This window comes from Schistocerca serialis, chromosome 3 (assembly GCF_023864345.2).
Source record: "Schistocerca serialis cubense isolate TAMUIC-IGC-003099 chromosome 3, iqSchSeri2.2, whole genome shotgun sequence".
Classification (NCBI taxonomy): Eukaryota; Metazoa; Arthropoda; class Insecta; order Orthoptera; family Acrididae; genus Schistocerca; species Schistocerca serialis.
In genome coordinates this window covers 946,402,393-946,474,481 of record NC_064640.1, presented here as the reverse complement: position 1 = coordinate 946,474,481, position 72,089 = coordinate 946,402,393, and positions in this window count along the sequence as shown.

Below are 72,089 nucleotides of genomic sequence, written 5' to 3'. Positions count from 1 at the left end.
TACATCTTCAGACTATCGGAAAAATAGAACACGTTCATCGTATGATCGATAAGGTGCTGAGCTATTATGTCAACAGCCATCATAACTGGATTGTTTTCGTACCACAGATAGTAACAGCATATAATTCTAAAATACACGATAGCACAGGTCTGTCGCCATGCGAGGTATTGTGTGGAAGGAGAACGTCTTCACTGTTGAAGATAACCTTAATTTTAGATGGAAGGGAAGAAGTGTGTTGATGTCAGTAGATGAACTACGTCGTTGACAGAGAGCGGGTCACGATGCACCTGACTCAAGAGATCCAGAGGGCTTGTGAGGTGCAGATATTCTTGGGAGAGCAAGAGCCGAAGGTAGACCATGAGGCATGCTGGCACAGCAACCCTATTTTCAAAGAAAGAGCAGGGGAAATTTGTATGTACTCCATGTGCAAACTAAAGTACTCGCTGCGAGCTGCTATAGGCAAGGTCAACCTAGGGGCGCTATTTGACTAGAGCTGCAAGGCAGAGGTCTGTTACTTAACGGCACAACTTGTGGCACATCTAATCCAACTTTCCATCTCCCGACTGCCTTATCCGGAACTGCTATTGTTAATGTGACGGAACTTTTTACTGACCAGATAAAACACTGAAAGTACTCCTGCCCCAGAACCTACAGAACCTAAACTACCTCAATGACTCCCTGGAAACCAACCTTGTTCACTCACTGGACGAAGTAACAACAACTCAAAGGAACACACAATTGCGAATCAGATGCTCCAGCACATGCAGCAGTACCATAGTGATCGGCACCACAGAGTCGTGATAAGTTTGTTTCAGGAGCCATTATAGTCCTGACTCTGGAAGAGATCTGTCGGCTCCCTCTCAACTATTTTAGCTTATTTCGACTGTTCATTTGATTTTAGTGTTTGTTAAATGTTTGCGAAAATAACCAGCCTCTAGGACAGAAGGCCATTTTCTCCTTTAGGGTTGCATTTTTGATAAATGATAATCTGGGTCCACACTCCCTACTTTCTTCCTAATCCAAATAATATGAAAGTCGAATCTGACAATAAATAACAAAGAGTCAGATTAATGAAAGGAACATGGGAAGATGCTGGTGTGTCTCTCATCACTTGCATTTTGACCCAGACATCCTCCTGCTGTGATTGGAAGTCGGTTCAGATTGGTTTCCACTGGTAATCAGATTCTTTTACTAGGATCTAGATAGACAATTTGATACTCCTCTTAACAGGTTAAGGAACAATCAAGTCAGATCTTATTGAAATAAGTTTTTCGTTTGTATGAGATAACGTTAAGGTGGCAGTTTCACATGCGAGTTGCACACCCTTTCTGGCAAGACAGCCCTCCAAATGTCCTTCAGACGATGCGAAGACTTTGCATAGCTCGTACAGAGGAGATGCTGCCCTGGGTGGTCGTATTACATGCGTGGTTGGGGTTCGTCATGGCCCGTTCTCGGTAGAATGCTCTGGAGAGGACATTTCACTAATTAACGATGGAGACACACCTCTTGCAGATGAGATGGTTCCAACCCCAAAAGACAGCTCAGAATGGTCTTGTAGACTCCCAGGCGACATACTGGCGCTACGAGAAAGTTGACGGCCTGTGATTGAGTAGGAATTTACGCCCCTGGCAGACATACCGACGTCAAAGATGTTTAAAAACTCCATTGGAAATGTTAAGACGCTCTCGAAAAATATTATGGATGATAGGGGAGGAACGAGCGTTTGCTCCTCTCATATGCTAACGCCAAGACTAGAGCTCTCATTGGCCGCTAACATGTGATGTAGATCGATCTTAAGCTTGCAAGATGAGAAGAGAGGACTCGAGCGAAAAATTGGTTCTCTTCCGATAGGTCCAACGAATAAGCACAAGCCCTGGTTAGCTGACGGGAGTTTTTGGTGGAATTACTTTTTTTCACACCCCAAAGTTAGAGATACGAAAGAGTACAGAGAAAATTCTGTTCTGGAGAGCGGTAGGGAGAAATTTACTTTGGAGATCAATGGAGACCAGGTGGTCTTAGTTCGAGACACAAGGTGGCAACCAGAATGATGAGTATTCTCAATGCAGTACTAGGATCTGAGATCAGAACTGTTTACAGTTTAGGAAACTTGCGGCCAATTTAGAGTCCTTTTATAGCCTTAGTAATGATTTTTAACTTTTCCTTTCAGTTCTTTCGACTTTTAGCATGCAGCGTTTGTTACAGTGAATCTTGACGTACCTCTGACTTGCTCCTTAATTCGCCTAGAGCACACATTAATTCTGGTCCATGTCTAACCTCTTTTTAATACCATGGGTAATGCAGTTATTTCTGCCACTATTCGAAGTGTATGCAATCGTGATCTCTTGAAGTAACACCCCTTCTACGCTGTTTTTCCCAGGACCTTGTAGCCTTACTTGCAACTAAGATAGTTTAAAAATTCATGTATTTCTAGTTATGTTGAACGATGACATTTGCCGTGTTTAGCTTTTGTGTGTGTGTGTGTGTGTGTGTGTGTGTGTGTGTGTGTGTGTGTGTGTGTGTGTGCGCGCGCAGATCTGTCTAAAATAAATGTATAGTAATTGAATTCTTCTTGATATCGTTTCGGTTGTTCCCATTTTATTTAAATGTGAGTTAACAAAGGCTGTCACTCATACTTACATGTCGGGGCATTGTTTCCTATACAGTTCTACCTATAGCGCAAATCGTCTTTTAAATAACAGACAGCTTCCAGTCAGCCTACAGGCCATAGGATATAGTCCTTTAGTTTGTGTTAATCACTGATACTCAGGCACCTGACGACCCTTGTATTAACTCATTAGCAGAATGTAACAATTCTTACTACTTTCCCACAAATAGGATAGTAGTATACATCTTTCATATAGCTCACCCTTCCAGGTATGTTGTCCCCACATTTTTTTTTAGCTCGCCTTTCCAGGATATCCATAGAAATCCCACCATAGTAGATGTCTTTCACTCTTCTTTGTGCTTTATGTATCAATGTAAGGCGAAAACCAACCACCCAACTGAGCTCCCTTCTCACTTTTGTTACCTGTTGACTGGGTCAGCCTTAGGAATAAGAATTAGTTAAGTAAAATGGTCGATCAACTGAAATTGAGTAAGGAAAATCTAAATGTGTTGGTCATACGTGTAAGGGGTAGTAGATGTGGCTAGACTTTTCTTAGGAGGATGGACAGTCTGCATCTAACAAAGAGGCAGATATGCTACACCACGGCCCTGCTGGCCTAGCAGAAGAGACATGTCACTGACTCAGCTGACAGACGTCATTGCAAGGTAGCGCAAGAAACCTCAATAACAATGTTCCTGGGCAAGAACTGTCATCTGGGTCTCCTGAAAATCAAAGCACCCTCATAGCACATGAGAGTAGTGGGCAACAAAGGCATAACCAAACACTGCATTGTTGCGAAACTTATTTAAGATGGCGATTCCAAGATGGCGGCGGTAGATGTGGCAACATTGCAGTGACGTCATGGCCAGAAGTTTAAATTTTGGTAGAAAAATAGATCAATTGGGTTACCTCTTCCCTCGCGCCTGCCTGCCCCCGTCGCGCCTGCCTGCCCCCGTCGCGCCTGCCTGCCCCCGTCGCGCCTCTCCGCCCCACCCCCATCCCCCTTGTACTATGATGTAATCCAAGAAGGCAGTCTGGGCAAAAAATGGCGGGAAAAGGACTTAGTCTTTTTCTAGCTGCTGGACTAGGACAGACGTAATTGTTCAGTGTGTTCAGTCGATGAGATGTCTGTGCTGGAGGAGTAGGAGTAGTATATTAGCTGTAGCCAGGCATCTGAGGGCCATGTTGATAGCAAGGATATTTGAAGCATGTGCACGAATAATGCTGCATGGTACATTTTGCAGTTGTTGGGAAATTGACAAAAACTGTTAGTTCCAGAGAATTAATATGATATAATAATGTAATAGCAGATATGTATTGTTTGGGCATATAGGCTGTGGAAAATACCAATTTCTGGTTTTTAAAATTGCGCTAAGCATAGATTTTTCGAAAATAAGTAAGTTTTAAAATGGAATAACACGGTATGGCAATGGAAATACAGCATTATTCCAGATCAGCCAGTGCTCTGCTGTAATTATAAGGTGTCTAGAATCCAAAAATAGTAAGAGATTTAAAACAAGATACTAAGTGATATTTATTGTAAACTGAATTGCTTGATTTAAAAAAAAAATACGCCATAAATTTATCAAGTTTAGGCTCAAATCTAGTACATTATAGTCAGTTGTCACACTGCAGGTTTTCATAAAACTGCCTGTATTTTGGTTCCATATATTTCGCCAAGTCCAATAGAATCCTTTTCTTCTCCTTATGAACTTTGTGTCCCGCTATAGAGCAACCACCCCCTGCGGATCCGGGGTAAGAATAGGCCCGAGGTATTCCTGCCTGTCGTAAGAGGCGACTAAAAGGAGTTTCAACCGTTTCGGCCTTCCATGTAATGGTCCCCCTTGGGGTTTGACCTCCATTTTTCAAAATTCTACAGAAGTACGAGCCTTTTGGGGAAGGACACCTTACATGGTGTACCACTGGTCCTAAGTGCACTAAGACCTTGGCACTCAGCATTGCACCGGCGTTGTAACCATACCCACTATTCCTCAAATTGGGCCTAAACGCCTGATGGGTTGTCCAAGTTACGCCCATAGTGCATCTCCATCTGCACCAGCGATAATGATGGACTTTCCATGGCACCAGAAATCCAGCACGGTAGCCAGCCCGTTGTGGTGGGGTCGTCATGTACCCTCTAGGTTGTAGCCCCCTGACAACACAGGGATCGTACTGCCGATACCTGAGCTGCACCCTCCCCACGTCGGCCAAGGAGTAGATGCCCGTCTCCTTGGGGCATCAGGACTCCCGGCAATGGTCATCCTGCGAGGTGGCCCTTGCTGCGGCTGGGTGGCGCCCGTGGGGAGAGCCCCTGGTCGGAGTGGGTGGTATCAGGGCGGACGTTTCGCAGATGAAACGTCAACATGTATCTGGTCGCTCTGCGGCTGAGTCTTTCAAAAGAAAAGGTACCGTTTCTAGTTCTGGTTCTCCTGCCCTTTCCCCCTTGGCCACTCCATGGGAGGAGGGACAGGCCCGCCGGCTTGGGGCGAAGTACTTCCCCCGCTATTTGGTCTGTTCTCGAACCGATGGGGGGACGTTCGCCACCTCCAAGCCCATGTTCTTTATTCAGCACATTGAGGACGTCTTCGGGGAAATCGAGGCTCTCAGCAAGATGCGTTCAGGGTCCGTCCTTATCAAGACCACCTCCGCCACACAGTCGGCGGCGCTCCAGGCGTGCGACCGCCTAGGGGACATCCCAGTATCCATTGTCCCACATCTGGCACTAAATAGGACGCAGGGGGTTATTTTTCATCGTGACCTGCTACAATCTGATGAGGAGCTCAGGACCAACCTGGAGCGCCGAGCCGTGCATTTCGTCCGGCGAGTCCAGCGCGGCCCCAAAGACCGTCGCATCAACACTGGGGCCTTTATCCTCGCCTTCGAGGGGGATGTTCTCCCAGAGAAGGTAAAGGTGATGTGCTACCGGTGTGACGTGCGACCTTACGCCCCGCCTCCTATGCGCTGTTTTAGGTGTTTGCGCTTGGGGCACATGTCATCACGGTGTGAGGCTGAGCCCCTTTGTGGCGATTGTGGACGTCCTCTTCGTGAGGAACATACATGCACCCCACCACCTCGGTGCGTTAATTGTCCTGGCGTCCACTCGCCTAGATCCTCAGACTGCCCCGCATATCAGAAGGAGAAGAAGATACAAGAAATCAAAACTTTGGATCGGCTCTCTTATTCTGAGGCCCGGAAGAAGTACGACCGCCTCCATCCCGTGCCATTGACCACCTCGTTTGCCTCAGTTGTGTCCACTCCTTCCGCGGTATCCTCACCCCTATCCTGTCCCCCCTCCACCTCCTCCGCCCATCAGGGGGCCCTGCCTCCGCCTCCCAAATCCCTCCCTTCCTAATCCTCCTCCCCCATGGCCCCCACCCCCTCTGCCCCAGGGGCCACCCTTCCTCCTCCTCCTCCTCCTCCTCCTCCTCCTCCTCCTCCCCCGCCACCTGAGAAGCAATCCTCTTCTCAGGCGTCCATCGGGGAAACGTTCCGGACCCCAGCTTCCGAGGTCCGGCGTTCCAAAACGGACCCCGCGCGTGAGGACCTTCTTTGGGTCCAGCCTACCATCCCTGTGACTCCTCGGCCTTCCAAGAAGGCCTCCAAGAAGTAGTCTCTATCCCCCTCTCCACACTGGCGCGTTTCGTCTGACGCTCCATCCGTGAGTCGCTGCTCCTGGCCGTCCTCAGTTTCGCCGGGACGCTCTGCTGCCAGGGGCTCCGCCGGCCTTTCGTCAGCAAATCATGCGGCCCGTCCTACACAACCAGGGACAGCGGCCGCAGCTGGCGACGAGTCGATGGAACCGGATCCGCCTCCCGTCTGTTGTAGCGTAGTTCCCTCGCAATCTGGCCCTCCGCAGCCGTCGAGGTGACCAGCTCTTCCCCCGTCTCGTTCCCCCAACCTTTTGACTAGCGATGGCGTTGTTTCATTGGAACATAAGAGGTATTCGATCTAATCGGGAGGAATTACAACTGCTCCTCCGCCTGCACTGTCCGCTCGTCCTTGGTCTCCAGGAAACCAAGTTGTGCCCGACTGACCGTATTGCCTTTACCCACTATACCTCGGAGTGGTATGACCTCACCCCTGTGGACGGTATCCCAGCTCATGGTGGGGTCATGTTGCTCGTTCGGGACGATGTTTATTCCCATCCCATTGACCACCCCACTCCAAGCAATAGCTGTCCGCATTACTCTTTCTGCTTTTACTTTTTCAGTTTGTACCATCTACACTCCACCATCATCTGCTGTTGGTCGGGCTGACATGATGCACCTGATCGTTCAGCTTCCCCCGCCGTTTTTATTGTTTGGCGACTTCAATGCCCATCATCCCCTTTGGGGCTCTCCTGCGTCCTGTCCAAGAGGCTCACTCTTGGCGGATGTCTTCAACCATCTGTCTTGTCTGTCTCAATACTGGCGCCCCGACTTTCATCTCGGACTCTACTCATACCTACTCCCACTTGGACCTCTCGATCTGTTCTACCAATCTTGCCCGTCGGTTCGAGTGGTATGTCCTTTCTGACACCTATTCGAGCGACCACTTCCCCTGTGTCGTTCGTCTCCTGCACCACACCCCATCCCCACGTCCTTCGAGCTGGAACATACTGAAAGCTGACTGGGGACTGTACTCCTCCCTGGCGACCTTTCCGGACCACGATTTTCCCAGTTGTGACAGTCAGGTCGAATACCTCATGGCTGTTATCATCAATGCTGCCAAACGTTCCATTCCTCGTACTACTTCTTCTTCACGTCGCGTTTCCGTCCCCTGGTGGAACGAGGCTTGTAGGGACGCTATCCGTGCTCGACGACGTGCTTTACGCACCTTTCGCCGCCATCCTACGTTGGCGAATTGTATAGAATACAAACGACTCCGAGCGCAATGCCGTAGAGTCATCAAAGACAACAAAAGAGTTTGTTGGGCCTCTTTCACCAGCTCCTTTAACAGTTTCACTCCCTCTTCTGTCGTTTGGGGTAGCCTGCGCCGGCTGTCGGGCATTAAGGCCCACTGCTCAGTACCTGGCCTGACCTCAGGTAATGAGGTCCTTGTTGATCCTGTGGCTGTCTCCAACGCCTTTGGCCGCTTTTTCGCGGAGGTTTCAAGCTCCGCCCATTACCACCCTGCCTTCCTTCCCAGGAAAGAGGCAGAAGAGGCTCGGCGACCTTCCTTCCACTCGCTGAAGCTGGAAACTTATAATGCCCCCTTTACTATGCGGGAACTCGAACGTGCGCTTGCACTGTCCTGGTCCTCTGCTCTGGGGCCAGATGCCATTCACGTTCAGATGCCGGCACACCTTTCTCCGGCGGGCAAAAGCTTCCTTCTTCGTACCTACAATCGCATCTGGTCAAGTCCCCATGCGTTGGCGTGACGCCATTGTTGTTCCTATACCCAAACCCGGGAAGGATAGACACCTTCCTTCTAGTTACCGCCCCATTTCTCTTACAAGCTGTGTCTGTAAGGTGGTAGAGCGCATGTTTAATGCTCGGTTAGTCTGGATTCTTGAATCTCGACGACTACTTACTAATGTCCAATGCGGCTTTCGTCGCCGCCGCTCCGCTGTTGACCACCTTGTGACCTTGTCGACATTCATCATGAACAACTTTTTGCGAAGGCGCCAAACAGTAGCCGTGTTCTTCGACTTGGAGAAGGCTTATGATACCTGTTGGAGAGGAGGTATCCTCCGCACTATGTATAGGTGGGGCCTACGCGGTCGCCTGCCCCTTTTTGTTGATTCCTTTTTAACGGATCGAAAGTTTAGGGTACGTGTGGGTTCCGTATTGTCCGACGTCTTCCTCCAGGAGAACGGAGTACCTCAGGGCTCCGTCTTGAGCGTAGCCCTTTTTGCCATCGCGATCAATCCAATTATGGATTGGATTCCACCTAATGTCTCAGGCTCTCTCTTTGTCGATGACTTCGCGATCTACTGCAGTGCCCAGAGAACATGCCTCCTGGAGCGCTGCCTTCTGCGTTGTCTAGACAGCCTCTACTCATGGAGCGCGGCAAATGGCTTCCGGTTCTCTGAAGAGAAGACAGTTTGTATCAATTTTTGGCGATATAAAGCGTTCCTTACGCCATCCTTACACCTCGGTCCCGTTGTTCTCCCATTCGTGGACACAACTAAGTTTCTAAGGCTCACGTTGGACAGGAAACTGCGTTGGTATCCACATGTCCCTTATTTGGCGGCCCGTTGTACACGTTCCCTTAATGTCCTAAGAGTTCTTAGCGGTTCATCTTGAGGAGCGGATCGCACTGTCCTGCTTCGCTTGTATCGGTCCATAGTCCGATCGAAGCTGGATTATGGGAGCTTCGTCTACTCGTCCGCTCGGCCGTCCCTCTTACGCTGGCTCAACTCCATCCACCATCGGGGGATACATCTTGCGACCGGAGCCTTCTACACTAGTCCTGTGGAGAGTCTTTATGCTGAAGCTGCCGAGTTACCATTGACCTACCGGCGCGACGTACTGCTGTGTCGGTATGCCTGCCGGCTGTTGTCTATGCCCGACCACCCCTCTTACCAGTCCTTCTTCGCCGATTCTCTCGACCGTCAGTACGGGTTGTATGTGTCTGCCCTGCTGCCCTCCAGAGTCCGCTTCCGTCGCCTGCTTCGACAATTGGATTTTGCCCTCCCTACCACCTTCAGAGAGGGTGAGAGCCCGACACCACCTTGGCTCCAGGCTCCGGTTCCTATTTATCTCGACCTCAGCTCACTCCCGAAGGAGGGTACTCCGGCTGCAGTGTATTGCTCACGGTTTGTCGAACTTCGTGCTCGACTTGCTGGTCACACCTTTATTTACACCGATGGCTGCAAAACTGACGATGGTGTTGGCTGTGCCTTTGTCGTCGGGGCCGCCACCTTTAAATACAGGCTCCTCGACCAATGTTCCAGCTTTACGGCCAAGCTTTTTGCTCTCCATCAGGCCGTTCAGTATGCCCGCCGCCACCGCCATTCATCGTATGTACTCTGCTCTGACCCACTCAGTGCTCTTCAGAGCCTTGGAGCTCCCTATCCGGTCCATCCCTTGATTCAACGGATACAGCAGTCCCTCCATTCTTTCGCTAATAATGGTGGTTCTGTCAGCTTTCTGTGGGTTCCCGGACATGTAGGAGTGCCTGGGAATGAGGCTGCGGATGCTGCAGCCAAGGCTGCAGTCCTCCTGCCTCGGCCAGCCTCCCATTGCGTCCCGTCATCTGACGTTCGTGCGGATGTATGTAAGAGGCTTGTGTCGTTGTGGTGGGATGCTTGGTCATCCCTCCAAGGAAACAAGCTCCGGGCAGTATAACCGCTCCCAACTGCTTGGACAACATCCTCCCGACCATCTCGGCGCGAGGAGGTCTTTCTGACCAGGTTGCGGATTGGGCATTGCCGGTTTAGCCACCGCTACCTGCTCTCCGGTGATCCAGCCCCGCAGTGCCCTTGTGGTCAGGCATTAACAGTGCGCCATGTTTTATTGTCGTGTCCCCGTTTTAGTCAATTTCGTGTTATCCTGTCCCTGCCATCTACTTCACCGGATGTTTTAGCTGATGACGCTCGAGCAGCTGCTCGTATTCTGCGTTTTATAACTTTAACTGGCTTGTCCAAAGACATTTAACCTTTTTACTTACTTTATCTGCATCTTTGTCGGGTACTTCTGGTGTCCCCCCATCCCCTTGAGTTTTAGCAGATTCCATTTGCTCTAACACTAGTGACTGGGCGCTAATGACCTCAGCAGTTGAGCGGCCTTAAACCCTACCAAAAAAAAAAAATAGAGCAACCGGAATTCAGAAGGCAATGGACAATTTTTTACTTCATGTTCACAACCATGATTTACAATACAGTGTCTTTCCCATGGGCGAAGCACTTTGTGGGTATGGCGCACGCTTAAACTTCGAGGATCGTCACTACACAGCTTCAACCAAAATACATCGGTAATTTACAAAGCAGACGGCGTCTTCAAAAGTAGCTCGGTGGATCCTGTGTCCTTGAAGTCTTCCACCATCATCTCGTGAATGGTCAGTTTTGAAGGATCGACAAAGGCCTCAGCAATGACGTGCTTCCATTCTGAAGGAACCATAACTTTTGACATTTTCTTTCTTTTCTCGATGACTGCAAAATCCCCGTCACAAGGTAGGAAACTGTGACCCGAACATAAAAACTTCTGATGTATTTCTGTAAAGTTCTTGCAGCTGGTCAGATAGAAAGCGCTAAAACTCTCCAGTTGTTGTTCTGCCCGACACAGCGCTCTGACCAATCAATCGGTTATCGATCCATACCTTCTTCAAGCGTATCATAATTGTGCGTCACAAATTTAAGCAGACGGGAAACTATTTCGGCTGAACCTCTCCTCCTTGCGGTGGATTCATCCCACAAATTTACGGTGATGTTTCCAATACCAACGTCATGAATCGTGAAATTATACGACAGCTGTCTCTGGTAGAATACCGTGGAATGAGTCAATGTAGGACAAAGTAAAACCTATTGTAGGTCAACACATATAACATGTATATTGTTGTTCCTCTTAGCCATTTCCGTATCGTTTTTTAGGGCTTTGTATGCTTGGTCTGCCCTTTTTTGAATGATGCAACTCAGTCTCAATTTCGATCTTGTGCAGTTCTATTTCATCTGAAGCTGCAATCATTTTGTTAAACAACAAATCGCACAGTCTGCAAATATCTGATCTAGGTTTTCCGAAACGCAGATTAAAATCTGTTTGAAACACATTTTGATAGTATGACCTGCTTATTGACTTATCAGGAAACTTTCCGGTAAACAACCGATACATTCTACATAGGTTGAGATCGGGGTGCAGACATTCTTTTGAGGATTTATTCCTGCTGTAATGTCTCATCTGCTTTGGGAAAGTCGATATGTGTTGCCGAATAAGAGCCCTGTCGTCATTTGATATGGCATGTGGCCTATTGCAATGTTTTCCTCTACCGTCTTTAGGAGTGGTTATTCCACTTTTTACTTTACGTTGCAGAGTCTGCGTTCGTCCCTGGGTGATAGAGAATATGTCAAGCAATATTTTTTGACACACTTCTTTTGAGTAAACTTTGTATTTGAAAGTAGCCTGTTTCCGTGAAGTATCGTCTGTCTTACCTCTCTTGCGCCTGGCTGGCACGCCTATTTCCATGGATTTTATTAAATATATGGACTGCTCGTCGTATGTTAAGGCATGATATTCTTCGTACAGCTTTAACTTCATTTCCAGGTTTATAACCTTGCATTCTTGTTTTGAGCACACTTCTGCATTACATACACGATCCCGAATCACGAAAACGATCACTATTACTGCCTAATATTCAACTACATTATCAAATTTCACATTCTCTTTTAATAATACAGCATTGCTCAGACTGAGTATTCTATTTTTTCGCCAATGATAACTACAGAACTGTAGTTCATTTCATTCATGTTACATACTTTTACTGTAATGTTTTCAGAATATACACATAACATGTCATTAGAGCCATGTACTCTACAGGGCACATCGCCGCTTTACAGGACACATATGCTTCTCTAAAGACATACACTTTTCTGCAAAAGCCATAAAGCATTATTCCACTCACCTGTGTTGGAAGCTGTTTCGCAGGAACTACCTTTTCATTTCGTGATTTATGTTCCAGTCCAGCATCACGAAGCCTTTTCCTTTTAATATCCTGCCAACTACCAATGTTAATTTTCCTTTGCCGTGCATTATTTGCACGTTTCAAACCACTTGCGGTAAGCGTCACCTTGCTGCACTCCACCATTCTTGTAACATAAGGCATTGTTCGCGCAGAGGCGCGAAAACTGTGCGCGTCTCGTCGCTCTTTAGTGCAGCCCTCGGACGGTGAACATGTCAATTATAACAGCAGGTGATGCAGACTGCCGTATAGAGCATTATTCCATGCGATTCTAAGAGATGTCAAAATGTGCCATACAGAGTTATTCGTGGGCACGCTTCATTTGTTGAAGACAAATATGCATCAAGAAATAATGACTATGCAGCACGATGGGGCTAAGTTATGCTTCACAACTCATACTGATAAATGCATGTACTGCAACCATAGACCACTTCATAAAAGTCCAGTCAGTCAGTATTCCAATTGGCAAGAGGAAAGTCGTTCATTCCACTCCTGTACGTGTGAGTGTGCAGACTCGGGCAGGGAGTGTGCTGGCTTACAGCATCACCACACAGTAGCCACAGGGCCATGCGCTAAGCAGTTACTGTCGCATTGCAAATACCCATAGCCTTCCTCACCCTCCCCTCCCTCTCCAACTCCGCCCCCCAACCCCAACTGTCCCCTCCGCCAAATGTCACTTCCATCTGATATTCCCCTCGCCGTCCTATCCATCCTCCTGTCCCCTCCCCCTTCCTCCATGCCTCATCCTCTCCCCCTCCCCTCACCCCTCCCACTCATCATCACTTCCCCTCCCTTCAGCCAGCCAACTCATCATCCCTCCTACTGCCCGCTCCCTCCTACTGCCCGCTCCCTCCTACTGCCCGCTCCCTCCTACTGCCCGCTCCCTCCTACTGCCCGCTCCCTCCCACTGCCCGCTCCCTCCCACTGCCCGCTCCCTCCCACTGCCCGCTCCCTCCCACTGCCCGCTCCCTCCCACTGCCCGCTCCCTCCCACTGCCCGCTCCCTCCCACTGCCCGCTCCCTCCCACTGCCCGCTCCCTCCCACTGCCCGCTCCCTCCCACTGCCCGCTCCCTCCCACTGCCCGCTCCCTCCCACTGCCCGCTCCCTCCCACTGCCCGCTCCCTCCCACTGCCCGCTCCCTCCCACTGCCCGCTCCCTCCCACTGCCCGCTCCCTCCCACTGCCCGCTCCCTCCCACTGCCCGCTCCCTCCCACTGCCCGCTCCCTCCCACTGCCCGCTCCCTCCCACTGCCCGCTCCCTCCCACTGCCCGCTCCCTCCCACTGCCCGCTCCCTCCCACTGCCCGCTCCCTCCCACTGCCCGCTCCCTCCCACTGCCCGCTCCCTCCCACTGCCCGCTCCCTCCCACTGCCCGCTCCCTCCCACTGCCCGCTCCCTCCCACTGCCCGCTCCCTCCCACTGCCCGCTCCCTCCCACTGCCCGCTCCCTCCCACTGCCCGCTCCCTCCCACTGCCCGCTCCCTCCCACTGCCCGCTCCCTCCCACTGCCCGCTCCCTCCCACTGCCCGCTCCCTCCCACTGCCCGCTCCCTCCCACTGCCCGCTCCCTCCCACTGCCCGCTCCCTCCCACTGCCCGCTCCCTCCCACTGCCCGCTCCCTCCCACTGCCCGCTCCCTCCCACTGCCCGCTCCCTCCCACTGCCCGCTCCCTCCCACTGCCCGCTCCCTCCCACTGCCCGCTCCCTCCCACTGCCCGCTCCCTCCCACTGCCCGCTCCCTCCCACTGCCCGCTCCCTCCCACTGCCCGCTCCCTCCCACTGCCCGCTCCCTCCCACTGCCCGCTCCCTCCCACTGCCCGCTCCCTCCCACTGCCCGCTCCCTCCCACTGCCCGCTCCCTCCCACTGCCCGCTCCCTCCCACTGCCCGCTCCCTCCCACTGCCCGCTCCCTCCCACTGCCCGCTCCCTCCCACTGCCCGCTCCCTCCCACTGCCCGCTCCCTCCCACTGCCCGCTCCCTCCCACTGCCCGCTCCCTCCCACTGCCCGCTCCCTCCCACTGCCCGCTCCCTCCCACTGCCCGCTCCCTCCCACTGCCCGCTCCCTCCCACTGCCCGCGGTGGAGCATTTGGAGGAAAAGTTTGGGGAGGTGGAGGGATTGTCCAAAATGTGCTCTGGGTCAAGTCTGATAAAAACAGCATATTCTTCCCACTCACAGGCATTACTCGCTTGTGCCCTAAACTCAGTCTGTAGTGAACCTGTGCCCTTTCAAAGCCCTCTTGAAGCTGTGGCTGCTCCCTACACCTTTCCTACTTTTGGCAATTTTTATCGCCCGTAACCCCTTGTGGGGTGGTACCATGCTTACTGGCAGAGGCAGAGATGTCGAAACTTTACTGTCTAAGTGCGACATCTGCCTCTTAAATATTAAGTCCGCCACACATTTCAGCATGCCTCGAGGTAGTTCCTCAGCCATTGATTTATCAGTTTCGAGCCCAGGACTTCTCCCATCTATCCACTGGAGAGCACATGGCGACCAATGTAGTAGTTACCACTGCCCCGGCGTCATCCCGACGGACTCGTGCCCAGATGGGCTTTAAACAAAATGGACTAGGAAACTTACACCTCTGATGTCACCATTGACCGTGCCCCACATGGTATCATCGATGTGATGGTTGAGTAGGTGACTACAACGATCCCTCGCACTTCAGGGTGCCCCCAGCGAAAGACAGTCCCTTGGTGATCCCCAGAAGTCGCTTGGGCAATTACAGAACGTCAGCAAGCTCAACAGCGACATAAGCGACGCGCTACCCTACAGCACCTAATAGCATGTGAAGGACTCTGTGCCCATGTACGCCAGCTTATAAAACGACGGAAGGAGTGGTGATGGACGAGGTATGTCTCGACCATGGCTTATGGTCATTTTGGCTTCGCCTACGTCCACACAGGCCATTTTGAACACCATTCATTGCCCAATGGTTGCAGTGTATTCACTGCAGAGCTGGTAGGCATCTCTCGTGCACTTCAGTATATCTAATCATAGCCTGGGGAATCGTTTCTTTTGTGTAGTGACTCCTTGAGCAGCCCACAAGCTATCGACCAGTGTTACCCTCTCCATCCTTTGGTAGCGTCCATCCAGGAGTCCATCTATGTCCTGTACAAGTCCCGTCATTCAGCAGGGTTTGTCTGGATCCCAGGATACATCGTCATCCCAGGCAACAAACTTTCCGTCAGGCTGGGCAAACAGGCTACACAGAAATCGCTTCTGGAGATGGGCATATATGAACCTGACCTGTGTTCTGACTTACGCTGTAGAGCTTTTCGGCTTTGGAAGATGGCATGGCATTACAGTACACACAACAAACTGCGTGTCCTTAAGGAGACTACGAATTTATGTAAGTCTTCCATGCGGCCCTCTTGCTGAGCAACAGTTGTCCTATGCTGGCTCCACATTGGCCACGCTTTGGCTACCCACAGTTCCCTCCTGCACCATGAAGACCCATTTCAGTGCTGGTCCCATTATTTGTAAGTGGTCACTCAGCCACCGTTAATTATTTTTACCTGTTTTGTTCTGCTATTTTATTGTTAGTTTTATTTACCTGTTTTGCTGTGCTGTGTCCAATCTTGCAATTTGAACATTACCAATTCTCGCAAAGATCGGCTCTGAATTGATCTTTTGGGAATGGGCGCTGATAACTTCGTTGTTGTGCGCCCTAAAAAACTAATCATCATTATCATCATTCAGTGCTGGTGCGGCGCCCGGTTGACAGTGGCCCATATTCTGGTACATTGTCCCACTTTGACTGCCCAGTGACGAAATCTTGGGTCACTGGACTGGTTGCCACTAATTTTATCTGATATCGACTCATCAGCTGATACAGTTTTATGTTTTATTCCTGAGGGTGGGTTTTATCATTTGATCTGTTTTAGCTAATGTTCTTTGTTTCTGTGTGTCCTTCACCCTATGCTTCTAGGGCGGGGGTTTTAATGTGTTGCCGAGAAGCTGGCTTCTCCTTTTTTCTCATGGTCAGCCAGTCATGGTAATCTGCTTTGTCGTTCTATCCTCTTCATCCTGTTTCTTGCATTTCTGTGGTTTTCTTGTTCCGTTTTGTCCATTTACATGTTTGTTGCCCTTCATCGTTCTTGTGATTTTTCCTTTCATTCCGTTTTGAGTTGTCAGTCTCGTTTGTTTTGTTCTCACACTTGTCGCATTGTTTTATTCAGAGTAGGAGACTGATGACCTCGTAGTGTGGTCCCTTTCCCCCTCTTTTAATCAATCAATCCATCCAACCAACCAAGTGTGAGCACGCAAACCGTTTGACGAAACATAATTGATATGGGCTCTCGGAGCCAAAGACACACTCGTATACCCTTGATGACTGCACAACACAGTTTTATGCCTCACCTGGGACCATCAGCATCGGCATTGGAGTGTTGATGACTGGAAACATGCTGTTTGGTCGGACAAGTCTCACTTCAAATTGTATCGAGCAGATGGATATGTCTCTTCTGGTGACAACCTCATGAATCCATGTATCCTGCATGTTAGCAGGGCACTGTTTAAGCTGGTGGAGGCCCTGTAATGGTGTGGGGCGTGTGCAGTGGGAGTGATATGGGACCTCTGATACTTCTCTATACGATTATGACAGATGACACGTATGTCAGCATCCTGTTTGGTAACATTCATTCATCCATTCATGTCCATTGTGCATTTCGATGGACTTTAGCAATTCTAGCAGGACAATGCGACACCCCAGACGTCCAGAATTGGTACAAAGTGGCTCCAGGTACACTCTTCTGAGTTTAAACTCATGCGCTGGCTACCGAACTCCCCAGACATGAACATTATTGATGATATCTGGAGTGCCTTCCAACATGCTATTCAGAAGAGATCTCCACTCCATTGTACTCTTAGAGATTTATAAACAGTCTTGCAGTATTCATGGTGTCAATTCCCTCCAGAACTAATTGATATTGGTCGAGTCTGTCACGTCATGTTGCGGCACTTCTACATGGCCGCTAGGAACATGCACGATATCTGCAGGCGTGCCAGTTTCTTTGGCTCTTTACTGTATTTCCTCAATAACTGAATGCTGGTGACAACAATATTGAGTGAAAATCCGCGATGGATGTATATGTCTCATTGATTTTTTTCTTTCTTTTCCAATGGTACCAGTATGTCTTAAGAACAGATACGTAATCGTCTTATAAACGACCAGCTATTAAAAAAATAAGATTGCAACGACTATGTTACTGTCACAATCTGTCTTGGTTCTATTGGCACACTCAAATGTCGTTAACGATATCCATTTTAAAAAGTACAGAAGCTTTAGAACTCGAGATATGGTATTGCTTCTGAGTGAAATGTTTTTCCTCACAAATACCTCGACGTTGAACATAGACAGTGATTGCTGGGTGTGTATTAACGGACATTGTATTTGCAACTTACTGCTGTGTATTACTCCAGTATTTGTAGTACATTCTATCCTGATGCCATTTCAGAGGTCCTGTGATATATCCACTGGATTATGAGTGATGGTTGGTTGAGAATGTTCGCATCCAGTAGTTGGTGTGCCATACGATGAATCACTTTAAAAAATGTAATGCTAGATTGAGGTTACATGAAATATAAACCAGCTTTTTAGATCTATAGTGTTACACTTTATTCTAGAAATGCTGTCTGTGATTAGGAGTCAAGTCTTTCTATTCTACCATATGCATACATTGGATTCTATAGTGATGTCTTTCAATGATTACAGCCACTTGTGAATCATCTCACATCTCGAAAAGATTCACCCCGTTCGAATCTGTCTGCTATAGTAAAATTCCAGTTTGGTTTTAGACAGTCCCTATACATCTTGAACTCTTTTGTGGATACGTGTGTAGCGAGCACGGGACCCCGAGCTAATGTGGCCCTCCTTCCTTTCCAGGCTGCATACCTTCCTTTTCCGCATCCTTCCCTATCCCCCCATCTTCGCCCTCCCTCCCCTCACCTCTGGCTCTTTCCTTCCCTTTCTCCCCATCTTGGAGTATGGTTTGTGCCTACGTCCAGAGACGGACGCTCGTAAATGTAACGCATTCTTCGCCTTTTCTGCTTGCATGTCTTCATCCTTCCATTGTCCTTCTCTTTTCCTTACCTCTTCTCTTTACCCTTTTCTCTGCTGCGGCGTTTGAGACCTCTCTTCTTTCCTTTCCCCTTCTTTGTTTTTCCCTTTCTCTTCCTTCCTCCCTGTGCGTGTCGGAAGGCCAACCCACGCATTTTCGTGTATAGCTGGTGACGGGGTAACGCGTAATTCCCCACCCCGGGTAGACAGGTAGGACACGTACGTACACCCTGGTAACGGCCAGGCCCAGGGAAGGGTGATTACCCGAGCTGATACCTTCCGAAAGTGCCAATTGGTCCCTCCGTCCGTTTGTTGGGAGGTGTGACCTGAGGTGTGAACAATCACCTAAGGCGGGAGTGCCATCAGAGAGGGGCCCCACAAGGGAGGAGCGTCCCATCGGAGACGCCGGTAATCATGGGGGATTCTTCCGCAATGGTTTCCTCACCTTCCACTATGTCTGCTCACAAACGTAAGTTCACTGAGTCTCAGCCACAGACGGTTCTTCCATCGTTGCCACAGTTCCTTGTTGTTTCTCGGTCTGACGAAGGTCACGACTTCTCCACAGTCAACTCTTTCATTATTCAGAAAGGTGTCGACGCAATTGCAGGTCCTGTAAAGTCTTGTTCCAGATTACGGAATGGCACCTTGTTGTTAGAAGCAGTCAGTGCCCTCCAGGCACAAAAATTGCTGCGTACTTCACTTCTCCACACCTTCCCTGTCCGGGTGGAACCGCACCGTACTTTAAATTCCTTGTGTGGAGTCGTTTATACACGCTCCCTCGATGGATTGTCTGACGACGAAATTCAGCACTACCTGTCTGATCAGGGTGTAACGGCTGTTCATAGGCTTACGAAAAGGGTTGACATGAACATCATTCCAACCCGCGCTGTCTTCTTGACATTTGACAAAGTTCAACTCCCATCCAAAATCAAAGCAGGCTATGAGATAATTTCCGTTCGCCCTAACGTCCCAAACCCTACGCATTGCTATCGGTGTCAGCGGTTCAATCACACCAGCCAGTCCTGTTCCAATCCGGCCAAATGTGTTACGTGTGGTAAGGATGCCCATGAGGGTGCTTGTCCACCTCCATCCCCTCGCTGCATCAACTGTATGGGTGACCACGCTGCTTCCTCTCGAGATTGCCCCATTTTTAAAGACGAAAAGCTCATCCAGGAAATCAGAGTGAAGGAAAAGGTGTCGACCTTTGCTGCTCGAAAATTATTCGCCAGTTGACAGCCCACCGTGCCTCAGACAGGAAAATACAGCACTGTCCTTGGTTCTCCTCGGCCAACAAAGGAGGCGGCCACGCAGACTTGCGACCCTCACCTTTAGTGCCATGGTCGTCAGTTCGGCCAGCGCAAAGATCGCCCGTTCAACCTCACCACTTTCGCCTGCCCACTCTACGGCTCGCCCTTCATCGGATTCTGCTAAATCTCGAGCCCAAAAGTCAGACACCAAGAGTTCGAAAAAAGAGCATACTCGTGAAGATTTTTTACGTACCCCAACTTCACAACCATCGGTTCCACCTTCACCTAAACATCATATTTCCAAGAAGGCTAATAAGAAATCCAGTTCATCTCCTTCTCCGCCAAGGCATGTCTCATCTACAGCACCACCTGGCGGAAATCGCCCTCGGCCATCTTCTGTGTCGCTGAGGCGCACTGCTGGCGGCCGATGAACCGGCCGATCGCTGGTGGCAGGAGCTGCTCCTGAACAACCTATGGATCAGGATCTTCTGCCTTCGGCTGAATGCTATAACATGCTGTCGGTCGCAAGCTCTGAGCAGTCGTTGAGTTGACGGCAACCTTGGTCACATTCCTCCATTTTCTGTTCACCCTACGTCCATTATCCACAGGAATATTTGCGGCATTCGAGCCAATCGGGATGAATTGTCGATCCCCTTACGATCCTACTCGCCGGTCATCTTCTGTCTTCAGGAAACAAAGCTATGTCCCCATGACCGCTTTGTTCTCCCCCATTTTCAGTCCGTCCGATTTGATCTCCCATCTGTTGAAGGCACTCCAGCCCATGGAGGACTCATGATTCTTCTCCATTATACTCTCCATTATCACCCAATCCACTTCAACACTTCCTTCCAAGCTGTCGCTGTCCGTCTTTCCCTTTCTGGATATACCTTTTATCTTTGTACTGTATACATTCCATCGTCCACACCAATGGCACGAGTTGATCTCCTTCATCTTCTTGGTCAGCTTCCACCCCCCTATTTGCTGGTTGGGGACTTCAATGCCCACCACCCGCTTTGGGGATCTCCACATCCTTGTCCACGTGGCTTACTATTGCTAGACATCTTCCACCAAGCGGATCTAGTTTGCCTCAACACTGGGGTCCCTACATTTTTGTCTGCCTCCACGACAAATTTCTCTCATTTGGACCTTTTGGTCGGTACTGTTCCGCTAGCTCGGCGCTTCGAATGGTTCGCCCTTGATGATACACACTCGAGTGATCACTTCCCATGTGTCCTTAGACTCCATCCTCAACTGCCCTATATGCGCCCGCGACGCTGGAAGTTTGCCCAAGCTGATTGGACACTTTTTTCGTCTCTAGCGACATTCGATGACCGTCACTTTCCTAGCGTCGACGATGAGGTCACACATATTACCGACGTTATTCTTACAACTGCGGAACGTTCAATACCACGCACCTCCGAATTGCCCCGGCGCCCCCCAGTTCCTTGGTGGAACGAGGCATGCCGTGACGCAATACGAGAGCGGCGACGTGCTCTTCGCGTTTTCCGCCACCATCCTACTTTGGCCAACTGTATCCGCTATAAGCAGTTCCGTGCGCGATGCCGTCGCGTCATCCGCGATAGCAAGAAGGCTAGCTGGAAATTCTTTATTAGCTCATTTAACACCTTCACTCCCTTCTCGGAAGTTTGGAGTCGGATTCGACGGTTATCAGGCGCGCCTAGTTTCTCCCCGGTCTCTGGGCTCACTGTCGCGCGTGATACGTCAGTGGACCCCGTCGCAATTTCTAACTCCTTGGGTAAACACTTTGCTGAGATTTCGAGCTCTTCAAACTACCCGCCAGCGTTTCTCACGAAGAAACGTGCAGCGGAAGTGCAACCTCTTGCTTTCTTCTCTCAAAATCGCGAAATCTATAATACTGTTTTCTCGATGCGGGAGCTCCAGCATGCACTCTCTTCTTCTCGCTCCTCCGCCCCAGGACCGGATGGTATCCACATTCAAATGTTGCTGCATTTATCAACCCATAGTCTGCGTTACCTCCCTCGCCTTTGTAATCGAATTTGGACCGACAGTACTTTTCCTAGACGATGGCGGGAAGCTATCGTCGTTTCTGTTCCGAAACCTGGAAAGGACAAACATCTCCCCTCTAGCTATCGCCCCATTTCTCTCACGAGTAGTGTATGTAAGGTTTTGGAGCGTATGGTGAATGGCCGTTTAGCTTGGTGGCTAGAGTCCCGCAGTCTTTTAACACCTGCCCAATGCGGTTTCCGAAAGCATCGTTCTGCAGTTGACCATCTTGTTTCTCTCTCCACTTATATCATGAACAATTTTCTCCGGAAACGCCAAACAGTAGCAATATTTTTTGATCTGGAGAGAGCATACAATACCTGTTGGAGGACAGGCATCCTCCGCACACTGTTCTCTTGGGGCTTTCGAGGTCGGCTGCCCCTTTTTCTTCGCGAATTTATGGCAGAGCGCACATTTAGAGTGCGGGTGAACACTACTCTCTCCCGTACTTTCTCCCAAGAAAACTGGGTACCCCAGGGCTCCGTGCTAAGTGTTGTACTGTTTGCTATTGCCATAAATCCAATTATGGATTGTCTCCTTCCTGATGTCTCGGGCTCCCTCTTTGTGGACGATTTTGCGATCTACTACAGCTCTCAATAGACAAACCTTTTGAACGATGTCTTCAAGGATGTCTCGATCGCCTCCACTCTTGGAGCATCGAAACTGGCTTCTGCTTTTCTCCCAGTAAGACTGTTTGTATCAATTTTTTGTGTCGTACAGTGTTTCTTCCGCCTTCTTTACATCTAGGCCCTGTCAACCTTCCATTCGTGGACGTCACTAAATTCTTGGGACTTACGTTTGACAGAAAACTGTGCTGGTCCTCCCACGATTCCTATCTTTCGGCTCGCTGTCTGCGATCGCTCAACACCCTCCGTGTCCTGAATGGTACCTCCTGGGGAGCGGACCGAGTGGTCCTTCTCCGCCTCTATCGCGCCTTAGTGCGCTCGAAATTGGTCTATGGAAGCATAGTTTACTCATCTGCTCGGCCGTCTATTCTTTGTCGTCTCGACTCTATCCACCACCGTGGATTACGCTTAGTGTCTGGAGCTTTTTACACCAGCCCTGTGGAATGCCTTTATGCTGAGACTGCTGAACCTCCGCTGTCCAATCGGCGAGCAGTCCTTTTGAGTCCTTATGCTAGCCATCTGTCTTCCATGCCTGCTAATCCAACCCATGACATTTTTTTCGACGACTCCTTTGAAGTAGGGTATGCAGGCCGCCCCTCCTCCCTACTACCCCCGGGAGTCCGCTTCCGTCAACTGCTCCATTCGCTTTCCTTCCGCTTTCCTAAAACCTTTTTGACAACTTGGGGTACAGCACCGCCTTGGCTCCATCCCTGGATCTGCCTGCTCCGTGACCTTCGTCAATTTCCCAAGGATGGTACCCCTTCACTTGTTTATCGTCGGGCATTTGCTGCTCTATGTGCACAAGTGAAGGAAGCCACATTTATTTACACTGACGGCTCGAAAACATCGTTATGTGTAGGGAATGCCTATATTGTTGGCGACACCCCAAATAAATTTCGGCTTCCCGACCAATGTTCGGTTTATACTGCGGAGCTTTACGCTGTTCTCCAGGCTGCCCACTACATCCGCCGCCATCAGCGGATACAGTATGTTATCTGCTCAGATTCTCTCAGCTCTCTCCTCAGTCTCCAAGCTCTTTACCCTGTGCACCCTCTGGTCACCGGATTCAGGACTGTCTGCGCTTGCTCCACCTGGGGGGCGTCTCGGCGTTCCTCTGGCTCCCGGGACACGTTGGTATCTGTGGAAATGAGGCGGCCGATATTGCGGCCAAGGCTGCAGTCTCTCTTCTTCGGCCAGCTATTCAATCGATTCCCTTCGCCGATCTAAGGAGCGTTTTATGTCGTCGCGTTGTTCTTTTATGGCACGCACATTGGTCGACACTTCCCCATAATAAATTGCGGGACGTGAAAGCTCTTCCTTGTGCTTGGACCTCTTCCTCCCGAACGCGTCGTCGGGAGGAGGTAATTTTAACTAGACTCCGGATAGGGCACTGTCTTTTTAGCCATCGACATCTTTTAAGCGGCGATCCTCCCCCACTCTGTCCCCACTGCTCTCAGCTGTGGACGGTAAGACACCTTTTAATTGAGTGCCCCTATTTTACTCCGTTACGCGCCCATCTACAGCTGTCGCCTGATATATCGTCAATGTTAGCAGATGACACGCGCTCGGCCGATCGCGTTCTCGAGTTTATTAGTGCCAGTGAAATGACGTCAGTCATTTGAAGCTTTTTTTGGGGGACAACCAACCCCTTTCTGTAGTGGATTTTTAAGCCTTCCTTCTGCTTTTAGTTTCTCCAATTTTTTGAGTTTCGTTCCCATTACTGCTGGTTTCAATTTTAGGTTTTTACAGTTTCCTAAGTCACTGACCGGGCGCTAATGACCATAGCAGTTTTGCGCTTTAAAACCAAAACAAACAAACAAAAAAAAAGCTCTGCCCCACTATCCCTGCAGCTTTGTGCACGTGATCGTTTCAATTGGAACTGAGCAGAAGTTGGAGAGCGCTATATCTCTCATTTTCTGCAACCCGTGTAGAAACAGGGTAATCAGAGTTAATGCAACAGGACTGTCTTTTGACCACTCGATGGAAATGGGAACATGTCATAGATTTGCCAACCATGTACAATGTGTAAGGCCAGCGCCAACGAAGCTTTCTCCTCCGACACGAGGTCATAGTATAAAAGCACAGTACAGGAACTGGAGGAGGACGAAGATTTAGCTTCTGCAATTGTGGTACATCTTCAAACTACATCAGGGTACTGCAGTACAAAGCAGATCTGCTTCTGTCAGGGTCCAGTAATGTCTGTCACTCAAACATACTATCAGCGTTGTTTTGTACCATCCAACAGAGAATAAAAAACTACAAAATACAGAAAACTCATCAGATTCATCTGATGGAGAACTCAGTAAGATAATACTGCATTCTTGTCTTCAGATACATGTACATCGAATAACGTCTGTGTGATGGCATCGAGCATATGCGCTGACTCTATTAAACATACAGGTATTGATCCACTCAACGACCGTTCTCGCTTCCACAGACCGGTGCAAAATGTCATCGCCTGTACTATAGGAGGACCATATCTCACAGATCATCAGTCTCAAGAGAGGCTCCCTGTGTTGTTGTTTGATACATTGGTTTTTATGCTGTAGCACATCAAAGCAGCGCATGAGTGCACCTTTGATCACCGCCATACGTTTTGTTTTTTTCCGTTATGACTTCAAGGTCAGTGTCAGATTCTAAACTGACATTAACACATTTCGATCCAGAGGCTCTGACTGAAAGCCTTAAATCATGCAGTGTAAATTATACATTGTGCATATATCACAAAGAATCAATGCTTTGGGAAGTAGTTCATTGATTTTACAGTTTGCCACCGTAGTTTATCGTAGAGAAACCTGCAAGGAGAATGTATGTCATGTCTGGAAATATATTTCTTACATTGGAATATTAATGGTGTTGCATTCCATATGACTATTAGGTCGGAAACAGCAACGATCTAACATTATAGCGTGTTTTAAGTGCAGAACTGTGTAGCAGCACGAGTGCATGTGCTTATGTTCTCTCTGACCAATACCTCTTAGGTAATGATCCCAGACACTATAACAATACTTTAGAATTGATAGCGCAGCTGTTTTTTGTAAAATGCTTCAAACACCATCCGTCTGGAGCTCCATCATGCATAAAAACCATCCGTTTCCTCTCTTAACTATCTGTTATATCATCACAACACTTCTGTATCTATTCTACACCAATAAGGGGTACTAACCTTCTCGACACACACGCATCTGGAGAAATCTTGTTCACTTGGATAGGTATGGTAAGATTGGTGTGGAACAGCAGTTACGGACTCGGCTCGCTCTGTTCCTTGACGAGGTGTGGAATGTAGCCGTCTACTTCTAGTCAGCTGCAAATTTCATCAGTGACAGTGTTGCAGGGAAGATCGGTCAAAGACAATGCAAGGAGATTTTTCAATCTCTAACTTTATCCTAAGAATGCTAGAATGCTTTGTAACCTCCATCCATGTAGATAAAGATCGAAAATTACGTCCAATAATCGAAGCACTAGAAATATGTAGAACACTGTCCAGTATACATTGGTGTACATTTTCGAGAGTTAACAATGAATGGATGTAGTGTACAGTCATATATCTACATTCGCAATCTAGTATATGGCACTCACAAATCAGAACAGTTTACAGAGCATTCTCGCATTCTTAGGATAAAGTTAGAGATTGACAAATCTCCTTGCGTTGTCTTTGACCGACCTTCCCTGCAACAATATCACTGATGAAATTTGCAGCGGACTAGAAGTAGACGGCTACATTCCACATCTCGTCAAGGAACAGTGTCAGTTTAGCGATAATATAGAAACTGGTAAGCATACGGTCATGTCATTGGTCAGTGTTGAAATTACAGTAAAATTGCTGAAATTGATTGCACTATCAAGTGGGATGCCAATTATTACATTATTTCTATGGTGTCTTTTCCATGCCATATGTCCATTGGTACGCTGTTGATTACCATGTAATGATCGACTGACATCACTTGTTAGAGATGGAGAGTGAATCTTGGTGGAGGAGCAACACCTTCTGAGGATAGCTAGCACCAAAACAATGAGCACATGCATGACTGCAATATAAGGAATGAATCGAAACAGAACACCAAACCATCAGCTGTCCCGTCACTGAAAGACGAGTTTAAACGTAGATGTCGCCAATCACATGTGGACAGCTGTTTGGAAACACTGCACAATGCCATAAAACTATTACAGTTTCCGTATGTTTTGACTGTCCTTACTTAAAATCGTGTGTATGTGTGTTGTTGCGATTCAGTCAGAGCCAATGGATGAGAACATGTTAATGTCAGTTTAGAAGCTCACACAGACCTCAAAGTTGTGATGGGAAAGACACAAATGTATGGCACTGTACAAAGCTGCACTCATGCACTGCTTGGATGCGTTGCAGCAGAAAAACAAATGTATCAAACAACACAGGGAGCCTGGGAGCCCCTCTTGCAACTGATAGTCAGTGGGATATGTTCCTCCTACAGTACAGGCAGTGACACTTTACACCGGTCCATGGAAGTGACTGCAGTCACTGAGTGGATCAATACCTGTATGTTTAATGGGGTCATTGCTGATGATGGGTGCCATCATGGAGATTGCATTCGATATATACACACATCAAAAAAGTTTTGCATCACCTCTGTTCTGAGAGTTCCGGAACCTGTACATAAAGTTGGAATAGCAATCAACATAAACATGATTTCCTCCCCTTTTATTGCTTATGAAAATTAAACATTGCATGTTGTACCACGCTACAGTGAGACCTTCAGAGGTGGTGGTCCAGATTGCTGTACACACTGGTACCTCTAACTCTAATGCCTAGTAGCACGCCCTCCTGCATTGATGCACATCTGTATTCATCGTGGCATACTATCCACGAGTTCATCAAGGCACTGTTCGTCCAGATTGTCCCACTCCTCAACGGCGATTTGGCATAGGTCTCTGAGTGGTTGGTCCCCCCAGGGGGTCCACAACTCTTTTGTGGACACGTGCGTAGCGAGCACGGGACCCCGAGCTAATGTGGCCCTCCTTCCTTTTCCGGGCTGCATACCTTCCCTTCCCTTTCCGCATCCCTCCCCGTCCCCCATCTTCACCCCCCCCCCCTCACCTCTGTCTCTTTCCTTCCTTTCTCCCCCTCTGGGAGTATGGTTTGTGCCTACGTCCGGAGACGGACGCTCGAAACTGTTCCAAATTCCTTGCTCTTACACTTGCCAGTCCTCGTCCTTCCTCTGTCCTTCTCTTTTCCTTCCCTCTTCTCCTTGCCCTTTTCTCCGCTACGGCGTTTGAGACCCCCTCTTCTTTCCTTTCCCTTTCTCTTCTTTCCTCCCTGTGCGTGTCTGAAGGCTGACCCACGCACTTCCATGTGTAGCCGGTGACGGGGTAACGCGTAATTCCCCGCCCCGGGTAGACAGGTAGGACACGTACGTACCCCCTGGTAACGGCCAGGCCCAGGGAGGGGTGATTACCCGAGCTGATACCTTCCGAAAGTGCCGATTGGTCCCTCCGTCCGTTTGTCGGGAGGTGTGACCTGAGGTGTGAACAATCACCTAAGGCGGGTGTGCCCTCGGCGAGGGCCCCCACAAGGGAGGAGCGCGCCATCGGAGACGCCGGTAATCATGGGGGATTCTTCCGCAATGGTTTCCTCACCTTCCACTATGTCTGCTCACAAACGTAAGTTCACTGAGTCTCAGCCACAGACTGTTATTCCATTGTTGCCACAGTTCCTTGTTGTTTCTCGGTCTGACGAAGGTCACGACTTTTCCACGGTCAACCCTTTCATTATACAGAAAGGTGTCGACGCAATTGCGGGTCCTGTAAAGTCTTGTTCCAGATTACGGAACGGCACCCTGTTGTTAGAAACACACAGTGCCCTCCAGGCTCAAAAATTGCTGCGTACTTCTCTGCTCCACACCTTCCCTGTCCGGGTGGAACCGCACCGTACCTTAAATTCCTCGCGTGGAGTCGTTTATACGCGCTCCCTCGATGGATTGTCTGACGAAGAAATTCAGCATTACCTGTCTGACCAGGGCGTGACAGCTGTTCATCGGGTTATGAAAAGGGTTGATTCGAACATCATTCCAACCCGCACTGTCTTCTTGACATTTGACAAAGTTCAACTCCCATCAAAAATCAAAGCAGGCTATGAGATAATTTCCGTTCGCCCTTATGTCCCAAACCCTACGCGTTGCTATCGATGTCAGCGGTTCAATCATACCAGCCAGTCCTGTTCCAATCCGGCCAAATGTGTTACTTGTGGCAAGGATGCCCATGAGGGTGCTTGTCCACCTCCATCCCCTCGCTGCATCAACTGTATGGGTGACCACGCTGCCTCCTCTCGAGATTGCCCCGTTTTTAAGGATGAAAAGCTCATCCAGGAAATAAGAGTGAAGGAAAAGGTGTCGACCTTTGCTGCTCGAAAGTTACTCGCCAGTCGACAGCCCACCGTGCCTCAGAAAGGTAAATACAGCGCTGTCCTTGCTTCTCCTCGACCAACAAAGGAGGCGGCCACGCAGACTTGTGACTTCACCTTTAGTACCACGGTCGTCAGATCGGCCAGCGCAAAGATCGCCCGTTCAACCTCACCCCTTTCGCCTGCCCACTCTATGGCTCACCCTTCATCGGGTTCTGTTAAATCTCGAGCCCAAAAGTCAGACGCCAAGTCTTCGAAAAAAGAGCATTCTCGTGAAGCGTTTTTACGTACCGCAACTTCACAACCATCGGTTCCTCCTTCATCTAAACATCATACTTCTAAGAAGGCTACGAAGAAACACAGTTCCTCTCCTTCTCCGCCAAGGCGTGTCCCATCTACAGCACCACCTGGCGGAAATCGCCCTCGGCCATCTTCTGTGTCGCCGAGGCGCACTGCTGGTGGCCGGTCAACTGGCCGATCGTTGGTGGCAGGAGCTGCTCCTGACCAACCTATGGCTCAGGATCTTCTGCCTTCGACTGAATGCCATTCCATGCTGTCGGTCGCAAGCTCTGAGCAGTCGTTGAGTTGACAGCACCCTTGGTCACGTTCCTCCATTTTCTGTTCACCCTATGTCCATTATCCACTGGAATATCCGCGGCATTCGCGCCAATCGGGAGGAATTGTCGATCCTTTTACGATCCTACTCGCCGGTCATCTTCTGTCTTCAGGAAACAAAGCTGCGTCCCCATGACCGCTTTGTTCTCCCTCATTTTCAGTCCGTCCGATATGACCTCCCCTCTGTTGAAGGCACTCCAGCCCATGGAGGACTCATGATTCTGCTCCATGATACTCTCCATTATCACCCAATCCCCTTAAACACTTCCTTCCAAGCTGTCGCCGTCCGTCTTTCCCTTTCTGGATACACGTTCTCTCTTTGTACGGTATACATTCCATCGTCTACACCAATGGCACGAGCTGATCTCCTTCATCTTCTTGATCAGCTTCCACCCCCCTATTTGCTGGTTGGGGACTTCAATGCCCACCACCCGCTTTGGGGATCTCCACATCCTTGTCCACGTGGCTCACTATTGCTAGACGTCTTCCACCAAGCGGATCTAGTCTGCCTCAACACTGGGGTCCCCACATTTTTGTCTGCCTCCACGGCAAATTTATCTCATTTGGACCTTGCGGTCGGTACTGTTCCGCTAGCTCGGCGCTTCGAATGGTTCGCCCTTGATGATACACACTCGAGTGACCACTTTCCATGTGTTCTTCGACTGCAGCCTCAACTGCCATATATGCGCTCGCGTCGCTGGAAGTTTGCCCAAGCCGATTGGACACTTTTTTCGTCTCTAGCGACATTCGATGACCGTCGCTTTCCCAGCGTCGACGATGAGGTCACACATTTTACCGACGTTATTCTCACAGCTGCGGAACGTTCAATACCACGCACCTCCGAATTGCCCCGGCGCCCTCCAGTTCCTTGGTGGAACGAGGCATGCCGTGACGCAATACGTGAGCGGCGACGTGCTCTTCGCATTTTCCGTCACCATCCAACTTTGGCCAACTGTATCCGATATAAGCAGCTCCGTGCGCGATGCCGTCGCGTCATCCGCGATAGCAAGAAGGCAAGCTGGAAATACTTTATTAGCTCATTTAACACCTTCACTCCCTCCTCGGAAGTTTGGAGTCGGCTTCGACGGTTCTCAGGCGCGCCTAGTTTCTCCCCGGTCTCTGGGCTCACTGTCGCGCATGATACCTTAGTGGACCCCGTCGCAATTTCTAACTCATTGGGTCAGCACTTTGCTGAGATTTCGAGCTCTTCAAATTACCCGCCAGCGTTTCTCCCGAAGAAACGTGCAGCGGAAGTGCGACATCTTGCTTTCTCCTCTCACAATCGCGAAAGCTACAATACTGTTTTCTCCATGCGCGAACTCCAACATGCACTCTCTTCTTCTCGCTCCTCCGCCCCAGGACCGGATGGTATCCATGTCCAAATGTTGCTGCATTTATCAACCCATAGCCTGCGTTACCTCCTTCGCCTTTATAATCGAATTTGGACCAACAGTACCTTTCCCAGGCGATGGCGGGAAGCTATTGTCGTTCCCGTTCCGAAACCTGGAAAGGACAAACATCTCCCCTCTAGCTATCGCCCCATTTCTCTCACGAGTAGTGTCTGTAAGGTTTTGGAGCGTATGGTGAATTACCGTTTAGCTTGGTGGCTGGAGTCCCGCAGTCTTTTAACACCAGCCCAATGCGGATTCCGAAAGCATCGTTCTGCCATTGACCATCTTGTTGCTCTCTCCACTTATATCATGAACAATTTTCTCCGGAAACGCCAAACGGTAGCAATATTTTTTGATCTGGAGAGAGCATACGATACCTGTTGGAGGACAGGCATTCTCCGCACACTGTTCTCTTGGGGCTTTCGAGGCCGGCTGCCCCTTTTTCTTCGCGAATTTATGGCAGAGCGCACATTTAGGGTGCGGGTGAACACTACTCTCTCCCGTACTTTCTCCCAAGAAAACGGGGTACCCCAGGGCTCCGTGCTGAGTGTTGTACTGTTTGCCATCGCCATTAATCCAATTATGGATTGTCTCCTTCCTGATGTCTCGGGCTCCCTCTTTGTGGACGATTTTGCGATCTACTACAGCTCTCAACGGACCAGCCTTCTTGAAAGACGTCTTCAAGGATGTCTCGATCGCCTCCACTCGTGGAGCATCGAAACCGGCTTCCGTTTCTCACCCAGTAAGACCGTTTGTGTAAATTTTTGGCGATGTAAGGAGTTTCTTCCGCCCTCCTTACATCTAGGTCCTGTCAACCTTCCGTTTTCCGACGTCGCTAAATTCTTGGGTCTTATGTTTGACAGAAAACTGTGCTGGTCCTCCCACGTTTCCTATCTTTCGGCTCGCTGTCTGCGTTCGCTTAACGCCCTCCGTGTCCTGAATGGTACCTCTTGGGGAGCGGACCGAGTGGTCCTTCTCCGCCTCTATCGCGCCTTAGTGCGCTCGAAATTGGATTATGGAAGCATAGTCTACTCCTCTGCTCGGCCGTCTATTCTTCGGCGTCTCGACTCTATCCACCACCGTGGATTACGTTTAGTATCTGGAGCTTTTTACACCAGCCCTGTGGAAAGCCTTTATGCTGAGACTGCTGAACCTCCGCTGTCCAATCGGCGGGCAGTCCTTCTGAGTCGTTATGCTAGCCATCTGTCTTCCATGCCTGCTAATCCAGCGCATGACCTTTTTTTCGACGCCTCCTTTGATGTCGGGTATGCAGGCCGCTCCTCCTCCCTACTACCCCCGGGAGTCTGCTTCCGTCAACTGCTCCATTCTCTTTCCTTCCGCTTTCCTAAAACCTTCTTGACAACTTGGGGTACAGCACCGCCTTGGCTCCGTCCCCGGATCAACTTGCTCAGAGACCTATGTCAATTTCCCAAGGATGGTACCCCTCCACTTGTTTACCGTCGGGCATTTGCTGCTCTATGTGCACAAATGACGGATGCCACATTTATTTACACCGATGGCTCGAAAACATCGTTAGGTGTAGGGAGTGCCTATATTGTTGGCGACACCCCAAATAACTTTCGGCTTCCCGACCAGTGTTCGGTTTATACTGCGGAGCTTTACGCTGCTCTCCAGGCTGTCCACTACATCCGCCGCCATCAGCGGATACAGTACGTAATCTGCTCAGATTCTCTCAGCTCTCTCCTAAGTCTCCAAGCTCTTTACCCTGTGCACCCTCTGGTCCACCGGATTCAGGACTGTCTGCGCTTGCTCCACCTGGGGGGCGTCTCAGTGGCGTTCCTCTGGCTCCCGGGACACGCTGGTATCTGTGGAAATGAGGCGGCCGATATAGCGGCCAAGGCTGCAGTCTCTCTTCCTCGGCCAGCTATTCAGTCTCTTCCGTTTACCGATCTACGGAGCGTTTTATGCCGCCAAGCTGCTCATTTATGGCATGCGCATTGGTCAACACTTCCCCACAATAAATTGCGGGAAGTGAAAGCCCTTCCTTGCGCTTGGACCTCTTCCTCCCGAACGCGTCGTCGGGAGGAGGTAATTTTAGCTCGACTCCGGATAGGGCACTGTCTTTTTAGTCATCGACATCTTTTAAGCGGTGATCCTCTCCCACTCTGTCCCCACTGCTCTCAGCTGTGGACGGTCAGACACCTTTTAATTGAATGCCCCTATTTTAATCCGTTACGCTCCCGTCTACAGCTATCGCCTGATCTATCGTCGATTTTAGCAGATGACACGCGCTCAGCTGACCGCGTTCTACAGTTTATTAGTGACAGTGAAATGACGTCAGTCATTTGAAGCTTTTTTTTGGGGGACAACCAACCCCTTTCTATAGTGGATTTTTAAGCATTCCTTCTGCCTTTAGTTACTCAAATTTTATGATTTTGTTCCCATTGCTGCTGATTTTAAATTTCGTTTTTTTCCTGTTTTCTATGTCACGGGCTGGGCGCTAATGACCATAGAAGTTTTGCGCCCTAAAACCACAAACAAAAAAAAAAAAAAAAAAAGAGTGGTTGGTGTGTCATGTCGTCCATAAACAGCCCTTTTCAATTTATCCCAGGTTCAAAAAAATGGCTCTGAGCACTATGGGAATTAACTTCTGAGGTCATCAGTCCCCTAGAACTTAGAACTAGTTAAACCTAACTAACCTAAGGACAACACACACATCCACGCCCGAGGCAGGATTCGAACCAGCGACCATAGCGGTCATGCGGTTCCAGACTGAAGCGCCTAGAACCACTCGGCCACTCTGGCCGGCAATCTATCCCAGGTATGTTCCATAGGGTTCATGTCTGGAGAACATGCTGGCAACTCTAGTCGAGCGATGTTGTCATCCTGAGGGAAATCATTCACAAGATGTGCGCGATGGGGGCGAGAATTGTCGTCCTTGAAGACGAATGTCTCGCAAATATGTTGCCCATATGGTTGCACTATCGGTTGGAGGATGACATTCACGTATTGTACAGTCGTAACAGCGCCTTCCATGACTACCAGCGGCGTACGTCGGCCCCACATAATGCCAACCCAAAACAGCAGGGAACCTGCACCTTGCTGCACTCGCTGGACAATGTGTCTAAGGCGTTCAGCCTGACCGGGTTGCTTTAAAACACGTCTCTGACGATTTTCTGGTTGAAGGCATATGTGACATTCATCGGTGAAGAGAACATGATGCCAGTCCTGGGCGGTCCATTGGGCATGTTGTTGGGCCCATCTGTACCACCCTGCATGGTGTCGTGGTTGCAAAGATGGAACTCGCCATGAAGTGATGTTGTGCATAATGCACCCTATTGCACACAGTTTGAATCATAACACGACGTCCTGTGACTGCACAAAAAGATTCACCATCGTGGCGTTGCTGTCAGGGTTCCTCTGAGCCATAATCTGTAGGTAGTGGTCATCCACTACAGTAGTAGGCCTTGGACGGGATGAGCGAGGCATGTCATCGACAGTTCCTGTCTCTCTATATCTCCTCCATGTCTGAACAACATCGCATTGGTTCACTGTGAGATGTCTGGACACATCCCTTGTTGAGTGTCCTTCCTGGCACAAAGCAACAATGAGGACGCAATCGAACCGCGGTATTGACCATCTAGGCATGGTTGAACTACAGACAACACGAGCCATGTACTTCCTTCCTGGTGGAATGACTGGAACTGATCGGCTGGCGGACCCCTCCATCTAATAGGCGCTGCTCTTGCATGGCTGTTTACATCTTCAGGCGGGTTTAACGACATCTATGAACAGTCAAAGAGACTGTGTCTGTGATACAATATCCACAGTCAGCGTCTATCTTCAGGAGTTCTGGGAACTGGGATGATGCAAAACTCTCTTTGATGTGTGTATATCAGAAGACGAGGACGTAGTAATATCTTATCGAGTTCACTGTCTGATGAATTTAGCGGGGTTTTTATAGTTTCCAGTTTTTTATTCTCTGTTGGATGGTACAAAATAACTGTGATAGGGAGAAGTTTTGGGTGACAGATGTGAATGGACACTGAGGGAAGCAGATCTGCTTTGGACTGGAGTACCTGTATGTTGTTTGAAGATGTACTGCAATGCAGTATCAAAATTCTTGTCCTCCTTCCAGTTCCCGTACTGTCTCTTTTTACTATGACCTTGTGTTTCAGGAGAAAGCTTAGTTTGGCGCTGGCCTAAAACGCTGTACACGGTTGGCAGAGCTGCAACATGTTTCATTTCCACCAAGAGGTCAAAAGACGGTCCTGTCGCATTAATTCAGCTTACCCTGTTTCTACACAGGTGATAGATATCGCACCCTCGTACTTCTGCTGAGTTCTGACTTAAATTGGACTGATCACATGCAGAAAGCTGCAGGGATGGCGGGGCAGAGCGTGAGGAACAGTTACAAGATGCATAGGGACTGTGTAAAACCGCTTTGGAGTTTTACTATAGAAGATAGGTTCCAAAAAGATGACTAGTTTGGAGATATGAGAGTGCCACGAATATGATTCACTGGTGGCTGTAATCATTAAAATCCATTTCCATAGTATTCCAAATCGCAGACAGCATTTCTTGAAGAAAACGGAACACCATAGCTCTTAAAAGCTGGTGTATATTTCTTGTGACCTCAATCAGGCATTGAATTTCTTTAAAGTGATTCATCGTATAGCACACAAACTACTGTCTGCGATCATTCTCAACCAACCATCACCCATAACCCAGTGAATTTATTGCAGAACCTCTGACGTGGCACTGTGACAGGATGCATTACAAATACTGGAGAAATATCTAGCAGAAGTATGAGGGAGCTGCAAATACTGGCTTCATACCAATGTTCCTTATCCAAGTCACTTTCTAAGTTCGGTGATTTTATTCTGAGGTTACACCACTGGCGACTTGAATCCGCACTTTCGGTCTGTTAATACACACCCCAGCGATCACCGTCTGTATTCAGTCACGAGGTATTTGTGTGGAGAACCACTTCGTTCAGAAGCAATACCATGTCTCGAGTTCTAAGGTTTGTGTAGTTTTTAACATGGATATCGTTACCGATACTTAACGTGCGCCAGCAGAACCAGGACCGCTTGTGACAGTAGCATAGTCGTTGCGATCGTTCCTGATTAAGAGTTGGTCGCTTATAAGACGATTATATTTCTGTTCCTGAGACACACTGGTACCACTCGCAAGGAAAACAAATGAGACATATCCATCCATCGAGGATTTTCACTCAATATTGTTTGGTATCACCAGCATGTTGGCGAAGTAATATCCTTAGTAGAGGATGTGTGATAGATTCGTCGAGATCAGCAGTCTTATAAAGTATGAGTGTATTCCGACATGTGCAAGAAAACTGTGTCCTGTCGTAAGGAACGTATGGATTTGATGTGGAAAACTACGACAGCTGTAAGGGAATGAAAGATTTTCTTTATGCAGGAAATTAAGTCCAGTCATAAGAATGCTACAGATATTTATATTTCCAGAGCCACAGCCGTCATGAGGAGGTATTTCCAATACTTCGCTTATTGTCGAATGTCATCAGATTGAGACTGCAATTGTAATATTTAATTATAAAGACCAGTGCAGTGCTAAAACATATTGCTGATTTCCTATGACAATTTTGTCTGGGGTACCGGAGTACACGATGCAGGGGTTGCTGGTCACCAGAACGATTGACATTTTCAGCCTACGGCGGGAGCCATCTGGACTGGAGAAGCCCTCTAGGCGGGTCAACAGCGAACTAACACTCAGTATGTGTTGGGCAGCCTTAGTGATCATGTGTGTTCTCTGTGGGAATTTGAGAAGATTCAACATAGGAATGTGTTTGCGCATGACCGTTATTCCCTCCCATGTAAATTGTCCGGTTGACTGCTACTGCACATTTCCTGTCACTATTTTGTTGAGATAACACCGATTGTGGTGTGTTGTGTGCATCTAGATGATGAAAGACCGCTGGAAGAGACATTTGCTGTTTCCCTAAACATGAGAAACGCCTTAGTTGACTTTGGAAAGTAGGATGATTTGGAATCTGTGTTCATGAGTGGAATTACCAGTTTCCTCTAATTTTCCGAGTTTTGTGGTAAACATCTTCGCAGACGAGATAAGATTCTAGTTACTCAGTTGTTTGCAGCATGTTCCACATCGCTGCACCTTGCTAAAGTATCTTGTTTCTAGAGCAATAATTTCCACTCTTTATCTCCGGAATTATATTGTGCAAGCGATGCTGCTATCTGCTTGATATCGAGAACTATCGCGTAAATGGTGTGATATTGTGGCAAACCGAGTGAAAATACGTGTGTTCTTGTAATCCCAGAGTATAGAGATGGGTGTGGAAACCATGGTAGCAAGCAAGCAAGCAAGCAGGTCAGGGCAGCGCAAGGAAGAGTAACGCCTTTGTGCGAAGGGAAACCAGCCCAGCCTTTGTACAACAGTTTGGAGAGTAACCGCTTTTCGTGAAAGACACTCATACTGCAATTTGGACCAGTGTGTTTGTAGGGGCAGTTGACTCATGGCTGTTGGCTGTGGTGGATGACCGACCGACCTCTCCGGAAATATCTAGTGCTGCGAAGATTATAAATGGTGCATATGCTTATGTTTGTTTTTTGAGATCTGTCTGTCTTTGCGGTATATTTACGAGTGTCTGGTGGTCGATAGCTATATGCTGGTTGCAGAAGTGATGATTTCGTATGGCGGAGGATACGAATTGTGTGTTTTCTACAGTGATATAGTATGTGGTGATATAGGATGGTTGGAGATCAGTTTCACACTAAAATATTCAAGCTCTCCACGGCAGTAGCAAAGCAGTATAATTGAGGAAGTATCTTTGGCAGTAGTCTCCGTATTTCATGATCTGTAGATCACTTTTGCAAGGTTTAACTGTCAGTGCAGTATGACTGCTGTGTGTTTTTCCTTTTCGATCAGTACAAAATAGTTTTTCCACTGAAAGTCTCGTCTGCAGAAAATGGCGGTCAGTGCTCCTACACTGGCGGCGGCGGCGGCGGCGGCGGCAGCAGCAGTAGTAGTTTGGTGGGGAAATGCAGCAAGAACCAATCAAATCCTTCATTACAAGACATCCTTTGTGTGGGGCATAGGAAGCTCTACATACTGGTTCAAACAAGATGGGGGCAAGGTATCTATGGAAAGTTCTGTGACTTCTGAGAGGAACATGATGTTTTTTTTGTTAGTGTTCAGATACACATCCAAGCAGACCATCCACCTCTGGCGTTACACCACTTCTCGGTCATGTCACGCTTTGTCAGCGTTGTGAGATGTCACACATACAAATATCGGAGGCAAGTGTGTGCCTCAACCACACTACCGCTGTTTGTAATGAATCACTGCGGAGTCCTATAATAAAGGAATTTGAAAGGCTCAAAACAAGGCTACTGACTACAGTCCTACTTCACAGCAGACACACAGCCAACATGCATCCCTATTAGCGAACTGCGGACGTGGCGATGCCAGTGGGAGAGGGAAGGAGCAAGTTTAATGCCCTGCATCGGCTCCTAGGCAATCAGTTAATCAGCGCACCAGAAGACTGCAATGTTGTTGGTTGCCAAAATAATGTTCCTGTTAGCCACTAACATAATGCCACCCACCAGTGAACTATTTTGTCATGAATTATGCTGGGAGTAGTTGAAAAATCATAGTTACAATTAAAAAGATGTTACATGCTGTTATGCTGTGGTCGAAGGGATTTCATATTAGAAAAGAACGTTTCGTCTCCATCTGCAGTGGACATATTCAAGGGGGATAGTATCTTCTTTGAATGTCGGATTCACACCCGGCTCGCTACTGACTGCAGCAAAATTCCGCTTCTGCGCGCTTTCGCGCAGTGGCGCGACGTCAGATGTTTTGGTTCTAAAATGAAGTCCATTCGACCACGGCATAACAGCCAGGAACATTATATTAATTGTGACATTTTCGGTCACGAAAGTTTACGTTTTACAATTGGAATCGTAGTTGTCAGCGTGTCGTTGAACGAGAAATACTTAAAGGTGAACGAAGGTTGCTGAAATGCTAAGCTGACATTTATTGTTCTACGACAGCGACTGCCAAGAATTTGGCACGCAAGAAGTGCTGTTGCTCATGCGTCATAGCTCTTGCCTGTCTGCATACTTACTCCACCACCACGCCACCCTTTCTGAAGAGGGAAAGGGGGGGTATGGGACTGCGAAAGCACTGCATTTAAAAGGCAGTGCATTCACGTTGCAGATGATTTGATTTCATATTTCTCAACAACGTAAATCACAAAACAAATTTTCTGCATTATTCAGTTATTTTCGGCAGGCTGAAGGCATAATTTTTATCTGGTACAAACTGTACAATTAGGGAGAATGGGATGGCCAAGGCAGTTAAGGCGACTGCTCCCATGAAGTGGAAAATCCGGGTTCGTACCAAGAATGACAGTTCATGGTATATTAAATGGTGGTAATTGTCGACATCTACACTCTTCGTCAATTGAATTTGAGTTCCAGTTTTTGCAGACGAAAAATCTGGTCAAATGCATAGCTGCAGCATACCAAAACAATTAAAGTGGTTTACAAAATTTTAGAACCCGAGAATGCAGGTAGCTTTTTTTTTACTCACACAACCCTCTAGCCACAGGCATTTTAAAGTGTGTCTTCATAAGCTCTGTAGTGCAGATGTCTTTAAAAAAATGTATACAGAGGGTGTCCCAGAAATGTTGCAACAAACTTCAAGTGTCTTTAGCGGTTGTAGGGATTGTAGAGGGTGTCTCGATGAACATACGAAGATAGGAACCTGTGTCCAGAAACGTCATCCAACGATGATGTCTCTTGGGGGCTCACAATTCTCCGGTGAATTCGTGCTTGGTTACCTCTGGGCCCCAGCCTTTGCAGCACCAGTTCCCTTTCTGTGCTGCATATCTGTTCTCCTGCCACCCTTCTTCCCATCCCTTGGGAAACATGTCTTGGGTAATTTCGGGAATGCTTTCTAAAGTTTCGGTAGCCCAGCATCTGAATAGTCCCTCGTCTGCCTTCGTCTCCCCCCCTTCCTCCAGTTCGGCGTTTGTGGTTTCTCTTTGTTTCTTCTTTCTCTCTGTTCGCTCCTGAAGGCCAGCCCACGCGTCATACACTTGACATGTAACAGCTGAATGGGTAACGCGTTATTACCACCTCCAGGTCGACAAGTAGGGTTCATATATATACCCACTAGTACTGGCCAGGCCCAGGGAGGGGTGATTGCCTGATCCGTTACCTTCTCAAAAGCCAGTTGGTCCTGCTGTCTGAAGTTTGGGGTGTGTTATCTGATGTGGGTGAGCCAGCCCTCCCCCTCCCCCCCCCCCTTCCCCGCTATCCCTTGAGTCGCTCCCCCATCAGAAGGAGTGAGCCATTGGAGGTACTGGCAATCATGGCGCATTTTGTTTGCAATGACCCAATCCTCTCCATCTCAGTCTATGTCTACTAAATAAATATTAACGAAATAAGGCTAAAGATTTATCGACTCTCCCAGCTGCACATTGGCCCCTGCACTTTGCTTCTGGAGACCAATTGTAATATTTGAGCCCAGCAACTGCCAACAACTTCACTCCTCGACAGTTATCCTGTTCATACTGAGGCCCAACGTATGCTGAAATCTTTGCATAGTGTTACTTACTCTCAGCTGCTTGATGGTCTGAACAAGGGGGAAATCGAACATTTTCTCTGTGACCACGGCATCACTGTGGTCCATTGGGTAATGAAAAACGTTGACGCAAACTTAATGACTACAAGCAATCTCTTTCTCACATTTGATTGAGTATTGCTTCAGTCGAAGATTAAGTTCAAAATGTTCAAATTTGTGTGAAATCTTATGGGACTTAACTGCTAAGGTCATCAGTCCCTATGCTTACACACTACTTCACCTAAATTATTCCAAGGAGACACACACACACACACACACACACACACACACACACACACACACACACACACACACACACACACACCGGTGCCCGAGGGAGAACTCGAACCTCCGCTGGGACCAGCCGAAGATTAAGGCAGGCTGTGAAGTCATCATGGTGTGACTGCAAATTCCAAAACCAATTGGTTACTACCAGTGTCAACGTTATAACCACAGTCGTGTGTCCTGTCAAAACATGGCCAAATGCGTTACTTGTGGTAGATATGCTCATGAGGGCAATTGCCTGCATCATTCTCCACGCTGTATCAGTTGTAATGATGTCCATGCTGCCTCATTCCGTGAGTGTCCAGTGTATCTCGATGAGTGGGCCATCCAGGAGATCCTGGTGAGGGAGAAAGTTCTGTACCCAGTCACTCGCAAACTGCTGACTAGTCGAAAGCTCTGCATTTTACCATCTGACATTTACAGTACTGTTCTTGCTATTCCTCACTCCACAAAGGACATGGCCACGCAGTCTTGCTACCTCCAAATCAGTACTGCAGCTGTGATATCGTCCAGTAGCATGGTGGCATCACAGTCTCCTTCACCTACAACTGTGCAACAAGCAACTAAATCTTTGCCGCAGCAGCGAAATCACCTGCTACACAGGCCAGAAAGGACGAAAAGAACACTCCCGTGAAGATTTTTTAAGGCCTTTGGGCCAACAAACGACTGAGTCTTCGTCTGCCAACAGCAAAGACCCTAATAAATCGAACAAAAGCAAATGTTCTCCTCCTTCCGTGACTTGGAGATCCTCTTAAATGATGTTACCGCATGATACCCTCACTTGGCCAACCTTCATTTCCCCAATGTGCACTGCCTACCATTTTTGCACTGAAGTCTGCAGGCTGACCCAGGGAGAATGCAGACACCTCTGTAGATCTCGTGGAACAGGGTTCTGCAACCTCTGCGCCCTGTAGCAGTAAGTTTTTGAAGGAAGGCACTCGAGAGCTGCCAAGGTGACTACCCTATATTTGTTCCTCCTCCCCATTCCCAATTATAACTTTTCTCCGATGGAACATTCATGGCATTAATCCAACCAGGAGGAATTATTGACTCTCTTGGAATCGCAGCATCGAGTTGTTTTCTGCCTCCAAGTAACTGTTACATCCTCGTGACAGCTTTGATCTCTCGCATTTTCTTCTGGTCTGCTTTAACCTTCCTCTTGATGATGGCACTCCATCTCATGACGGAGTGATGCTGCTGATTCGGAATGATGTCCATAGTCTAACAATCTCACTGAACACCCAGCTGCAAGCTGTTGCAGTCTGCATTTTCCTTCCTCATATCACCTTTTCTCTTTATAATATCTACATCCCTTCATTTGCTATTGCAAGGACAGACTAGCTCCAGCTTACTGGTCAGCTTCCTCATCCCTTTTTATTGCTTGGTAACTGAAACACCCACCATCTCCTTTGGGGCTCTTTGATAGCCTGTCAGCAAAGTCCGCTCGTGGCTAGGCTGACCACCTCAGTCAACTCTATCTCATGTGTCTTAACACTGGGTCACCCACGTTCCACTCAGACTCCATGCACACATATTCCCATTTGGAGCTCTTGCTCTTCATTGCTCAACTTGTTCATTATTTCGATTGGTCCATTCTCTCTGACATGTACCAAAGTGACCATTTCCCATGCACTTTCCATTTGCTGGCTCGTACCCCACCTTTGTCTAAACCCAACTAGTAGCTTTCTGAGGCCAACTGGAGGCGTTACTCCTCCCTGGCGACATTCGAAGAAAACATTTCAGCAGTTGTGATTTGTCCAGTTTCTCCAGTTGTGATGATCCTTACTGCCACAGAATGTTCCATACCTTGCACTTCCTCTTTACCGCACCAGGTCCCGATCCACTAGTCATACCTGTACCTAAGCCTGCTAAGGATAAACACCTTTCTTCTAACTACCACCCTATTTCTCTCACGACTTGCGTTTGTAAGGTGATGGAACATATGATCCATTGCTTCCTGGTATAGTGGCTTGAGTAGCAATCTTCTAACCACTGCACAATGTGGATTTTGTGTGCACTGTTCTGCAGTTGACCATCTCGTCACTTTGTCAACTTGTGTTGTGAACGGTTTTCTGCGGAAATACCAGACTCTGGTCTTTTTATTACCTCAGAAAGCTTATGAAGCCTGCTGGATGACCAATATCCTCCATAGTCTGTACATGTGGGGCTTCAGAGGCCTTCTGCCCAATTTCTTTCAGAAATTTTTTAAAGACCAGGTTTTCAGGGTATGTGTGGGTTTGGACTTGTCAGACACCTTTCTACAGGGGAACAGGCTGCCTCAAGGGTCTGTCCTGAGCATCATCCTCTTTGTTATAGCCATTAACCTTATTATTGACTGTCTCCCACCAGAAATCTCTGGTCCTCTTTTCGTCGACGGCTTTTCTATCGTTTGCGCTTCTCCCTGGACTTGTCTTCTTGAGCGGCGTCTTCAGCGATGTCTCCATCGTCTTTACTCGTGCAGCATCAACAACGGCTTGCACTTTTCCACTGATAAAACCATTTGTATGAACTTTTGGCGGTGCAATGGATTTCTTCCTTCGTCTTTATATCTTGGGCCGATTGTTCTTCTGATCGCTGAAACTACGAAATTTCATGCTTGATAGGAAACTTTCTTGGTCCACCCACGTGTCATACCTGTCTGCACACTGTACCCAATTCCCTCAATGTCCTACATGTCTTAAGTGGTCCTTCCTAGGAAGTGGATCGGACCACCCTCCTCCATTTATACCGATCGCTTGTCCGTTTGAAACTAGACTATGGGTGTTTCGTTTATTAATTTACACTTTCATCCATATTACACCATCTTAACAGAATCCACTGGCATGAAATACGTTTGGCCACCGGCGCCTTTAACACTAGCCCAGTTGCAATTCTGAGTGCAAATTGTGCCGAACTGCTACTGTCATACTGGTGTGATGTTCTCCTCAGCAAATACGCCCGCCATTTGCCTTCCATGCATGCGGCCACCCATATTATGCCTCCTTTTTCCGTGACTCCCTTGACCGCCAATATAGGGTGCGCCCTTCTTCTGTAACCTCTCGGAATTTGCTTTCGGCAACTGCTCCGCCAGTTTGACGTCACGCTACCTGCCACATTCCCATTGGGTGTGAACCCTTCACTGCCTTAGCTTCGTGCAGTGGCCCATGTTAATTTTGGACTTCAATTGCTTCCCAAGGACATTACTCTCACGAAGTAGGCGAGTGTCAGCAATATGTCTCGTGGTCTTATCGTGGCGTGTTTATCTTCTGCCATTAGGTCCGATGATAGAAATGCCACTTGCACGCTTAGAGTAGCAGATTGACGGTGACCAGCTTTAAACAGAACTTGATTAATTTTCATACACATTTATTAAAATAATAAAAAGGATAAACATTACGTAACTTGACTCCGGATTCTATTTACAATTCACAATCTGAAGTTCCTTTGGTCTTGGTACGTTAATCTTATTCTCACATATCTCTGATACTTGACAAAGTGTCTATACATTTATCTTCATGGCTATGTACAGGAATATGATAATCTTATTAGGTGCAGACTGAAACTTGGCTATAGGCTGGTACAGACTAATGCAGACTGGTGCAGACAAATGCAGACTCACTAATCGGAGGCCTGTACACTCCTTATAATACCTCGCGCGTTCAGGTATCACTGCGCAAGTGTGATCCGCAAGGAGAGAAGGTTCTACGTTAGCAGCAATCTCATTGGCTGCGTTACATATTAATACGCGGATAGGCGGAAGCAGAATTTGGTCCATCTCTAAGGCAGCGCCATCTCGTAGTGCAGAGACGGACGAGCGCTGCGCCTGTGCTGTTGTGCTTAGCGGGGCGCGCTCTAGTGGGAAAGTTGTGTACGTGCTGACTACACGGAACTATGTATAAAACACTCAGCCTGCTAGCTCTTCTGTTCCTTTGGACGATCTCTGTGTTGAAGTCTGTCGGCAAGTGGTGTCGCTTTGGCATGACCACTGATCTTCTCTTCACAGGAATAAGCTGTGGGCAATTAAACCTCTCCCAATGGCTTTGCCAACTTACTCTCAGCCCTCTCTTGGCAAGCAGATCATTTTAGCTGGGTTGTGTATTTGACAGCTTCTTCTTAGCCACCACCATTTGTTAAGTGGTGTTCCACCACCACTTTGTGCCCATTGTCATCGACTTTTGACGGTTCGCCATATCCTGACCGAAAGCCCTCTTTTTATCTACTTACATTGTAGTGTACGTTTGCTGCCTGAATTACCGGCCGTTTTAGCTAACGACACGCGGGCTGTCGACCGCGTTTTGTTTTTACCCCTTCGTAGCAGTATGGCGAAGGACATTTAATTTTGGGTTAGAGCTCCCTTCTCTCTCTCTCTCTCTCTCTCTCTCTCTCTCTCTCTCTCTCTCTCTCTCTCTCTCTCTCTGGGTTATTTTGTGGACGTTTGTTCAAGGTGAAGTCGTTGTTTTTAGCTCTTTCCTTCCGCTGATTGGGCTTAAGTATAGTCTCTTTTAACTTCTTTTTCTTATTGGTGTTCTAAGGCTCTGACATGGGCGCTTATGACCTGAGTTGTTTTTGCGCCCTAAAACAAAAAAAGAGAAAATACTAGACCAGTCTATGCAGCAGCTAGTACCATCATGATCACTGTCGATCGTGGCAATAAATCGAGATCACTTAATAACCAAGTTGCGAGACGTTCCGCCAATGGTCTTCAGTGTACAAAGTCATGTCTGCTGCCGAAGGCATGGCCTATTGGTAGGCGCCGGCGCCTATAACTTCGACGCTCCATAGAGTCGTTGGATGACATTTCGGGACAAGAGTTCTTATCCTCGATTTGTTCCTCAAGACATCCTCTACAACCCTTCGAAGTTTGTTGCAACATTCCTGGGTCACTCTGTAGTATTTATCTGGTTTTGCTCAAACTGCAGGTGTACCATGTATAAGCTTTGTGCTGTAGTCAGCGAACTACCATTTCCTATCCAACAGTAGCTCCTAATCATACATCATGTCTCAAGACACCCTACGAGGTATGCTGACGCAGTGATTAGCACACTTAACGTGCATTCAGAAACATCATGGTTCTAATGTGTGTAAGGCATATGCCAAGATGATTCTTCCAAAACGGCATGGCAGACATTCTTCCCCATCCTTCCATAACCAGTGCTTCTGCCCCGTCGCTGATGAACTTGTTGCTGACAGGGCGTTAAACTCAGGTCATCCATCCATCCATCAAGAGACTATCCACATCTTAAACACTCTCCAGCGTGCACCATCATAGCTAACCAACCAGCTAAGTAACTATTCCTGGATTGCCCACCAGCCAGGAAGCCAGTTGTCGTGGTCAGAAAGGCGTTTATTGTATTTGCGATTGCATTATGTGGCAGCTAAGTGAATTCTAAAGTGGGCAAACTGTTGGTGTCGTATGGTAGGTGCTTCCATAACCAAGGCAGCGAAATGTTTGGTGTCAAGAGGCACCTCACTATAGATTTACACTGCATACGGGGTAAGCAGAAATACATCAGCTGCTAAGTCGAAGTGAACGAAAGTGTGTAGCGAGTGATCATGATGGACGTCCATTGAAGAGGATTGTGACAAAAAATAAAGATGACAGTTACAAAAGTCAATGCAGAACTGAATCTCGCACTCGCAAACCCTGTCAGCACCAAAGCAACATGAAGAGAGCTCCATAAGCGTGGTATTTTAGGACGAGCTGGAATTCCAAAACAACTCATCAGTGATGAGTGTGTCTGTAAGAGGTAATCATGCTGTGGAAGCTACCAAACTTGGACTGTGGAATAATGGGAGAAAGTCATCTGCTCACACGAGTCTTACTTCCCAGTGTTCCCAACTTATGACAAAGATTACGTTACATTCCAAGACTGGAACATGGTGTGAGTATGGTAGTGATATGGACAGCCATATCGTGGTATTCCACGGGCACCACGGTTACACTGCAAGGTCGCGTTACTGCTTATGATTATGCAACCATTTTACTTGATCAGGTCCATCCCATGGTACAATGGGAGTTCTGCGATAATGGTGCTGTTTTCAAACGCAACAGGGCCCCTATTCACACTGCTTGCATCACCCAGGACTGGTTTTTTTGGCATGAGAATGAATTTTGATATCTCTTCTGGTCGTCAGTCACTAGATCTGTCATTGAGGCTTTGTGGTCTACTTTGCAGAGAAAGGTGCATGATCGCTATTCACTTACATCTTCATTACCTGAAACAGTCACTATTTTGCAGAAAGAATGATATAAGATTCCCTTCACACAGGACCTGTATTTACCAACTTTTAGAGGACTAGAAGCTGTTTCGACTGCAACAGTTTTCCTACATCATATTAGACATCGTAATGTGTTGTGATTGCAGGGTTTCCATATTTTTTTTGCCACCTGGTGTACCTGGTTTCCTGCCCCCTTTGGGTCTGGGGGTTAGATTAGACCTGAGACATTCCTTCCTGTCGTAAGAGACGACTTAAAGGAGTCTCCCACGTTTCAGCCTTTATGTGATGGTCCCCTGTGGGGTTTGACCTCCATATTTCAAAATATTCCCGGAGAGCGAGCGAACTGGGGAAGGGCGCCTTACATGGTGCATCGTGTCCATTGTCCACTGTGACCTTTTGCTTCCTACATTGGCGTGGATCTGCACTTCCGCTCATTTTCCAGCTGTTGGGCGAGGTCACTCTCCATCCACTGTGTAGTATCGTTTTTTGCGCTGATGATGGTAATGCACTAGTTTGCATTTGATATCCAGCGTGACAGCCAATCTCTTGTGGTGGGGTCACCATGTACCCTGTTGGTTGTAGCCCCCCTGACCACACAGGGATCGCTCTGCTGATGCCTGCGTTGTTAACTCCCCATGTGTGCCAAGAGGTAGATGCCCATCCCCGTGGCATCGGGACTCCAGTCAATGGCCGTTCTGCCAGGTGGCCTTTGCTGCAGCTGGGTGGCGCCTGTGGGGAGGGCCCCTAGTCGGAGTGGGTGGCATCAGGGTGGATGACACACGATGAAGCACAGTACATCATCTCTTGTTGGTGGTCAAATACCAGCAGTCCCTAAGTGTTCACGGACTCAATTCAATGCACAGAAGTACGACCCCAAATCGTTCCCCCCTGGCCACATCATGGGAGGAACTTCTGACTAATGACAGCAGCGGCTCTTATTCGCCCCCCTCCAGTACTGGTGTTGCTGAACGTCGCCTACAGGGAGCCATCCACAAGGCTCTAGCCCATAGCTTCCAGTTTTCTGCCATGAAGACATGTCATGCGTTCCTGTAGGCGTCGTACCGTTCATCCGGAACCAGACCTTTACAATATTGACGATCCCCCGACTGTAGTGGAGAAATATCGATTCTTAGGTCTGGTTTTCGACGCTCGTTTGACTTGTCTTCAACTTCGTCAGCTGAAACTGAAGTGTTGGCAGCACCTCAGTGCTCTCCACGCCTGAGCAACACCATCTGGGGTGCAGATCGCTCCACGCTGCTCCAGCTCTACAAAGCCCTTGTTCAATTCCGCCTTGATTATGACAGTGTGATTTATGGTTCTGCGGCGTCCTCAGCGTTGCGTTTGCTCGACCCATTGCACTATTGCAGAGTTTGACTATCGACAGTTACCTATTAGGACGATTCCAGTGACAAGCGTACTGGTGGAAGCTGGAGTCCCTCCATTGAAGATCAGACGTGCACAACTGCTCGCCAGTTACGTTGCACACATTCATAGCGCTCCTGAACATCCTAATTATCGTCTTATTTTCCCAACCACGGCGGTTCACGTCCTGCATAGGCGGCCCATGTCAGGGCTAACGATTGCGGTTCGTGTGCGATCGCTTCTGTCCGAACTGGAGTCCTTCCCTTCACTACCTCTCCTTGAAGTTCATTCACATACACCTCTGTGGTGTAGCTGCAGGCCGAAGCTTCGCCTGGACCTGTTGGAGGGCCCTAAGTACTCCGTTAACCGTATGGCTCTGCCCTGTCACGTCCTCTTGATTCTTGAAGTGTTCCGGGGCTCTGAAGTGGTTTACACCAACAATGGCTCATGGTAATGTTAGCTTCGCCTTTGTCCACAGAGGTTATTTTGAACAGCATTCCGTGATGTTGGTTGCAGTGTATTCATTGCAGAGCTGGTGGACACATCTTGTGCACTTCAGTGTATGCGTTCATGCACGGAGGAATCGTTTCTTCTGTGTACTGACTCCTTGAGCAGCTTACAAGCTATCGACCGATGCTACCCTCGCCATCCTTTGGTGGCATCCATTCGGGAGTCCATCTATGCCCTAGACTGATCGCGTCGTTCAGCTGTCTTTGTGTGAACCTCAGGACACGTTGGCATCCCAGGCAACGAAGTTACTGACAGGGTGGCGAAACAGGCTACGCGGAAACCACTTCTGGAGATAGGCATCTCTGTACCTGACCTGCGTTCTGACTTACACTGCAGGATTTTTCGGCTTTGGGAGATGGCATGGCATTACAGTACACACAACAAACTTCATGTCATTAAGGAGACTATGAATGTGTGGAAGTCTTCCATGCAGACCTCTCGCAGTGATCAGTTGCCCTCTGCCAGCTCCACACTGGCCACGCTTGGGCGACCCACAATTACCTCTTACGCCGTGAAGACCCACCTCAGTGTCGGTGCAGTGCCCTGTTGACAGTGGCCCATAATCTGGTCCACTGTCCCACTTTGACTGCCCATCGACAAAATCTTGGGTTACTGGACTCGTTGCCGCTCATTTATCTGACAACGTCTCTTTGGCTTATTTATTTAGATTTTATTCGTGAGGGTGGGTTTTTCCTTTGTTTTACCACATGTCCTTTGTCCCTCTGTGTCCTCCACCCTAATTCTATTAGGGTGGAGGTTTTGATGTGTTGTAGAGTGGCTGGCTTTAATTTCTTATTCTCGTGGTCAGCCAGCAATTGTAATCTGCTTTCTTGTTTTACACTCTTCTTTTCCTAGCGTCTCTGTTGTTTTATTGTCCTGTTTTGTTCCTTTTAGTGTTTGTTGCCTTTCCTTCGTTCTTGTGGTTTTTCCTTTCTCTCCGTTTTGTGTTATACATATTGTCTGTTTTATTCTCACACTTGGGGCACTGTTTTATTAGGAACAAGGGACCGATGACGTCATAGTTTGGTCCCTTCCCTTCCTCTCTTAAACCAACCAACCAATCTTCGCCCAGTACCTTGTATGTTCGATAGCTGATGGTGAATCTTTCATGACAATGAAGCCTCAGTTTTTGTTGAGCCTTTAGAGGACAATTTTGGGGAGGTGTAGGGCTTGTCCAAAATGAGATCTGGGTCAGTCTTGATCAAAACAGCATCCTCTGCCCAGTCACGGGCGTTACTCGCTTGTGGCAAGCTGGGGGATGTTTCTGTAACCATCAAGCCCCTCAAGGGCTTAAATATGGTCCAGGATATTATATTTAACAGGGACATTCTTTTCCAGTTTGACGATGAGTGCCGTGCCAATTTAGAGCGGCGAGGTTCGTTGTGGCCACTGGTGTCCAAGGGATAGTCTGGTTGCCACCAGTGCCTTTATCTTGGCCTTAGTGTGATACATTACCAAGGTTGGCTTCTACCAGTTTTTCCATTCTTCTGTAAAGGACTTGTCTCAGTATTTTGCAGCCATGATTTATTAAATTGATGTTGTTGTTGATAATAACGTCAGTTTCTTTGAAATTAGAATTATTATATTCTTTTTGAAGTCTGATGGTATTTCACCTGTCTCATACATCTTGCTTACCAGATGCAAGAGTTTTGTCATGGCTGGCTCTCCCAAGGCTATCGGTAGCTCTACTGGATTGTTGTCCACTCCGTGGGCCTTGTTTAACCTGAAGTCCTTCAGTGCTTTGTCAAATTCTTCATGCAGTATCATATCTCCCTAGTTGCCTTCATCTGCCCCTCCCCCCTTCCATTTCTATAATACTGCCCTCAAGTACATCTCCCTTGTGTAGACCCTCTACATACACAACTTCCACCTATCTCCTTTCTCTTCTTTGCGTAGGACTGGTTTTTCATCTGAACTCTTGACATTTATAGAGGTAGTCCAATTTTGTCCAAAGGTCTCTTTAATTTTCCTGTAGATTAGATTAGATTAGTACTTGTTCCATAGATCATGAATACGACACTTCGTAATGATGAGGAACGTGTCAGGTTAATAAAAGTTGTATATACAAGATATTACATTAGACAAGATATTACATTAGACAAAATATTACATGACACTAAATAATTTTTAATTTTTTTTGGAGGTTGGGAAATTACCCACTTACTATATCCAAAAATTCATCTAATGAGTAGAAGGAGTTGCCATTAAGAAATTCTTTTAATTTCCTTTTAAATGCTATATGGCTATCTGTCAGACTTTTGATGCTATTAGGTAAGTGACCAAAGACTTTTGTGGCAGCATAATTTACCCCCTTCTGAGCCAAAGTTAGATTTAACCTTGAGTAGTGATCATCCTTTCTCTTAGTGTTGTAGCCATGTATACTGCTATTACTACTGAATTCGTTCAGATTGTTAATAACAAATTTCATAAGTGAATATATATATATATTGTGAGGCTACAGTGAAGATTTCTAGCTCTTTAAATAAGTGTCTGCAGGACGATCTTGGATGAGCTCCAACAATTATTCTGATTACACGCTTTTGTGCAATGAACACTCTTTTACTCAATGATGAGTTACCCCAGAATATGATGCCATACTAAAACCGAGAATGAAAATAGGCGTGGTAATTTAATTTACTCAGATGTATATCGCCAATAGCCCTAATGCAATGACCCTAATAGCATAAGTAGATGAACTCAACGTTTCAGCAGATCCTCAGTGTGTTTTTTCCAGTTCAACCGCTCATCAATGCATACACCTAGAAATTTTGAATATTCTACCTTAGCTACCGCTTTCTGATCGAAGTCTATATTTATTAATGGGGCCATTCCATTTACTGTGTGGAACTGTATATACTGTTTTGTCAAAGTAGGCAGTGTCTATCATACCCCCAGTGATATGTCTCTACATCCTTACATTTGCCCTCTAGCCATCCTTGCTTAGCCATTTTGCACTTCCTGTCGACCTCATTTTTCAGACAGTTGTTTAGTTTTACCTGCTTCATTTATTACATTTTTGTATTTCCTCCTTTCACCAATTAAATTCAGTATCTTTTCCACTACCTAAGCCCCCCTGCGGGTGCGGGGGTTAGAATAGGCCGAGGTATTCCTGCCTGGCGTACGAGGTGACTGAAAGGAGTTTCACAAGTTTTGGCCTTCATGTGATGGTCCCCTGTAGGGTTTGGCCTCCATTCTTCAAAATTTTCCCGAAGAGTGACCCAATTGGGTAAGGGCGCCTTACAAGGTGCATTGTGTCCATCGTTCATCGAGATCTTCAGCCCACTTTCTCCTCATCGCATTGCAGTCCTGCCCATTCTCCATCTCTTGGGCGAGGACACCTTCCTGGGTGCATTGTCGACCATGCACTATGCAGTGTTGCTTTCTGCGTCGACGAAGAACATGGACTACTTGAACCTGATATCCAGCACGGTCGCCAGTCCTTTGTGGTGGGGCTACCATGTACCCTTCTGGTTGTAGCCCCCAGACCACACAGGGATCACTCTTCTGATGCCTGTGTCATTAACTCCCCATGTATGCCAAGAGGTAGATGACAATCCCCCTGGGGCATCGAGACTCCTACCAATGGCCATCCTGCCAGGTGGCCTTTGCTGCTTCTGGATGGCGCCCATGGGGAGGGCCCCTGGTCAGAGTGGGTGACATCAGGGCGGATGACACGTGATAAAGTGTAGTCCATCATCTCTTGCTGGTGATGAAATACAAGCAGTCTGTAAGTGATCCTGAGCTCAATTCAACAAATAGAAGTACGACCCCAAATCGTTCCCCTCCCTGGCCACACTGTGGGAGGAACGTCAGGCTAAGGATGGTAGCAGATCTTATTCACCCCGGTACCTTGTATGTTAGAGAGCTGATGGGGAATTAGGGGACACGTTTGGGGAGGTTGAGGGCTTTTCCAAAATGAGATCTGGGTAAGTCTTGATCAAAACTGCATCCTCTGCCCAGTCACAGGAGTTACTTGCTTGTGACAAGCTGGGGGATGTTTCTGCAACAAAAAGAGCTTAAATATGGTCCTGGGTATTATATTTCACAGAGACCTCCTTTTGCAGTCCGACGATGAGCTGCGCGCCAATTTAGATTGGCGAGGTGTAAATTTCATCCGGCATCTCCACCGGGGCCGGCTGGAGTGGCCAAGCGGTTCTAGGCGCTTCAGTCTGGAACCGCATGACCGCCACAGTCGCAGATTTCAATCCTGCCTAAGGCATGGATGTGTGTAATGACCTTAGGTTAGTTAGGTTTAAGTAGTTCTAAGTTCTAGGGGACTGATGACCTCAGATGTTCAGTCCCGTAGTGCTCAGAGCCACTTGTCCACCAGGGTCTGAAGAATAATCAGGTTGCCACTGGTGCCTTCATCTTTGCCTTTGAAGGTGGTACATTGCCCAAGAAGGTCAAGGTGATGGTCTACCAGTGTGATGTAAAGCCCTACATCCCTCCCACAATGTGGTGCTTTAGGTGCTGGATGTTGGCCCATTTGTCTTCCTGCTGTACTTCCAGCATCACATGCTGAGATTGTGGATGCCCATCACATCCCAATATTGCATGTGCCCCGCCTCCCATATGTGTCAACTGGAGAGAGCACCATTCGCCTTGCTTGCCTGAATGCAGTATTCTCCAGAAAGAAAGGAAAATCATGGAGTACAAGACCCTGGACAGACTGACCTACACTGAAGCTAAGAGAAAATTTAAACGCCTGCACCTGTGCGTATGACATCTTACGCTGCCGCTACCACAGTTCTGTCACCATCAGCTCCACCAACCCGGGGCACCTCTCAGAGCTGGATGACTGCACCTGCCACCTTGATGGTGGTGGGGGTGGGGGAGGGAGCAGCATTTCCCTCATCGTTGCTCCTGCACCACCTACTTTGGGAACAATACCCCCCCAACCATCAGGGACGTCTGTCCCTACTTCTAAGCCAGAGAAGCGTAAGTTTTCGGCTTCTCTCGGTAGGGAGGGGTCCCTTGGGTCACCCCCTTCCCAGGTTTCTGCTAGGGGGAAAGACGACACCTGCCAGTGGCTAAAAAAGCCCAAAAGTAGCTGGTTGTACAGCTTCACGCTCATCCTCAGTCCTGGAGACTGAGCCCCTCAGTCCTGGGGACTGAGCCAGTGAAGTCCTCCCAGCCAGGGAAACCCAAGGAGCAGTGAGATAAATCCAAAAAGAAAACCCCTAAGAGCAAGGAAACTGCAGTGGCACCCACACCACAGCTACCTACAAGCTCTGTGGCTGAGGATGGGGTGGAGATTTTGGCGTCCGCTGAGGACCTAGATAATCCTCAGACATAGATATACACTGCTCAGGCTATAAATCGGTGGCAGCAGGTGACTCAGGCATAAACTGCCTCATTGAATATTCTATGCCTTCCAAGTCTCACGATGTCGTCCTCCAGTGGAATTGCGGTGGCTTTTTCCACCGCCTGGTTGAGCTATGGCAACTGTTAAGCTTTACATCTGCTATCTGCTATCTGCAATGCCTTCCAGGAAACCTGGTTCCCAACAATGCGAACCCCTGCTCCACAGCTACAAGGGGTATTAGAGGACGACACAGGAAATAATTGTCTGCAATGTGTGTCTTCCTCCAGATGCTGCAGTACCCCTGAACATATTAGCTGCACTGATTGATCAACTCCCTAAACCTTTCCTACTTCTGGCAGATTTTAATGCCCATAACCCCTTGTGGGGTGGTACCATGCTTACTGGCCGAGGCAGAGATGTCGAAACTTTACTGTCGCAATTCGACCTCTGCCTCTTAAATACTGGGGCCGCTACACATTTCAGTGTGGCTCATGGTAGTTATTCGGCCATTGATTTATCAATTTGCAGCCCAGGACTTCCCCAATCTATCCACTGGAGATCACATGACGACCTGCGTGGTAGTGACCACTTCTACATCTTCCTGTCACTGCCCCAGTGTCAGGCACACGGACGCTTGCACAGATGGGCTTTGAAGAAGGTGTACTAGGGAACTTTCACCTCTGCTGTCACCGCCGCTTGCACAGATGGGCTTTGAAGAAGGTGTACTAGGGAACTTTCACCTCTGCTGTCACCGCCGAATCTCACCCACACGGTAACATCGATATGATGATTGAGCAGGTGACTACAACAATCGTTTCTGTGGCAGAGAACACGATCCTCGCTCTTCAGGGTACCCCCGACGAAAGGCAGTGCCTTGGTGGTCGCTGAAGCAATTAAGGATGGTCGGCGAGCTGTACAGCGGCACCCTTCCCTGGAGCACCTCATAGCCTTCACACACGCCCCCCCCCCCCCCCCCCCAGCCTTTGGCACACTCAAATAGCAGCTAGAAGGGAACGTCCCCTCATTCACTACACGCTGCAGTGAATCCTATAATGCCCCACTTACAGAGTGGGAGCTCCTCTGTGTCCTTGCACATTGCCCCCGACACAGCTCCTGGGCCTAATCACATCCACAGCCAGATGATTAAACATCTCTCATCTGTCACTGGCTCTGGTGCGATGGCGTCTTTCCATCGCAACGGCGGGAGAACACCATCATTCCGATGCTCAAACCCGGTAAAAACCAGCTTGTTGTGGTTAGCTATCGGCCCATCAGCCTCACCAACGTCCCTGGTAAGCTGTTGGAACGTATGGTCTGTCGGCGGTTGGGTTGGGTCCTGGTCACGTGGATTGCTCGCTCCATGTCAGGGCGGCTTCCGCCAGGGTCGCTCTACCACTGATAACCTTGTGTCATTCGAGTCTGCCATCCGAACAGCCTTTTCCAGACGGCAACACTAGATTAACGTCTTTTCTAACTTGTGTAAAGCATACAACATGACTTGGTGACATCATATCCTTGCCACATTGTATGAGTGGGGTCTCCGGGGACCACTCCCGATTTTTATCCAAAGCTTCCTGTCGCTCCATACGTTCCGTGTCCGGGTTGGTGACTCCCATAGTTCAATCCATATCCAGGAGAATGGAGTCCCTCAGGGCTCTGTATTAAGTGTCTCTATTTTTAGTGGCCATTAACGGTCTAGCAGCAGCTGTTGGGCCGTCCGTCTCACCTTCTCTGTATGCACACGACTTCTGCATTTCGTTCTGCTGCTCCAGTACTGTTGTTGCTGAGCGGCGCCTCCAGGGAGCCATCCACAAGCCGCAGTCATGGGCTCTAGCCCACGGCTTCCAGTTTTGAGCTGCAGAGTCGTGTGTGGTGCACTTCTTTTGGCGTCGTACCATTCATCCAGAACCTGCACTTTACCTTAATGACGATCCACTCACTGAAGTGGAGACATCAATTCCTAGGACTGGTTTTTGATGCTCGATTGACTTGGCTCCCTAATCTTTGTCAGCTGAAGTAGAAGTGCTGGCAGCACCTCAATGCTCTCCGTCGCCTGAGCAACACCAATTGGGGTGCAGATCGCTGTACGCTGCTGCAGCTCTACAGAGCTCTTGTCCAATCCCAAATTGACTATGGGAGAATGGTTTATGGTTCGGCAGCGCCTTCAGCATTGCGTTTACTCGACCCTGTGCACCAATGTGTGGTTCGATTAGCGGCAGGAGCTTTTAGGACGAGTCCAGTGACCAGCGTCCTTGTGGAGGCTGGTTTTCCCCCACTGCAGATCAGACGTGCGCGACTGCTCGCCAGTTACACAGCACACATTCATAGTTCGCCTGAGCATCCGAATTACCGTCTTCTTTTCTGACCCGTGGCAGTCAATCTGCCGCATCGGCGGCCCAGATCAGGACTAACGAATGCGGTTTGCGTGTGATCCCTTCTCTCCGAACTGGAGTCCTTCCCTGTACCACCTCTACTTGCGGTCCGTTCACGTACGCCTCCATGGTGTACACCTCGGATGCAGTTTAGTCTGGACCTTTTGCATGACCCTGAGGACTCCATTAACCCCACCGCTCTCTGCTGTCACTTCCTCTCGATTTTTGATGTATTCTGGGAATCTGAATCGGTTCACACAAACAGCTCAATGGCTGATGGCCATGTAGGCTTTGCATGTGTCCATGGAGGACATATTGAGCAGCAATCCTTGCCAGTTGACTGCATTGTTTTCACTGCAGAGCTGGCGGCCATATCTCGTGCTCTTGAGCGCATCCCATTCCGTGGTGTTTGTGTGGATTCCAGGACGTGTTGGAATCCCCAGCAACGAACTTGCCGACAGGTTGGCCAAAGAGGCGACACGGAAACTGCTTCTGGAGACAGGCATCTCCGAAGCTGACCTGCATTCTGTGTTACACCGCAGGGTTTTCCGGCTTTGTGAGATGGAATGGCATAACAGCATGCACAACAAACTGTGTGTCATTAAGGAAGCTATGAATGTGTGGAAGTCTTCCATGCAGGCCTCTCACAGGGAATCAGTTGTCCTCTGGCGGCTCCGCATTGGCCATACATGGCTAACGCATGGTTACCTACTCCATTGCAACAACCCACCTCAGTGTTGCTGTGGCTCCCAACTGGACTACCCACTTTTAGCCGCTCTGCGGCAGACTTTTAACTTTCCCAGCACCCTGCCTTCAGTGTTGGGCGACAATGCCTCCACAGCAGCTTTACGCTATATTCGTGAGAGTGGGTTTTATACTTCTATGTAGGTTTCAGCGCATGTCCTTTGTCCCTCTGTGTCCACCACCCTAGTGCTTTAAGGTGGAGGTTTTAATGCGTTGCAGAGGGGCTTGCTTTTCATTTTTATTCTCGTGGTTGGACAGCCACTGTAATCTACTTTCATGTATTACTCTTTCCTGTTTCTAGCGTCTCCGGTTTTTTTTTTTTTTTTTTTTTTTTTTTTTTTTTTTTTTTTTTTTTTTTTTTTTTGTTCTCTTTCTGTTCCTTTTAGTGTTCGTTGCCTTCCCTTCGTTCTTGTGGCCTTTCCTTTCTTTCCCTTTTGTTATATGTTTCGTCTGTTTTATTCTCACACTTGTGGCATTGTTTTATTAGGAACAGGGGACTGATGACCTCGTAGTTTGGTCCCTTCCCCCTGCCTTTAAACCAACCAACCAACCACCCACCCAACCATTACCTTAGGATTTATACTAGCCCTCACCTTTTTACCTACTTGATCCTCTGCTGCCTTCACTATATCATCTCTCAAGCTACTCATTCTTCTTCTACTGTATTCCTTTCCCCTGTTCTTGTCAATTGTTCTCTAAAACTCCCTCTGAAACTTCTGGTTGTTTCAGTTTATTTATGTCCCATCTGCATAAATTCCTGCCTTTTTTAAGTTTCTTAAGTTTTAATCTGCAGGTCATAGCCAATAAATTGTGGTCAGAGTTCACATCTGTCACTGGAAATATCTTGCAATTTAAAATCTGGTTCCTAAATCTGTCGAACCATTACACACTGAAATGCCAAAGAAACTGGTATAGGCACGCATATACAACTACAGAGATATGTAAAAAGGTAGAATATGGTGCTGCAGTCAGCACTGCCTATATAAGTATCTGGTGCAGTTGTTAGATCAGTTAAATCTGTTACAATGGCAGGTTATTAAGATTTAAGTGAGTTTGAACGTGGTGTTATAGTCGGCACATGAGTAATAGGACACAGCATCTGTGAGATAGTGATGAAGTGAGGATTTTCCCATATGACCATTTCGTCAGTGTACCATCAGTATCAGGCATCATGTAAAATTCCGACATCAATGCAGCTGGAAAAAGATCCTGCAAGAATGGAACCAATGATGGCTGAAGAGAATCGTTCAGTGTTACAGAAGTACAACCCTTCTGAAAACTGCTGCAGATTTCAGTGCTGGTCCATCAAGTGTCGGCATGCAAACCATTCAATGAAACTTCATTGATATGGGCTTTCAGAGCAGAAGGCCCACTCATGTAGCCTTGATGACGGCACAACACAACGCCTTACACCTCACCTGAGCCCATCAACACTGACAGGGAAACACCGACGACTGGAAACATGTTGCCTAGTTGAATGAGTCTCATTTCAAATTGTATCAAATGGATGGACATTTATGGGTATGGAAACTATGGACCCTGCATGTCTGCAGGGGACTATTGAAGCTGGTGGAGGCTCTGTAATGGTGTGGGGCATGTGCAGTTGGAATGAAACTGGACCCCTGATATGTCTAGATATGACTCGGACAGGTGACATGTATATAACCATCCTGTCTGATCACCTGCATCCATTTGTATCCATTGTGCATTCCGACAGACTTGGGAAATTACAGCAGGGCAATGCGACACCCCACACGCCTAGAATTGCTGCAGAGCGACTCCAGGAACACTCTGCTGTGTTTAAACACTTCCGCTGGCTATCAAACTCCCGAGACAAGCATATCTGGGATGCCTTGCAACGTGCTGTTCGGAAGAGATCTCCACGTTCCGGTCTCTTCGGGATTTATGGACAGCTGTGCAGAATTCGTGGGGTCAATTCCCTCCAGAACTGCTTCAGACATTAGTCGAGTCCATGTCATGCCGTGTTGTGGCACTTTGCGCGGGGTCCTACATGATATTAGCAGGCGTATCAGTTTCTTTTGCTCTTTAGTGTATAATCAGTCTGAAACCTTCCTGTGTCTCCAGGCCTCTACCATGAATACAACCTTATCTCATGAGTCTTAAACCAAGTGCTAGCTATCATTAAATTATGCTCTATGTAAAATTCTACAAGGCAGCTTCCTCTTTCATTACTTTCCCTTGGTCCATATTTAACTACTACTTTTCCTTCTATTCCTTTTCCTACTATAGAATTCCAGTCCCCCATGACTATTAAATTTACAGCTCCCTTAACTATCTGTATAACTTCTTTTATCTGATCATTCATTTCTTCAATCTCCTCCTCATCTGTGGTGCTTGGTTTGCATATAAACTTGTGCTGTTGTGGTGGGTGAGCGCTTAGTATCTATCTTGGCTACAATAATGCATTCACTATGCATTTCATAGTAGCTTATCTGCATTCTCATTTCATTATTAAACCAACCCCTGCATTACCCCTATGTGATTTTGTATTTATAACCCTTTATTCACCTTATCAGATATCTTATTCCTTCTGCCATTGAACTTCACAAATTCACACTATATCTAAATTTAACCTATCCATTTCTCTTCCTAATTTTCTGACCTCCCTACCTGATTAACGGATCTGCTATTCCACATTTTGATCCATAGAATGCCAATTCACTATCTCCTGATAACGTCTGCCTGAGTAGTCCCCGCCTAGAGTTTCAAAGGGGGGACTATTTTACCCCCAGAATATTTCACCGAAGAGGGTGTCGTCATCATTTAACCATACAGTAGAGCTGTATGCCATCGGTAAAAATTGTAGCTGTAGTTTTCCCTTGCTTGCAGCCGTTCAGTTCCATCACAGCAAGGCCGTTTTGGTTGATGTTACAAGACCAGATGAGTCAATCATCCAGACTGTTTCCCCTGCAACTACTGAAAAGGTTGTAGCCCCTCGTTAGGAACCACATGTTTTTCTGGCCTCTCAACAGATACCCCTTTGTTACGGTTGCACCAACAGTATGGCTATCTGTATCATTGAGGCACAGAAGCCTCCCCAACAACAACAAGGTCCACATTTCACAGGGGAGGATGGGGGTGCGGTTTATATATCAAGGTTTTCTGATATTGATGTAACATGTTTTTTGAGACTATATTTTCTACTTGAACAAGAGAGTTAGACGACAACACAAGCAACATGATCAAAGTTCTCCAGGCTACCATCCCAATTGTTGAACTAGTTTTTGTGTCAGTTGCCAATTCATCCTTTATTTTCATTAGTGATCAATCATCCACACATCTTACTGTTTTATCCACTTCATTATTTCATATTGCTTTCAGCGTACATTCTATACTAGTATGGGTTAAAGGGTTTTTGACATTTGCACATGTGAGTTTTACCGTATTTATCAAATTCTAGTAATTAAACTAATTCCTCTTCCCATTTTTCACACTTCACTTTCATACACTATATGAGCAATTACATCCCAGTTATCACAGGACAAAAATCTTACCCACAGTGGAGTTTTGATACTCAACACACAGATTACTCCATGTAGTCTGTAGTGTGGCATAGGTTGACACCTCCAAAACATATCATTGAATCTTCATAATTCCTTCAAAATTATATTATCTGTTTTCTTTTGGAGGTGAATGTTTAGTGTTTAATAAGCTGTTATAGTAATACTATTGTAAATTGGTTTTCAACATTCAAAAGAAACATAGATAATGTTTATTTTAATATCTGTAGGTAGAAAATAGTGTTTGAAAAAGTTATTATTGAAAAAGTTTATTCTTGAAATTTTTCGTAGAGAACATACCACATTAGTCTGGACATACATCCACAAATGACATAAGGCAGTTGAAGGAAAACAGTCTGACACGTATTCCAATATAACTGTGCCTAACAAAGCACTACTGTGTTCATATCAACTTTTCCATTTGATGTTTGCTTGATAATGTTAGCATTATAGTGGTCACTTTTTGAGACTGGTCCATAATGAGTTCATATCCTGTTAAAATTCTGTGATCCAAGTAAGCCCTATGTGTATCCATATGCATTAATAAGAAAAATGAATTCCACATTTGTGTCTGCAATCTTATTGCACTCAAACATGTTTTTCTTGCCTAAGTCACACTGATGATCTGAATTAACAGGTTTGGGCACAACTATCTTCAGCTGTTGTAGCAATGAAATAAAAAAAGTCTGTGGATTTATGGCAAAGAAATGTGACATTTTATGAACATTGTAATATTTCAGTTACATTTATTTTCATCTTCAATATAACCTTCACTTGTGTAGATTACAAGTTTATAAAATGATATGACAAGTTTTCATTGCGCTAGCAGTCATCTTTAGACCATAAAATATTGTTACAGGGTGTATCACATCAGTTGTTGTACAATCAAGTACTGGGTCATTAGAAAATGCTCTTTCATTTTAATAACTGAGTACCTAATTGTACAAAAGATGTGTTACACTCTGTGATGATAGGTTATCATCTGAACATGATTACTAACACAATCGAAACCAGTCATTACATTTTATAAACTCTCAATCTATACAAATTAAGGTTTATTGAAAATTAAGACCACTTCCACACATCCTTGGCCATGTCAAGCCATATAAAATGTTTTTTCTTAATATTATGGACCCTCAAGATAGCTGAGGTGAAAAATCTTACTAATAAAAACATTTGTATGATATGGGCCGGAGAAATTTATTAGCCTCTGTGACAGTGACGTTTGTGAAGTGCATTGTTACAATACTAATGCAGATTGTTATGGACAAGTAGTGAACTGCAACTAATAGGTTTTTAACACTTTGACTGCTAGCAGGATTTTGGTATACTTTTCATTTTGGCCATGACTTTTTGCTTCGTATTATTTAAAAAAAAGTTAAAGCTAGCATATCTGATCGTGCATGAAATTGTAAAAAAAAGCATGGCCTAGTTTAAACTTAAGATGCACACTCATATGTGGAGTGCACATGTGGGTTTTTTAGGTTAGAGAATTCACTCCCTAGGCCCGACAAGATGCCTCCTGAGACTTGGAAAGGTAGCAGTAGGCAAAATGCAACAGGGAATAACAATGTTAATCTGCTAATAGTAAACTGCAGGAGCGTCTATAGAAAGGTCCCAGAACTGCTCTCATTAATAAACCGGTCACAATGCCCACATAGGACTAGGGACAGAAAGTTGACTGAAACGTGATGTAAACAGTAATGAAATTCTAAACTCAGATTGGAATGTATACTGCAGAGACAGGCTGCACAATGAAGGGGAGGCATGTTTATAGCGATAAGAAGTGCAATAGTATCGAAGGAAGTTGACGGAGATCCTAAATGTGAAAGAATTTGGGTGAAGGTCACAGTTAAAGCAGGCTCAGACATGGTAACTGGATGTCTCTATAGGCCCCCTGGCTCAGCAGCTGTTGTGGTTGAGCACCTGAGGGATAATTTGATAAATATTTCGAGTAGATTTCCCCACCATGTCATAGTTCTGGGTGGAGATTCTGATTTGCCGGATATAGACTGGGAGACTCAAACGTTCATAACGGGTGGCAGGGACAAAGAATCCAGTGAAATTTTTTTAAGTGCTTTATCTGAAAACTACCTTGAGCAGTTAAACAGAGAACTGACTCATGGCGATAACATATTAGACCTTCTGGTGACAAACAGACCCAAACCATTTGAAACAGTGAATGCAGAACAGGGAATCAGCGATCATAAGGCGGTTACTGCATCGATGATTTCAGCCGTAAATAGAAATATTAGAAAAGGTAGGAAGATTTTCCTGTTTAGCTAAAGTGACAAAAAGCAGATTTCAGAGTACCTGATGGCTCAATGCAAAAGTTCTGTCTCAAGTACAGATAGTGTTGAGGATCAGTGGACAAAGTTCAAAACACATCGTACAATATTTGTTAGATGAGTATGTGCCAAGCGAGATCGTAAGAGATGGAAAAGAGCCACCATGGTACAACAACCGATTTAGAAAACTGCTGCGGAAAAAAGGGAACTTCACAGCAAACATAAACATAGCCAAAGCCTTGCAGACAAAAAAAATTACTCGAAGCAAAATGTAGTGTGAGGAGGGCCATGTGAGAGGCGTTCAATTAATTCGAAAGTAAAGTTCTGTGTACTGACTTGGCAGAAAATCCTGAGAAATTTTAGTCTTACGTCAAAGCGGTAGGTGGATCAAAACAAAATGTCCAGACACTCTGTGACCAAAATGGTACTGAAACAGAGGTTGACAGACTAAAGGCCGAACTACTAAATGTCTTTTCCAAAGCTGTTTCACAGCGGAAGACTGCACTGTAGTTCCTTCCCTAGATTGTCGCGCAGACGACAAAATGATAGATATCAAAATAGACGACAGGGGGATAGAGAAACAATTAAAATCGCTCAAAAGAGGAAAGGCCGCTGGACCTGATGGGATACCAGTTCGATTTTACACAAAGTACGCGATGCAACTTGCATCCCTTCTTGCAGCGGCGTACCGTAGGTCTCTAGAAGAGCGTAGTGTTCCAAAGGATTGGAAAAGGGCACAGGTCATCCTCGTTTTCAAGAAGGGATGTCAAACAGATGTGCAGAACTATAGACCTGTATCTCTAATGTCTATCAGTCGTAGAATTTTGGAACATGTATTATGTTCGAGTATAATGACTGTTCTGAAGACTAGAAATCTACTCTGTAGGAATCAGCATGGGTTTCAGAAAAGACGATTGTGTGAAACCCAGCTCGCGCTATTTGTCCATGAGACTCAGAGGGCCATAGACATGGGTTCCCAGGTAGATGGCGTGTTTGTTGACTTCCGCAAGGCGTTCGGTACAGTTCCCCACAGTCATTTAATGAACAAAGTAAGAGCATATGGACTGTCACAACAATTGTGTGATTGGATTCAAGAGTTCCTAGATAACAGAATGCAGCATGTCATTCTCAATAGAGAGAAGTCTTCTGAAGTAAGAGTGATTTCAGGTGTGCCGCAGGGGAGTGTCGTAGGACCGTTGCTATTCACAATATACATAAATGACCTTGTGGATGACATCGGAAGTTCACTGAGCCTTTTTGCGGATGATACTGTGGTATATCGAGAGGTTGTAACAATGGAAAATTGTACTGAAATGCAGGAGGATCTGCAGCGAATTGACGCATGCTGCAGGGAATGGCCATTGAATCTCAATGTAGACAAGTGTAATGTGCTGTGAATACATAGAAAGAAAGATCCCATATCATTTAGCTACAATATAGCAGGTCAGCAACTGGAAGCAGTTAATTCCATAAATTATCTGGGAGTACGCATTAGGAGTGATTTAAAATGGAATGATCGTATAAAGTTGATCGTCGGTAAAGCAGATGCCAGACAGAGATTCATTGGAAGAATCCTAAGGAAATGCAATCCGAAAACAAAGGAAGTAGGTTACAGTACGCTTGTTCGCCCACTGCTTGAATACTGCTCAGCAGTGTGGGATCTGTACCAGATAGGGTTGATAGAAGAGATAGAGTAGATCCAACGGAGAGCAGCGCGTTTCATTACAGGATCATTTAGTAATCGCGAAAGCGTTACAGAGATGATAGATAAACTCCAGTGGAAGACTCTGCAGGAGAGAGACTCAGTAGCTCTGTACGGGCTTTTGTTGAAGCGTCAAGAACATACCTTCACCGAGGAGTCAAGCAGTATATTGCTCCCTCCTATGTATATCTTGTGAAGAGACCATGAGGATAAAACCAGAGAGATTAGAGCCCACACAAAGGCATACTGACAATCCTTCTTTCCATGAACAATACAAGACTGGAATAGAAGGGAGAACCTATAGAGGTACTCAAGGTACCCTCCGCCACACATCGTCAGGTGGCTTGCGGAGTATGGATTTAGATGTAGATGTCTCAGGAAGGCATTATTATTAGCAAATGAAAGCTCCAACTACCACTTACATAATTGCTTTATCACAATAATAAACTTACATTTTTACACATTTGTGCATTACAGAAAACAGTTAGTGTATATGAAATTCTGAGGACAAATTTGGAATTTCAGTGATACCTTCTTGCTATGTTTGATAACAGGTTTTTTCCCACATGCTTTGGAGAGTTTCTGGTAACAACTACTACAACGTCGTCTCAATGCAGTTTGAACCACTTTGTGATTCCTATTCACTGTTATCTCCTGGACGTAATCAATCTCAAGCAATTCATGTGCAGTAGCCTTATTGAAAGCAATGATACCCATTTTCTGATTCGTATATTGAACATACGATGTATGAGCATTTACAAGAGTGGCACCACTTCACTGACCACTTCACTGACTGCTTCAAGCTTGAGCCATAGATTTTCTTTTGATCTGAAATGTCAATGAAGAGTTTGGCTACATTGTCATCAATAACTGCATTTGGTTTTTTCACTTTACCTCTCCTTGTTCTCATTGCCACAAGCTCAGGTTTGTTTTTTGTTGTCAAAAAGCATAATGTCCCTGTTGTCATATCACTTTCTGAAACCACCTTTGTGTTGCTTTCCACAACCACCATTTCCCCCATCTTCAACATTTCTGTGATACAGCTTTTGGATTTCCTCTTCTTTTTTTTATTGAGTGTTCCCACCAGATGAGATTCTTTTCCTAGAAAAATGTTCCACAAATTCATATAAATGTAAATCCATTAACTCCAAAACAGTTGTTTTTGTTGCATCTATGGCATTAACTGCTTTTCAGCGACACACTTTAACATTCCAAGTATGTCGACCTACAGCATACTCTTTGCATAATTTCACTCTGTATTTAAAATGTTTCCCAGGAATGTACTAATGAAAGCATAGCCTTCCATAAAATGGAACCATTGTTTCATCAATACAAACAGCCTCATCTAGTGCGAAAGCTTCCTGGAATTTGGTGTTCAGATGATTCACAAGCTTCCTAATTTTGAACACCTTGTCATATTCATCTATGCTTTCACTGTCACAAAAATGTATGCAGCAGAGAAACAAATCAGACAAATTTCAGGACATAGTAGAAAACATCTGGTGTCTGTAAAGTGGATTTCAGCTCCAGCCATCCTCGATTCTTAGCTTATAATAAAGCCATACATAAGTCCCACAAATTTCTTCAAATTATCAATGCTGATATCATTCCTTAAAGTCAGTATTGGTAACTATAATAATGTCTCTGCAGTTATTCCACTAACAATATTCTGTTCATCATAATGATTTGTTTCCTTTGCTATGAAAGGGAACATTTCTTCAACAAGAAAAAAACAAAATTGTAAACATCAATCGGATCAATATTTGCAGGTAGACTGTCCAAAAGTTCAATGCCTGCTCCACAGTTTAATAAAAAATTCTTTCATTTCCCTGCACATCAGACCACTTTACTCATCAGAACAAGATATCTCTGCAGGTGAGAGCTCACCTTCACTGTCTTTGTCAATGGAAGATGAAACTTCATTTGCCGCACTTGTGGACATATAATTCATAACTTGACTGTGTACCTTTTTTCTTCAATGCAATTACTTCATCTTCATTGGTACTCTTGTTCGAGTAAGGAGCATGATAGTCTGGGCCAGAATTACTGAGAGTACTGGACAGTGATTCATCAGATATACTCAATTCCTCCAACCATTTGCAGATTCTCTCCTCTTGTGAAACCATTTTTCATCAAACAGCCATAAATTCCTATAGAAAACAAGCACTGCACAATGCCACGAATGTAAGCAAACTGCCAGTACCAGCAAGGAACACACATGAACGTTACCATGTAATTAGATAAGTTACATGTCATCCAGTGCTGCCACTACAAAACCAGCATCATAGAACTTTTGCTACTGGCCAGTAGAATGTGGTGCCCATTTGTTTACAGCACAGCTGTGATTGTATGTGCACCACAGGTGTGATTTGAATATGATGCACATGGCAAAAATGGAAAAACTGACATGCATCGTATATAATGCACATGACAGTAAAAGTGTTAAGTAAATACAGCAAAATGTCAATAGATTATTTTTTTTCCTTCCATTGATAAATTTCAGTTTGTCAGTTGTATGGTTTAGTTAACACACAAATAGGAATAAATTTACATTTTCCGTGGTTTTCCCAAATTACTTCTGGCAAATGCCAGAGTGGCTCATACTATGAGGCCACAGATTACTATCTGTCCTATCCTTGTCATACTAGACCTGTAAGTATGTTAATGTGTCTATATGAGAATTACTTTATTTTTGTTATTCTTAAATTATAATACCAAGATATGTCCAATATCCTTCTAAAGAGATGTTACTACTGCTACAGCCACAGGGTTTCTAACACTGTAGTGACCTTTTTTTTACCTTGTATGTAGGTATATGTCACTCAAAAATATGGTTGCAACTAAAGTCCATTGAAAGAAGACAAATTTACAAACAACAATTTTCTTTTGAAGATTCTTCATATCCACTACAGATGGCCTTCTCAGAGTACTGAACCATAGAGCTACAGTAATTAGTCTTTGTTACTGAAAACTAACACTGAGAAACATTAGACTGGTAATGTGTTCCTTAGATGCAAGCTCTTGGAATGCCGATAACGGAGAAAATTTCATGTACAAGTGAAATTTAACTCAAGCATGATGACAGTCACAGACCTTGACTACAACAGTGGACTGGGAAATTGAAACCGTGATGTTAGAAGAGAATTGAAAGCTTTCAGAAAGGGTTATTAAATTTTAAAGGAAAGAGTGTGCATGGTGAGACAGAAAATGCATTCAAAACAAGTCATGTTTAAAATATTTATTATTGGTCATCCAATAATTTTGGTACAATTGGTGCTATGGTGTCCAGGGACACTAGCCACAACTCATGACAACTGTAATGCATGAGTCACAGAAAGCAATATGCACACAATCCATAGTAGCCATGTGGAATTTTCAAGTATGACCCCAGACTGCCAGGTGGCACACCAAAAGCTGCTGACCACCAGGTACCTCACCAGGCAACAGCAAGAGGTGGCTGGCAGCACTGCAAGATCATGCCTACATCCAGTCACTAGTTACTGGGGGCAGTACATCTCTTCCAATAGAACTTTAAGGAAACTTGGTGATCACTGTGAACAATTCCAGATGATGAAAGCTAGCCGACTCATGCCGACTGATTGCAGTCTTCTCAATTAAGTTCTTGTCAACATACCATTGGAGCCAAAAGCAGAGTGTCAAAAAGTAGGCTTCTTCATTGTAAAAGAGAATTCTAGTTTTTCAGTGTTCAAGTGTTTCAGTGTTTAGTTCTGGCTCCAGAGAGATCCTCCAGTGGAACTGCAGCGGTTTCTTCCACCATCTAGCTGAGCTCCGCCAACTTCTCAGCCATCATCCTTTCCTTTGCATTGCTCTGCAGGAAACTTGGTTTCCAGCAATGCGAACCCCCACCCTCCGTGGCTATCGGGGTTATTTTAAGAACTGGGCAGCTTATGAAAGGGTGTCTGGTGGCGTCTGCATATATGTCCTTAACTCTCTTCACAGCGAGTTTGTACCTCTACAAACAGCTTCAGAGGCTGTCGCTGTTCGGGTGTGGACGCCACAGGCTATTACCGTCTGCAGTATTTACCTTCCGCCTGATGGTGCTGTCGCGCAGCATGTCCTGGCTGCTCTGATAGCCCAACTGCCGCCACCTTTTTTGCTGCTGGGCGATTTCAATGCCCACAACCCTCTATGGGGTGGGACTGTCTCCGATAACTGCGGTCGCGCCGTGGAGCATGTATTGGCTCAGCTCGACCTTAGCCTCTTGAACACCGATGCTCCCACGCATTTCAGTGTGGCCCATGGCTCGTTCTCGGCTATCGATCTCTCTATTTGCAGCCCTGGACTTGTCCCATCCCTTCACTGGAGAGTGCATCCTGACCTGTGTGGTAGTGACCATTTTCCCATCTATTTGTCACTGCCCCAGTGTCATTCTTCTGGGCGCCTGCCCCACTGGGCTCTCCACAGGGCTGACTGGCCGGCTTTTACTTCCGCTGCAACCTTTGAGTCTCCCCCACAGGGTGACATTGACGAGGTGGTCCGTGTTTTAACCACGTCCATCATTTCAGCGGCCGAGGCTGCCATCCCCCGTTCTTCTGGCCTCCCTCGGAGGAAGGCTGTCCCCGGGTGGTCGCCGGAGATTGCTGAGGCTATTCGCGACCGTAGGCGGGCTCTCCAGCATCATAGGCGGCACCCGTCTCTGGAGACCCTCATCGCCTTTAAGAGGCTCCGTGCCTTCGCCCGTCGTCTTATTGCGCGGCGTAAGCAGGAGTGCTGGGAGAGGTACGTCTCTTCCCTGGGCTCCCGTGTCTCCCCCTCGCTCGAGTGGTCCCTGATCCGGCGGATTTATGGATCCCAGACCCCTACGGGTGTCCCTGGGATCTCCCTGGCCGGCGCTGTCTGCACGGATGCTGCCGCCATTGCTGAACACCTTGCTGCGCACTTTGCTGAGAGCTCTGCGACTGCAACTTATCCCCCCGCCTTTCGCTCTCTCAAGGAGTGGGCCGAGCAGACGCCATTATCATTCCACACGCGTCGTTCTGCAACATACAATGCTCCTTTCAGCGAGAGGGAATTCCTCACTGCCCTCGCCGGTTGCCGTGATACAGCACCAGGACCGGAGTGCATCCACGCACAGATGCTGAAGCATCTCCCCAGGGACTGCCAGACACACATCCTCACCATCTTTAACCGCATTTGGAGTGAGGGCGTGTTCCCGTCGCAATAGCGAGAGGGTCTTATTGTCCCCATCTTGAAGCCCGGTGCGGACCCACTGGCGGTGGACAGCTATCGTCCCATTACCCTCACCAACATTTTGTGCAAATTGCTCGAACATATAGTGGGGTGGCGTTTGTGTTGGGTCCTTGAGCCGCGCGGTCTCCTTGCTCCATCCCAGGGTGGCTTCTGCTAAGGCCAGTCTGCCACGGACAATTTGGTGCGGCTGGAATCTGCTATCCGTACGGCCTTTGCCCGACGTCAGCATCTCGTTGCTGTATTTTTCGATCTGCGGAAGGCGTATGACACCACATGGAGGCATCACATCCTCGCCACGTTGCATGAGTGGGGTCTTCATGGTCGGCTCCCGGCTTTTCTTCAAAGCTATTTATTGCGCCGCTCTTTCCGGGTGCAAGTAAGTGCCACCTCTAGTTCATCTTATATACAGGAAAATGGGGTCCCGCAGGGCTCGGTGTTGAGCGTCTCCTTATTTCTAGTGGCCATCAATGGTCTGGCTGCAGCAGTGGGGTCGTCGGTGTCTCCTTCTTTGTATGCTGACGACTTCTGCATCTCATTTAGCTCCACGACTACGGGAGTCACCGAACGCAGGCTGCAAGTCGCCGTTCGCAAGGCAGCATCATGGGTTCTGACTCACGGTTTTCAGTTCTCCGCTGCCAAGACTCGAGTTATGCACTTCTGCAGGCGTCGGACGGTCCACCCTCATCCTGAACTTTACCTCGACGGCCACCTGCTTGAAGTGGTGGACACTTGCCGCTTCTTGGGACTCGTGTTTGATGCCCGGCTCACATGGGTTCCTCATGTTACTCAGCTGAAGCAAAAATGCTGGCGGCACCTCAACGCCCTCCGCTGCCTTAGCCACACGCCTTGGGGTGCAGATCGCTGCACGCTGCTGCCATTGTACAGAGCCCTTGTGCAGTCCCGGCTTGATTATGGGAGCCTGGCCTATGGGTCTGCATCACCCTCAGTGATGAAGTTGTTGGACCCCATACACCACTGTGGGGTTCGGCTTGCAACTGGCGCTTTTCGTACCAGCCCCGTGGATAGTCTACTGGTGGAGGCCGGGGTTCCCCCGCTGCGGATTCGCCGCCATCGACTGCTTGCCGACTATGTTGTCCACGTGCATTGCTCGCCAGGCCATCCCAATCGTCGCCTGCTTTTCCCTGCCATGGTCCTCCATCTGCCCGAACGGCGACCTAGGTCTGGGCTTTCCGTTGCTGTCCGTGTCCAGTCCCTGCTGTCGGAACTGGGGTCATTCCCTCTTCGGCCTCCCTTCCGGGTGCGTGCACCTATGCCTACCTGGTGTTTGTCCCGGCCGTCTGTCCGTCTGGACTTGGCACAGGGACCCAAGGACTCGGTTCTGCCTGTGGCCCTCAGTCGCCGTTTTCTTGCGCTCCTCACCTCATTTTCGGACTGTGAGCCTGTCCACACTGATGGTTCCCTGGTTGATGGTCGCACTGCCTACGCTTTTGCTCACGCTGCCCATGTTGAACAGTGCTCCTTGCCGGCTGGCTGCAGTATTTTTACTGCTGAGCTGGTGGCCATATTGCGCGCTCTTGAGCATATGCGTTTCTGCTCAGGTACGTCGATTGTCATCTGCAGTGACTCCCTGAGCAGGCTTCAGGCCATCGACCGCTGCTATCCCTCTTCTCCTTTGGTGTCCTCTATTCAGGAGTCTGTTTCCACCATTGCCCGTTCTGGTCGTTCGGTGGTCTTGGTTTGGACGCCAGGTCATGTTGGCATCCCGGGGAATGAACGTGTTGACAGGCTGGCCAAAGGGGCGATCGACGCCCCAGCTCTGGAGATCGGCCTCACGGCTCACGATCAGCAGCTGGTGTTGCGCCTTAAGGTGCTTGGGATGTGGTCTGCTGAGTGGCGAGGCATGACAGCGCCTAATAAACTGCGGGCTGTCAAGGAGACGACCGATGTGTGGCACTCCTCCCTGCGGTCTTCTCGCAGGGACTCTGTTATCCTGTGTCGGCTCCGCATCGGCCATACATACCTGACGCATGGCCATCTTTTGCGTCAGGAGGATCCCCCCCTGTGTCGGTGTGGGTCCTGGCTGACGGTCGCCCACATTTTATTGGAGTGTCCCCGACTGCGCACCCTCCGGCAGTCTTTTAATCTCCTGGGCACTTTGCCTTTGGTTTTAAGCGACAATGCCTCTGTGGCTGATGACGTTTTAAATTTTATCCGTGGTAGTCTTTTTATTGTTCCATTTAGGGAGGTCCTGCTCCTTTCCCTTCGTGTGTCTCTTGTCCTCGAGTCTCTCATATTTGGTTGCAGATTTTAATGTGTCGTCGGTTGGTTGCCTCTTTACCTTTTTTGTTGTCGTGGTCAGTCAACCAGTCTCCGGTCATCTTCCTTTGTTCCGTTTCTTTTTGTCTGGTGTCTTTGTGTCTGTAGTGTTTGTTGCCTAATTTGTGTTCTTTAGTGCCTGGGGGGGGAGTCTCCTTCCCCTTGGGGTTTTATCTGCTCCGCGCCTTAATGT